This window comes from Beta vulgaris, chromosome 9 (assembly GCF_026745355.1).
Source record: "Beta vulgaris subsp. vulgaris cultivar EL10 chromosome 9, EL10.2, whole genome shotgun sequence".
Lineage (NCBI taxonomy): Eukaryota > Viridiplantae > Streptophyta > Magnoliopsida > Caryophyllales > Amaranthaceae > Beta > Beta vulgaris.
The window spans coordinates 49,828,367-49,899,792 of record NC_079210.1 but is presented as its reverse complement, the minus strand read 5'-3'; the positions used below and the strand labels follow the sequence as shown (position 1 = coordinate 49,899,792).

Below are 71,426 nucleotides of genomic sequence, written 5' to 3'. Positions count from 1 at the left end.
GGCTACGTATAGGTTCACTAACCTTTTTTATAGGTGTTGCTCTCCATCTCATGATTCGTTTTCTCGAACAACAACAATAAGATTATTTGCTCTACATGCAAATAACTATGATTTTTTAAAATTATAGATTCTAAAAATGATAAAATAACGTAATTTAAAAAATGGTTCACCATGCTCTACATGCACTTATTAGTCTTATTTGCGCTAGATAGGGTTGTATTTTTTTTTCCATATGAAGTAGATTGAAGCTACCCATTTCAACATTTATGGGCTCAAAATGAGTTAAATGACCCAACAAACCCAGGCTCACCTTAAAGAAAAACAGCTTCATCTCATCTATTCTCTTCTCAAACAAAACAAACAAAAACTAAAAAAGACAACTTGAAGGGCTTTTTCCTGCTACTTCAATGGCTTCCCATTTTTAGAATCCAATACTCAAAATCCCCAATAAAAACCCTTAAAATCTTAAAAAGTAATAAACTTCATTTACTACAGAAATCATCAATGGCGTCAATAACTCTCCGCCTAAAATCTCACATCATAAACCTCCTCCAACCTCACTTTCTCTCTCCTCTTTTCCTCTTCTTCTTCTAACAAGAACAACAACAACAACAATGGCGAAAAACCATACCCTTTCTCATCTTACTTTACCGAAATTAAATCCGAGTTAAAACAAAAACAATCGCCGAATTTCAACAACGTTTTCACTCCACAAGGTTCTTCTACTCCCTCGAAACTCGAGTCAATAGATGAAATCCGGAAGAATTTATCGGAGTTTCGCCGTCGATCGTCGGTTTCTACGCCGGAATCTCGTCCTACTTTTCAGCGAAATGTCGGAAACCCTAACCCTAACCCTAACATTGTCGGGCAGAATCTGGTTATGCCGTTTGATAAAATCAGAGATAGCTTGCGCAATTTGAATGCGAGAGTAGGTGAGAAAGGAAAGAGTGTGAATGAGCAGATGTCGTTGAATACTTACAGGCAGAATCTTAAATTGCGCAAGACAATGGAGGAACAACAACAACGTCGTGGTGGTGGTGTTTTTGTTGGTGGTGGTCATATGGTGATTGGAGGATCGGTTGAGAATTTGCCGGAGAAGGAGGGGAAAAGAGGGAAAGAAGGCGGTGGCAAGGCCGAGGAGCAGGAGGATGAGATGGAGTTGGGTACGACGCATCTTCAACATAAAAATGAGTCTAATAATGCTCCTAGTGAGTTTCTTTTACTGTGAATATTTTTGAGTTGAATGCTTTGGTGTTATGTATCTTGTTAGCTTAGTAGTTCTTATTTTGATATTTATGGTATCAGGGTTTTGATCAGTACAATTGACAAACTAAGGGGTTAATTTTGGCATTCATATGAGATAAGATTTGGTAAGCATTGATTCTTTAGTTTTTGTATTTGAGGAATTTGTGAGATGTGCTTAAGCCTTGAGATTTCATTGGAGATCATATACTTATGATCATCTTGGGGTAGGTGTTTGCGAAGTAGGTTGACCATAAGTTAGCTCATTTTGGCGTAACATTTAGTTCTTTGTACGGGCCTATCATGTGTTTTAGAGTATGAAAGTATGAAGTGCAAGTATCATGTGTTTTAGAGTATGAAAGAATGAAATGCAAGTATCATGTGTTTTAGAGTATGAAAGTATGAAATACAAGTATCATGTGTTTTAGAGTATGATCAAATATGAAATGCAAGTATCATGTGTTTTAGAGTATGATCAAGTATGAAATGCAAGTATCATGTGTTTTAGAGTATGATCAAGTATGAAATGCAAGTATCATGTGTTTTAGAGTATGAAAGTATGAAACGCAAGGAGTGAAGTTCTTTTATGGACATTGAAGGTAGCCAACACATTTTATCTGTTTGATGTCTCGAGTTTGCAGCCCTCTTCTTGAAATGGGATGTTTAGGATATAACTATGGCGTAGACTCAGGCTGTGGTCTTTAGCAAACTTGTTTTTCTCTTATTTCCTGTGAATGAATAAATGGATATTTCTATTTTCTACTGCCTCAAAAATGACTTGGGTTTCGGTTAATGATAGATTCTGTCTTTGAAAAGTCCAAGGCTCTCTTTGGTTTGGCAGACAACATTTGAATGGTAAATGAATTTCCGTGTAAAAACATTTTTCAAGAGAAAAATATGTACTTCATTTGATTGCTCATTAGAATTAGTCATGGAGGAAGGAGAATTGAAAATGCTGGAAGAGGATGGATGGGGTAAAATAAAGAGGAAGGTGACGACAATGGAGGGAAATATGGCATTTCTTCCTTTCATAAGGAAATGTTCACCATTCTTATGGTAAACTATTTACTATCCTATACAATTGAAACTTAGGAAAATGTTTTTTTTTTTTCTCCGGAGTCCTGACTATACTCTCTGTTGATGGAGTAGTAGTCTCACTGTTATGGACGTAGTTATCTATGCATTTATTCATCAGGCTATTTGCTCATTGGCTATCTAGAGTTTTTGGTGTACAATTGGACAACTGAATTAATCCTGCAAATGAATAGCATGAAATTTTCCGGGCAGTTTACAAGTTGGTATACCTGAGTTGATCGTGAAGCATTTCTTATTATAAGGCATTGTTTGGTTGAACCTAAAAAATGAGGGGATTGCTTAGTTGTAACTTGTAACGAGAATTGTCAATCAAAATTCATCTACAATGTATGTTACGTGTGTTGTACTTTTGGATATTTAGTGCAATATCTACTTCATATTTCAATGAATTTGGCATCTTACAATGCATTTCAAAGTGTCTATATACTTAAAGGTTGTGTGCTTATTTTTTTTTGAACTTAAAGTTATTGTTATATAGCTGCATACCTATGTCTTCTATATCATATTTTTTTTGTGTTGTAGAGATGAGTCAAGGTAGAATCTGCATGAGATGGTTAGTTTCTGAGGATCGGGCTCTCATTTGTGCCATGAATGATCTTGTTGATCTTGGTGGTTGGAAAGCGGACAATGGTCAATTAGAAAATGGGGCTTATGCTAAGTTGGAAACTCTAATGAAACAAAAGATGCCCGAGTGTGAAAAAAAAGCTAAGCCCCATATTGAGTCTCGAGTAAAGCTCCTCAGAAAACAATATGATGCTATTTCAGAAATGCTAAGCGCGAGTGCAAGTGGATTTGGATGGAATGACGAGGGGAAGTTTGTTACATGTCCACAAACGGTTTGGAACAAATGGATTAAGGTAATGTTCAAAAATTATATATGTTTTTTCCTACTTTTTGTTTTCTTTATAGTTTACATGTCAGTTCTAAAAACTATTGCAATTTCTAAGGTTTGATACATTATCAATACTTTTAATAGTGCAGTCTAACATTGAAACTAGTGATGAAGTTTACTTTCTTCCAGTAGACATATCTTATTGAAATGTTAGTTAGAGTCTTAGAGATAATATAGAAGTAGTTTTTTTTGTTGTGGCTCCGAAACAAGTTTAGCAACATATATGAAGAAAGCCATAGGTGTAAGTTTAAAGTCATTACTTGTTGATTATTGTTTATTACAATAAAAAAACATTGATTGATGTACGTTCTTGTTGTTATGGTGTTATGGCAGAGTCACCAAAATGCCATTGGGTTGAGAAACAAACCTTTCCCTTTTTTTGACGAGTTGGGCAAGATATTCGGCAAAGATAAGACTGTTGGAAATGAATCTGGAAATGTACATGATGTTCTTGAAGAGATGGATGAAGAAGAAAGGGAGGATGAAGGACAAGAAGTCCCTCAGTATAGTGTAGAGGAGATCAGTCCTTCATCTCAAAATAGCCCAATGGGACCTCCACCTTCAACAACACCTTCAACTAGAAGGACAAAAAAGGCAAGGACTGAAAATATTTAAGTCTTTAAAGAATTTTCCACTAAACTTGAAAAAATTATTGATGTGATGGAGGCGGCAAGTGAGCATATAGGAGGGTTAGCTAATTGTTTTCAACACGAGTCAGATTCTGCTGAAAGAAGGATGAAAGTGACAAATGAGGTTATGAAAATGGAAGGATTAACTCCTACTGGTGTTATTTTGGTCTCAAAGAAGATTGCTCTCAATCCTCTAGAAGTTGATTTCTTCTTCAGCCTTCCAGACGACTACAAATATGTTTATGTTCAAGGTTTGTTGCTTCCAGATCAATGATTGAAAAAATAACATAAGTCGAAGTAGTAGCTAAGGCATGGTTTTAATGTAGTATGCAAATTGTATATAGTTTTGGTATGTTTTTGATTTTTTGTAAGCCATGCTAAATTATACAAGTAGAGGTTAAAGTAAAATATTTTGGGTTGTCATGTTATTGCTGATTATATATTTAGAAGCATAGGTAATAGGATCGATCCGATTTTTTGTAAGGCCCGATTTCTTATTGTTAACTTTAATTTCGGAAGGATTGAAAAACTACTACTTCACATTGTAAAATGCAACAGGTTAAACTCATTTAACTTTTATGTGATGCTATCTTCATATATGGTTTCCCATTGTTCTATTTATGTTTTTTTTTTCTAATATTATGTATGAGAAGGGTGTTACTAGTTGCTTAAAATTTTTTTTCCTTTACTTTATCATATATTTGTTAATGTTTAATGAATAATTTTAAGTGTTAGTAGTAGATGTTTAAAAAAATTACACATAAGTAGTTAAAGTTAGTTAAATTTCATGGATAGTATAACAAGTGAACCAAACAACATATAGGAAGGAAGTAGGAAGGAAGTAGATTCATAGGAAGTGCAAATTCCATAGTACCAACCAAACATGTTAATGTCATTTCCTAGAAAGTCATTACGGGAAGTAACTATCCATGAAATGAAACTTCCCATAAGAAGTTAATTCTCATGTGAACCAAACAATGCTTAAGTTAACCTGCATGATTGCTACCACGAAACTATTTCTTGGCCAGTTTTGACTATAATTTTATGTAACAATAAAAACATAAACAAGTTTTTGGCTTTTTGATCTCTAATACTTAAATAACTTCATTGAAAAAGTCAGGGCCGTTCCTAATAATTTTTGGACCCTAGGCGGATCTAAAAATAAAGACCCTTATATGAGTCGATCCTAATATTTTATAGCTCATATAATTAAAACCTTTGTACCTAAAACTATAATCTATATTTTGTTAATGATACCAATAAAAAATAAGCACATAATATTATTAAAAATTGCACAAAAATAGCACAAATTTCACTAAATATTCAAAAAGTGTATCAATTTTTATTTAATTGGTCATAGTTAATTTCTTTTTTTGGACCCCACACGATCGTGGGCCCTGGGCGGTGGCACTCCTTGCCTACCCTCAGAACCGGCCCTGGAAAAAGTACGAAAAACTAATAAATTCAATTATGAAACTTATGAATAAATATATTTGATGATTGTATCTGACTTGGGGCGTCACCCGCGCCAAAATACTAGTTTTAATATAATCCTTGACTCCTCTTATCATTATCCGCAGCAATCGATCATCTTTCACCTGTTTTTCATTTTGCAGATGCAAAGTCCTCTTGAAGGGTGAAATATGAGTTTGTGTTTGTTGCACATAGAGATCCCAATGGGTATTATTGACGGATATGGTCCTCAAATTTTGGACCATGTGGATCCGGTTAGGATTCGGATCCTCCTTGAAAAAAAGATCTGGGCCGGATCCTAAATTACCTGAATTCAGATCCGTTTATCCGTTTTTATAATAATTTTTTTTTTTAATATTGTATTATCATAATATTATAATATTAGTTATTACATGTAAAATGGATTTTCGCTTGAATTTCAAATTATTGTTCTAATTAATGTGTGATTTTTGTGCGAATTTACTGGATAATTAAGTTCGGAAATTGGTTGATAACTAATCTAAAGTTTGATAATTGAATAGTTGTAAGTAGTTGCAATGGTTATTTTTCAAAAATTAAATGTATTTTTTGGTTGATATTAGATGATTTTATTGTTTAAAATCTTTAATTGTTGTGAAAATTTGGGTAGTTTGAAGATAATAGGCAGCGATCCGTTTTGGATCTGTTTAGAACCCGGATCTGTAGGATTCATATGGATCTAGATCCTCATTCTTATTACTATGTGGATCTGGGTAGGATCTGGATCCTTGCTTGAAAAGCGGATTTGGATTTGTATGCTAGAGGACCTTGTCTAGATTTTACCCATTGCCATCTCTAATTGCAGATTGATGCTTTTGGACATGCATTATATTTTAGAAGTTGCATAATTATATTTTAGTGTTTCGCTTATTTCATAATGGAAGAAATACTAATTCAAAATATTTGAAAGTTGTATGGAAGAATAAATTACCTTGACGAGGGTATTGAATAATTGTTATCCTTTGTAAAAATCTTTCATTGCGAACATGAGTCCATTTTGGATCTAGTAATCCAAATTGCTCTTTTGCATTAAATTGGCCTTCTCTCAAATAATAGCTCCCACTTAATTCCCATAATGCCCAGTTTAAGTCATGTTCAACCATCTAAGCAAGAAAACAATTCGTAAACCTTTTGTCCCTTTTACCAAAATTACTTAAGTCTACTCCCCACTCACTTACAAATAGAGGGAAACCTTGATCAACCAAAAATCCTGCTCCATCCGTAAGGTTGTTATCATGTTCCCACAAACTTCATCTACATTTATACCTTCCCAAACTCTTTCATTTGAGAAGGCATACTGATGTACCTCAAAAACTAATTTTTTTGGTGAAACTTAAAGATACGGGTCGATTTGCGACAAAGCTTAAATCTGAGTCATAGCTTAGGACGTATATCTTTAGTTTTGTATTTGTAAAAATTATAAAAAGTACATAATTAATAAAATACATGTCATGATAAATCTAACAAGATCTCACATGAGTATATTTTCATCAGCGTATAAATCACAAATGATGGTCAAAGTGAAATTTGTGAATCAGTGGCGTATCCAGGATTCCAACCCTATGGGTTCGGAGCCGGTAAAAAAAATACATTAATTCAATCAAAGTTCAATACATAGTTCAAATATTAAACTACAATACAATCTAAACCCTTCATAAGTTCATAGTCACAATACAATCTTTCCATAAAAATTCTAAGCCCTTAATTCAAATATCAAACTATGGGTTCCCGCACGATCTTTCCAAAAAAATTCTAAACCCTTCATAGTCACAATACAATCTACACAATAACACAAGCAAGAAATTTCAACTCCATGAGTCTAAACACTACAAAGTTCAATCACATTAATCATTCATTCATTCATTCATCCACAATCCACAATCCACAATCCACAATCCCCAATCCACAATCCACAATCCACAATACATTCATTCATTGAAAATTTATTCAACATTCACAAATCACAATCCAAACTCCAAAGTCCACATTCATTCATTCAACATTCCACATTCATTCATTCAAGTATTCATTATTCAACAAGACAACAATCAACATTTAAATGATTAACAAAATTACATAACTACAATTACATATTTTAATCATCTAATGTGTAAAATCTGAAACAGTAAAATTGGAGAATTGGGTTTGGGCTTTACCTTTCAATTTTCAAGCGGCCGGAATTCGGAAAGGTTGCTGGCTTGCTGCCGGCTGGTTCGCCGTCGCGGTGGGGAAGACGGAAGAGACGGTGTCACGCCGTCACGCCGTCACGGTGGCCGATTGGCCGTGGGCCGTCGATGGTCAGATCTGGCTTTGGCTCGTTGCTAGGGAGTTACTACTTACTAGTTAGGGTTTTGGCTTTGTTTGGGAGAAAAACGAAAAATGTTGGTTGGGTTGTGGGGGAAAAGAAATGAGGAGGCTTAGCAAAAAAAAAAAAAAGTTGTCTGAGGTTTCGAACCCCAGACCTTCTTGGAAAAAAATCCCAGTGAACCCATAGTAAATCCGCTCCTGTTGTGAATAGTGTAGAATGTCAAAGTGTGTAGATTAAAATGAAACGGAGGGAGTGTAAGGATAGTATATAATTCTGGCCTACTAATAAAATCTGTGACAATATATAACAACAAAATTAAGGGTGCAATTACCTGGAAAGCATCGATGCGGGGGAGGTCAATGATGGAGGGATTATATGCTTGAAATTTAGCAATAGTGCTATTCGAGAGACCAGGATGAGAAAAGTTTGTCTTACAGTAATAGAAGCTAAAGAATCATTCGTGGCCAAATAAATAGGCCAAGTTAGTCTAACACAGTTAAACCCCATGTCTCTAATCTTTTTTGATATTGCATCAACTGGTTGCTCAATCTTCAAAGAGAGAAATTTCTTGCGAGTTGCTCTAATGAAATTTAAGATGAAGGACAAATTACCATGTCCATCTGAGTTACTGAGACACCATCTGACTGCGGGTTCGGAGTCGGAGATTATGGTGATATATAGCTTGATTTTTGAAGTTTTCATTTTTTACAGAGATTTGAGTTGCACGGTGAATAGTTATTAATGCTGCAGTATTTGAATGCATAGGGGGAAAAGGGCATGAGAAAGAACCTCTTGGATTTCTTAGAAAAAAAGGGTCTCTCCAAGATTTTATCCACCAACGTAATTGAACTAGAACCAAATTTTTGATTTCAAGAGAAGAAGCCGATTTCTTATTGAATATGCGATCATTTCGTTTTCTCCACACAGACCATATAATTATTACAAACGAGGCAAGACAAATTTGCTTAAAGAATTTATCTTTCCTTGGGAAGTTCCACTGCATTAGAGCAAGCTCGAGAGACTTAGGCCATACCCATGAGATGTTCCACAGACTCCACCACCAACTCCAGATTTCCATTGCAAAAGGACAAAATAAGAACAACTGAGAGATATCCGCAGGCCCTGAATTGCAAAAAGTGCACCCCACTTTCGAGAAAGGTATGATATTAAATATTTAAAGAGGCTAGCTTACTCTTTGTGCTGATTTTTTCCGTAACTGCTAATCAGGTGAAAACTTCTATTCTGTATGTAACAAGGCCATTCCAAATTTTCCCGGATAAATTTCCCAAGCAAGGGGACGAATTTTTAAAGAGTTCTTCATTAAAGATCTAACTGAAAAATTGCCATTGTTACTGAGATTCCATATTATCACGTCTTTCTCGTTTTGCTGAACAGAGGCCTGAAGAGGGGTGTAGCGAGTCCCATTCGACTTTATCTTGGGTTCTAAAATCTAAGGGCTCTAGATCATGACAATTTCCATCTCCACTCAGAATTTTCCCAATATCCCATCAAAGCTAATGTTGTCATTGGCAGGGAGGGGATCAAGTAAAGCCTCGGAAATATGTTTTTCAGCAGCGAATTGCTTAACCAAGTATCATGCTAGAACAAGGTATTTTTTCCATTACTGATCTTTTTTCTTGTACCAGATTTCACGGTTCTCGCATTTTTTTATGTTTCAACAGATGATTACAGAGAGCCTTCCATGGACCACCAACACAGATTGGAGATAATTCTGCCATACCTAAGGAAGCAGGATTTTTATATTTTGCCTCAATTGTTTGTCTCCACAAAGAACTTGGTTCTGAAAAGTATCTCCACACCCATTTACATAGGTAAACCCAGATTTCTGAAAAATAAGTTGCTCACATTAAGGCCTCCAAGCGCTTTGAGGAGTTGAACAAATTTCCATTTAACAAGAGCTAATGACCTTTTAATTTTATCCATTCCTCCGCTCCAAATAAAAACTCTTGATTTTGGTTAATTTTCCAATTCCTCGTGGCATGGGGTATAAGAACATGAAGTAAATTGGCAAGTTTGAGAGTGAAGCTTTTATTAGTGTGAGTCTGCCTCCCACTAAGAGTAATTTCCCTTTTCATGCGGCCAATTTTTTGCGTATTCTTTCGACCAAGGGTTCCCAAGCTGCGATCCTTGAGATGTTTCCACCAACTGGAAGGCCAAGAAAGGTGATAGGAATTTCGCCTATCTTGCAATATAACTGCTTTGCCGCATCGAGGAGCCATGATTGAGAAATGTTGATTCCAAGAAGCTTGCTTTTATGGAAATTTACCTATAGGCCAAATGTTAACTGGAACAATACGAGAGTTTTGCGAATGTTCTTGAGTGTCTCATATTTGAGGATGTGAATATTATCGTGTCATCTGCAAATTTAAGGTGTGTTAGTATAGGATTAGAATTATAGATAGCAATACCTGACCATTTATTCATATATGTGGCTTTTTTAATCATGAGAGTTATCACTTTCGTTGCTAGCGCAAAGAGAAAAGGAGAGAGAGGGTCTCCTTGACGGAAACCCCTCTAGAGCTTGAAAGGAGTTGAATGTGTGCCGTTAAGGAGAACAGTCGCAGCCGCAGATGAGACGCAAGAAGGAATCCATTTCCGCCATGAATGAGGCAAGCCCATTTGGTCTAGGGTCCAATCAAGAAAATACCAAGGAACACAGTCAACAACCTTGTGAAAATCCAATTTTAACATCACAACCCCCAACTTTGATCTTTTATACGATTCCAATAACTCACCAGTGATTAATACATTATCCAAAATTCGACGACCCTTTATAAAGGAGGATTGGTGAGGCCCAACAAGACCGTCCATCACTCTTATTAGCTTGTTTGATAGAAGCTTAACAATGATTTTATAAAGACATCCGACCATGCTAATGGGTCGAAAATCTTTAAAACCTGAAGGAGATTCAACTTTTGCAATTAGCGCTATAAACGCCACATTACTTCCTTTGGGTAGATTTCTAGTCTGCCAAAAGTCACTGATTATGGAGAATATGTCCTCCTTAATAATCTCCCATGAGGACTTCATGAAGTCAAAGTTGAATTTGTCTGGGCTTGGTGACTTTGAGGGATTATATGAGGAAACCGCTTCTTTTTTTTGTTGTGGAGGAAATATATACATAAATATATTAACCTATATATAACACAATAATTAACTATTAGTTCCTTTGTATAAAAGAAAACTATAAAATCATATATTAAAAAGGAAAAACAAATTAGACGTGTAAAAAACAATGGGTAATAAAGAGTAAAGTATGTTGATGAACAGTTTGAGCTCGGCTCATTTAACATTCGGCAAGGCTCGGCTTGAAGAAAGTTCGGCTCGAGCTTGAATAAACTTAAACGGACACAAGTCAATCAAACCATAGTATGGGTTCGACTCGACCGATAAGCGACCCTAGACACCATAGCTATATGGAAAAATGATAAATATAAGTGAGTTACAACATTATAGGTATGAAGATAAAGAAATAAATTGAGTTTGGCAAGTTTGTACCATTCAAGCATTCATAGTTACTGAATAAATGAATGTACCAAATAAAAAGAGACAACCATTTATGAAATTTAGTAAGTAAAAAAAAAAATGGTTCGTACGAATAAAAGATTAAGGTACAAATTATAATGATATTAGATTATGTGTTTTAGAGTTCGATCCACACATACGTAGAAAAATCAAATTAATTTACAATTGTAGGTAACTAGGTATTACGTAAAATGTTACATTTATCTATTCTATCTATTAAATATAACTAGTTATCAGGTCCGACTACGTATGGGTAAGGAAAAATTTCAATTATTAATATTGTAATTTAAAATTATAATATTAAGCACAACTTGGTTTAGTGGTTAAAATTTCAGTATATGAACTTGAGGTCATGAGATCAAAAACTTTATTATGCAATTTCTAATTTTTTTTTGTTGTACAAGGGTTATAGGAACTAAAACTCTCTTAGTGAGAGCGCCACATGCCACTATTTCTTGTTTACGAACGCATTTTAATGTATTTACTAGTAAGTGTCTCCGGCGATGCACCAGATTGTTACTTTTTGTAACTTTTTGTCAAATGTGGAAAAATTGACGTAATGACATGATAATTAATTGCATAGTTTTAGAAAAATAAACCTTTAAAAGTTTGAGGATGAAATCAATCTCTTAATTCTTTCTACAAGGAATTGGATTAAGAGCTTGTGTCTTTAATAGTATCTTGTTATTATCATAAAAAGCTTAGGTATCTAACTATTTGTGCAAATCTTTTAATGAGATATAATTATAACTTATAAGACCTTACAATATTTTATTTTGAAATACTAAACAATGGTGTTAGGAAAGAAAAAAGATGAAGAGAGAGAAAGTTAGAGTGAGAAAGCGAAAGCGAAAGCGAAAAAGAAGAAAAAAGAGAAAACCCCTTCGAAGTTCTCTAGAAACCCTAGAAACCCTAGTTTCTCAGCCAAAATCTCTGCAAAGTATGTCCTTTATTGGATTTATCAGTGTTGTGAGAGATAATTATCAAAGTAAATCCTTCTCTTGTCGAATCAATTGTACTAAGAGAGAGGCGTGCTGTGTAATCTTCCTTCTGAGTTTGTTTATGGCTACTAAAGTTAGGGTAATTAAGTGGAGTAATTCGTCTCTACCCTATTGTTGTAGGGTTATAAATCAATTTAAGCTATGGTTTATAGCTTGTAATGATGTTATCCAGGATGGCGTTTCATTTGCTCGTCTGAGTTGGAGTAATTTAGGGTTTCTCTTGAGAATTGGGGCTTTCTATTGGGTGAGGGCTTTCAGTGCATTAATTAATTGGCAGAGGAGTGAAGTGGTGTGTGAGATTAGGGTGGCTTTTATGGTGTTGTCATTCATTGCTTTTGTTGGATTTCTCTTAATTTCCTCCGATTTTTGGCGTGCTGTTCTTCAATTTCTCAGAAATTTTATCCAGGGTGGCAACTTAGCATTTATGGCGATGGTAAGTGACCTTAGTCAGTTTACTATGAGATTGTTTGCTTGTGACACTTCTGGTATTACATACTATATAAACACTACCAAGGTTAGTATTTTTCTCATATATTTCTCCTGTTTATCTAGTTCTTTTGGGTTGCTAAAATTCTCACCAGATTCTTCACAATATTTTCTCTTAAAGTTTCTTTTTGTAATATGACTTTGAATTTTAAGGCAGCTGTTTTAGAACCAGGGGACTCAAAGATGAATGAGACTCAGTCTCAGGAGTCTTTTAAAGGCCCTGAAGTTCTTACTACTGTCCAAGATGCTTCCAACCCTTCTTTGGTTGTGTCTGATGTACCTGATCCTCCCAGTGATGCTGCTTTTCCTGAAGCTATTGTCGTTGATGAGCTTGTTCAAGTGCAGGAGGATATCAAGGAACTCACTAAGTCATGTTTATTTGGTAAGATGCTTGGTGAGCCCCTAGATGTCCGTACTATTATATCTCGTACTAAGTCTGAGTGGAAGTTCGTTAAAGGTGATATTGACTTTTTAGAAATGGGTAATCATTGGATTTTGTTAAAATTTGCTAACCCTAATGATTTGGCTATTGTATGGTCTGAAAGACCATGGCATGTTCAAGGGGATTTGTTTGTTCTCCAAGCTTGGAGACCAAACTTTGATCCTTTTCTTGAAGAGATTAAATGGGTTGATCTGTGGGTCCGTATTCCTAGATTCCCTACTGAGTTGTTGAATTTTGAGTCATTAGCCAACCTGTTTGCTTCTAATCATGTTGGTGTGTTGGTTAAGTTGGATTCAAATTCGTTGTTAAGAAATAAGATAAGATTTGCTAGAGCTTGTATTCGTGTTGATATAACTGAACCTCTCCTTGAATTTGCTGAGTTAACTCGTGCTGGTGGTCATAAGTGTGGTTATGTGATTTGGTATGAAGACTTTAGTGCTGGGTGCTCTTTTTGTGGTCTTGAGGATCATTCCATTGATGTTTGTTCTCTGTTACATGCCCCAAAGAAAGAAATAACTGTGTCTCTCTTTTGAAAAGTCCAAACAAAAGACTCTGGTTGAGTTCTCTCATTGGCTAATAGGCAAGTTAATCTTGCTACCAGGGCTGTGGAAGCCAATGTGGTGCAAGCTAAGCCTAAGTCAGTGTATAGACATGCTAGAGCTTCTGCTCATCCTAAATCTGGTGGTTTTAATCCCTCTGCTCATAAGTTTGTTAAGAAAAAGGAAGTTGGAATTGTGTTTAAAGAAACTGTATCTATGCATGCTCCTCTGGTCAATACTGCTGCTCATGGGAAAGGTAAAGGTAAGGCGCTTGTGTATGCTTCTGCTCCCCAGTATGGTATTGAGCATGACTCTGATGATGATTCTGACAATGTGGTTGTCCCTCCAATGTTGCCTTCTTCTAATGATTTTCAAGCAGCTTTACTAGATGTCTCCTCTAAGGATGTTGGTGAGGGTGTAGGTTGTGGTTTTGCTCCATCCAATGGCACTGACATTGAGCTTTCCCCTATTCCTTTACAAGTGGTTTACCCAGGTGAGTTTTTTCAAGGTAACCAATTTGGGCCTTTGATTCATTTGGCTGAGCAACAATATGGTGGCTATTCTGTCTTTGATTCTGATGTGGATAATGACACTATGATACTGCATGATGAGGATAAGTTATGTGAAGCTTTCCCTGTTCAACATGAGTCTTCATTTCATTCCATTGATTCAGCAAGCTCAATTGTTAGACACATTAGTGCCTTGGGTGTTGAGCAGGACCCTCCTATGGAACCCACCTCTCTCTCTAGCGCTGCTAAGAGAAGGAAGGGTAACAGTGAGGATGATTCTGCCTCCTCAGGTCTGAAGAGGGCTAAACCTTGAATGTTTGATGATAGTGGTACTTTGTTTTTTTGGGGTGTTTTTGTGCAGAAATGGTTTGTTTCAGGCATGGGGATGTTAGTTGGGAGATTTTGGATCAGGGGGCATTAGAATTGCTCTTTCTTTTGATGAGTGTAAATATGATTGCTTTTGTAATGCTATGGGAAGCTGTTTCTCCTAATCTTTTTAAGATTATGTGGAGATGGAGGTCTAGCTTCTCATATGTTATCTCTTTCCCCAATCCTGTTTGGTTTGAAGACATCCAGTTTATATTATGTATTTTGATAAGTAGTTGGTGCAGATTGATGATTGTAGTAGGTGTAATGAACTATGTTTCTCGGAAATTTGTTGTTGTTAAGGTTTTAAACCTTACTAATGTAATGCAGTCTGCTATTGTAATAGCTAGGTGCTTTAGTTATCATAATTTAATGTATCATTTTGATTCTGCTTATTGGCTAGTGTCGTGTGATTTTTCTTTTTTTAGTAATTCTCTGGGTTCTGCTGGCAAGTTAAAGTTTATGCAATGGTTTAGCAGTAGTAATGACTTGTATTTTATTTGCGTCATTCTGGTTTCCATATGGAGGAGTAAGATCTTGATGAGTAGTAGATTGCTAAGGTTTGGTATCCAGAAAGTGAATTTAGACTATGTCTTGGGACGGGTATTAAATTATATATGAATATATGCTTTTGGAACATAAGGGGTTGTAAAAGGCATCTTGCAATGGAAGAGGTGAAGGAATTTAGCTTTAATAATAAAGTTCAAGTAATGATGTTGTGCGAAACTAAGGTTCAACTTCTCCCGGGGGAGGGGTGTGTTAGAAGATGTGGTTTTCAACACTCCGATTTTATTCCTTCCATGGGTTTGGCGGGTGGTATATGGCTCTTTTGGAAAGATAATGCTAGTAATCCATTTACTCTATCTGTTATTGCTAAAAATGATCGATTTATAGCCTGTAATATTAAGCTATTATCCATGGAATGCTCATTTGTGGCTATTTTTATTTATGCCCCTCCTAATTATGCGCTTAAGCAAGAATTTTGGAAAGAATTAATTGAATATATTAAGACTCTAACTGACCCTTATGTCATTTTGGGTGATTTTATTGAACTAAGTTCTCAGAATGATAAAAAAGGGGGAGCTACATTCCACTTCTCGCATTTAACTTATATGAATATGCTGGTTAATTCCCTAGAATGTATTGAGTTACCTTTCGCAGGTGGTAGATTTACGTGGAGGAAAAAGATTAATGGTCCTAATAATATTTTGGAGCGATTAGATAAACGAGTAGTTAGTCTTGATTGACTCTCTGCTTTTCCTGATGCAAAACTTTTTAATCATATTTTCTCCTCCTCGGACCACTGTCAAGTTTCGCTAAATTTTAAAGTTAACAAATGCAGAAAAGCTCCTCCATTTAAGTTTAATAAACTGTGGACTACTCGCAAGGATTTTGATTGTCTTGTAAAAAAGACATGGTGTACGCAATTTCAGGGTTCTTTTATGTATTGCCTTACTAAAAATTGTCGGCTTCTTAAGGAAAGGGCGAAAAATTGGTCTATCACGAGATTTGGTAACATTTCTCGGCAACTAAAGAGTGTAGAAGCTAGATTACAAAATATCCAGAAGGATTTATTGCTTAATGAATCTTGCCCTCTTCTTATTTCTCTTCAGGATAAGTTTTTAATGAAACAAGCGAAGTTACTTCACTTTCAAGATACTCACTGGAAGGTAATTGCTAAATCTAACCATATTAAATTAAGTGATGCGAATACCAAGTATTATCACTCATGTACTACTATTAGAAGAAATAGAAATATCCTTAGTTCTATTAGTGACCAGCAGGGGGTAGCTATTTCCCACCCACTGAAGATTGAAGAATGTTTTACTGAAGCTTTCAAACAGCGATTTACGTCTAACGAAAGTTGTGGCTTTGATGCGAATGTAGATTTTGATCTTCTAACAGAAATTATTTCGGATAATGATAATGCATATTTATGTCGAGATGTTACTTATGAGGAAGTTAAAGAAGCTACCTTTGATTTAGCCCCTGATAAAGCCCCGGGTCCTGATGGGTATCATCCTTTCTTTTTTCAAAAATACTGGTCCCTAGTTGGAAATTCAGTGTGCAGAGCGATAAAGGCCTTTTTTCATTCAGGCAAAATCCTAAAAGAAATCAATCATACTTTTATCACACTAATCCCAAAGATTGATAATCCTTCTAATCCTAATCATTTTAGACCTATTAGCTTGTGTTCGACCATCTATAAGATTATTGCAAAAATTTTAGCTAATAGACTAAAAGTAGTGCTGGGAAAAATTATTCATCCTCTTCAGGGAGCTTTTGTCCCTGAACGTCTAATTCAAGACAACGTCCTTTTAGCTCACGAAGTTTTTCACTCTTTCAAAAATAAGAAAGGAGCATCAGGATGGTTGGCTATAAAATTGGATATGGAAAAGGCCTATGATAGGTTAGAGTGGAAATATATCTTTATCACTTTAGAAAAATTAGGGTTCTGTGCCCGATGGGTAGATTGGTTACGTCAGTGTATTACTACAGTCTCTTTCTCAGTCCTTGTCAATGGGATCCCAGGTGAAACTTTTGTTCCCCAGAGAGGAATTCGCCAAGGAGATCCTTTATCTCCCTATATATTCATTTTATGTGCGGAAATTTTAGCTAGGCAGCTGCAACATGCCAGTTTGATGGGATCTAGATCCTTAGGGGTCACTTTAGGACATTCAGGCGTTAGAATTCATTTTCTGACTTTTGCTGATGACACAATGATTTTTGCTAAAGCTTCGGAGGAAAGTTGTATAACTATAAAAGCTATTCTTGACAAGTACTGTAATATGTCAGGACAATTAATTAATTTTCATAAATCTGCTTTTCAATGTACGCAAAATGTGTCTGATAACGTATCTGCTAATTTTGCCGAGATTCTTCAAATGGATAAATCTTTCTCGTTGGGAAAGTATTTGGGGTGCCCCATTATTGATTCTAAAGTCACAAATGTGACTTTTGCTGAGTTACAAGAGAAAGTGTGCTCCCAATTAACTAAATGGAAAGCTAATTCTTTATCTCAAGCAGGGATGACCATTATAGTTCAGTCCAACCTAGCTACAAAAGCTAACTATCAAATGCAAAGCTTCTCTCTTCCTCCAGCTATTCTTTCCTCTCTTGATAAATGCTACATAAATTTTTTTTGGAATAAAGCTAGTGATGCGAAGTCCCCGAACCTGATTGGATGGGATAAGATCTGTAGTCCAAAGAAATTTGGTGGGCTAGGGCTTCGAAAGGCTAAGGCCAATAATAATGCTCTCCAATTTAAGCTCTTATGGAAGATTTTGGAGTCTCCGGATAATCTATGGGTTCAATTAGTTACTCGTAAAATCTTAAGGATGTTGATCTTTTTAATTATAAAGTCAAGGCTAATGTTTCTTGGCAATGGAGAAGACTAATGAGTCTTCGAAGTACGTTTAAGAAGGGTCTCCGGTGGATAGTGGGTAATGGCGATCAGGTTTCCTTTTGGTTTGATAATTGGATTTTTAATACAGCCTTGGATGAAAAATGCTTAGTTCCCAGGGGGTCTGAGGCCCTAAAAGTTATTTTTTTTATTAATCAGGATGGTCATTGGAATGTGGCTTTACTTAGGCAGTATGTCCCGGCTGAAATTGCTACATTGATAGCGAATTATTTTTTACCAAGTAATTTGTGTCATGATAAAAGGATTTGGGGGCTTACTCCTGAGGTATCTATTCAGTAAAGTCAGGGGTGGAGCTTCTTCAAGGGCTTAATCATCAGATACGTGCCCCCTCACCTTTTGGATGGATTTGGAAGCTGTCTATTCCCCCAAAAAGTAAGTTCTTTTTATGGAAAGTTTGTCATAATGGGATTCCTACTAAGAAAAGATTAGAGTTAAGTCATGTTTTTCTTCCCCTGGAGTGTGTGTTTTGTTATTTTCATTCGGAAGACATAGATCATCTGTTTTCTAAGTGCCCTTTTACCCAGGATGTTTTTTTGGAACTCCATCAACATTTAAATTGGCCTATCCCGCCTGAAATTGAGGATGGTGTTTCTTTTAACAATTTCTTACTAAATCTTAATTCTTTGTTCTCAAGGTTTCAGGTGGAATGTATGGTTATAGGGTGGTGGTTTGTGTGGTTTGCGCGCAATGGAGTCATTTTTAGGCAAGAGTCGAGTTCTCCTAGTAAGGTTAGTTCGATGGTTAAAGCTTTTGTGCGTAATCTTAAGGTTGTGGGGGCGGTGATTGAGGGTGTGGACTCTGTGATTACTCCTGCTGCTTCTCGAAATCTCAAGGAGGTGGCCCGAAATAATGCTTGTTGGTCCCCTCCTCCGGTAGATTATTTTAAAGTCAATTTTGATGGTTCTAAGTTGGCCAGTGGCCAAGCGGCCTTTGGTTTTGTTATTCGTGATGCTGAAGGTGTTGTGAAGTTGTGTGGGGCTGGGTCTTTGGACAGTTCGGTTTCCATTTTAGAAGCTGAGGCTAGGGGCCTTCGGGAAGGTGTTAGAGGGGCTAAGTCTCTGGGTATTGATAAGTTGATTGTTGAGGGTGATAATTTGGCAGTTATTAATGCTGTTAAACGAGTGTGGAAGATCCCTTGGAAGATTCATTCTGCTATTTTGGACACGATTCAAGAGCTAGGTCACTTTGCGGAAGTGCAGATTGATCATGTTTTTAGGGAAGCTAATGCGGCTGCAGACTGGATGACGCATAGGGGTCATACTACGCTTTCCACTACTTACTGGTTTGATGTAACTGTTTTACCTTTTTACTGTAATCATCCGAAAGGATGCTTTAGGGTGGCCCAAATCGTGGGATCCTCCCTAGTTTTTCTTTCCTTTTTTTTTTTTTAAAAAAAAAAAACAATGGTGTTAGGATAGATTAATGATTGAGCTTTCACTTTTCGTTTCTAAAATCACGTGTTCGGTACCTTATACACCATTAAGTCATTAAGGCTATGTTTAGTTCACCTGAAATTTTCTGATCTGAACTTATCTGATCTGATCTGAACTTATTTTTTCTGATCTGATCTGATAATAAGATCTTATCTTTTAGATTTTTCTCAATATATAAGAAAAAATATAGTCATGTGGGGTCTTATTTAATTCGTCTCAATGAATACTTTATCAATATTCAATTATTATAATTTTTACTAATATGTAATGAAAGATATAGTGATTTTTAAATATAAGCATGATTTGAACTAAACTGAACTTATTTTTTCTGATATGATCTTATTAGATCTGAAATAAGCAAAAATAAGGTGAACTGAATATAGCCTAAATCTAAAGCTCAACCCCATATAATATCCATAAACTAAATAGGGTTCATAAATACAAAAAGATCTAAATAGAATAGGGTGGTTTTTTTTTTTTTTTTTTTTTTTTTTTTTTTTTTTACATATGAAGCTACCCATTTCAACATTTATGGGCTCAAAATGACCCAACAAACCCAGGCTCACCTTAAAGAAAAACAGCTTCATCTCATCAATTCTCTTCTCAACCAAAACAAACAAAAAAAATAAAAAAGACAACTTGAAGGGCTTTTTCCTGCTACTTCAATGGCTTCCCATTTTTAGAATCCAATACTCAAAATCCCCAATAAAAACCCTTAAAATCTTAAAAAGTAATAAACTTCATTTACTACAGAAATCATCAATGGCGTCAATAACTCTCCGCCTAAAATCTCACCATCATAAACCCTCCTCCAACCTCACTTTCTCTCTCCTCTTTTCCTCTTCTTCTTCTAACAACAACAACAACAACAACAATGGCGAAAAACCATACCCTTTCTCATCTTACTTTACCGAAATTAAATCCGAGTTAAAACAAAAACAATCGCCGAATTTCAACAACGTTTTCACTCCACAAGGTTCTTCTACTCCCTCGAAACTCGAGTCAATAGATGAAATCCGGAAGAATTTATCGGAGTTTCGCCGTCGATCGTCGGTTTCTACGCCGGAATCTCGTCCTACTTTTCAGCGAAATGTCGGAAACCCTAACCCTAACCCTAACATTGTCGGGCAGAATCTGGTTATGTCGTTTGATAAAATCAGAGATAGCTTGCGCAATTTGAATGCGAGAGTAGGTGAGAAAGGGAAGAGTGTGAATGAGCATATGTCGTTGAATACTTACAGGCAGAATCTTAAATTGCGGCCGCCAATGGAGGAACAACAACAACAACGTCGTGGTGGTGGTGTTGTTGTTGGTGGTGGTCATATGGTGATTGGAGGATCGGTTGAGAATTTGCCGGCGAATGTGTTTGGGAGGGAGATGAAGGAGAAGGAGGGGAAGAAAGGGAAAGAAGGCGGTGGCAAGTCCGAGGAGGAGGAGGATGAGATGGAGTTGACTACTCTTTATACTAAAGATGAGTTGGGGAAGAAATTGAGAGAGTTGAGGCCTGAGGGTAAAGGGAAGAAAAGTGGGAAAGATGATTGGTTTTCGTTGTCGGAGTTAGGGGAGAGGTTGAAGAAGCTTAAGGAGATCGAATTGAAAAATAAGGTTGATAGTGGGATTGATCATTTTAAAGAGTTGAGGAGCACTATAAGGCATCTTCATCATAAAGAGGAGTCTAATAATGCTCCTAGTGAGTTTCTTTTACTCTGAATATTTTTGAGTTGAATGCTTTGGTGTTATGTATCTTGTTAGCTTAGTAGTTCTTATTTTGATATTTATGGTATCAGGGTTTTGCTCAGTACAATTGACAAACTAAGGGGTTAATTTTAGCATTCATATGAGATAAGATTTGGTAAGCATTGATTCTTTAGTTTTCGTATTGGAGGAATTTGCGAGACATGCTTAAGCCTTAAGATTTCATTGGAGATCATATACTTATGATCATCTTGGGGTAGGTATTTGCGAAGTAGGTTGGTCATAAATTAGCTCATTTTGGCGTAAGCATTTAGTCCTTTGTACGATATATACGGGGCTATCATGTGTTTTAGAGTATGAAAGTATGAAATGCAAGTATCATGTGTTTTAGAGTATGAAAGTATGAAATGCAAGTATCATGTGTTTTAGAGTATGAAAGTATGAAATACAAGTATCATGTGTTTTTAGAGTATGATCAAGTATGAAATGCAAGTATCATGTGTTTTAGAGTATGAAAGTATGAAACGCAAGGAGTGAAGTTCTTTTATGGACATTGAAGGTAGCCAACACATTTTATCTGTTTGATGTCTCGAGTTTGCAGCTCTCTTCTTGAAATGGGATGCTTAGGATATAACTATGGCGTAGACTCAGGCTGTGGTCTTTAGCAAACTTGTTTTTCTCTTATTTCGTTTGAATGAATAAATGGATATTTCTATTTTCTACTGCCTCAAAAATGACTTTGGGTTTCGGTTAAAGATAGATTCTGTCTTTGAAAAGTGCAAGGCTCTCTTTGGTTTGGCAGACAACATTTGAATGGTAAATGAATTTCCGTGTAAAAACAATTTCCAAGAGAAAAATATTTACTTCATTTGATTGCTCATTAGAATTAGTCATGGAGGAAGGAGAATTGAAAATGCTGGAAGAGGATGGGTGGGATAAAATGAAGAGGAAGGTGACGACAATGGAGGGAAATATGGCATTTCTTCCTTTCATAAGGAAATGTTCACCATTCTTATGGTAAACTATTTACTATCCTATACAATTGAAACTTAGGAAAATGTTTTTTTTTCTCCCGAGTCCTGACTATACTCTCTGTTGATGGAGTAGTAGTCTCACTGTTATGGACATAGTTATCTATGCATTTATTCATTAGGCTATTTGCTCATTGGCTACCTGGAGTCATTGGTGTACAATTGGACAACTGAATTAATTCTGCAATTATGAGTAGCATGAAGTTTTCTGGGCAGTTTACAAGTTGGTATACCTGAGATTGTGAAGCATTTCTTGTTATAATTTTAATCTGCATGATTGCTACCGCGAAACTATTTCTTGGCCGGTTTTGAATTACCCTTTGCGGACTGCGGAGGATAGGACGTTTTGAACTCTGAAGTGTTTTCTCTATGATAAGTAATTCTAAAAATATTGTACATAATATTAATTGGTCTCATCTTGCTGCACTCATTTAAGTTAATCAATTCTATGTTTTTTCTTGCAGTCCAGAGTATCGATATACTAAGTTCTCCTAGTTTTATGCTGTCTCCTCCAAAAGAGAATTTAGTTGAAAAGGTAGTGGCTCCTTTCTGAGCCTATTAAGCTTCTTTTGCTGTTCGCTTTTGGTATATATCTTCATGTTTGTTTGCCAGTTAAACTTGCGAACATGCCTTGACTGACTGGGGGAGAAGGGGGGGGGGAGCCAACAGTTTGAAAACATTGTTTAGCAGTCACCATAGGAATATGCATGTGAAGCCTGTGGGAGTGTAGTGTAGCTTAATCAACAGCTCTATTTTATTTAGCCTGAGTAATCAGATTTCATCTATTCAGGTCAAAATTTTGGCTGCTCAACATTTTGAATTTCAGAATAAGTGGGGTTGATGTGGCAAATGACGCATTCCCCCCCCGCGTCTTGTGGGCTTGTTTCTTACTCTTGGGGCCATGTCCACGTTTGATGGCACACCTCTGCTGGTGGTGGAGAACTCCTGCTGGGGGTGATCGGGTGTATTGCCTAAAAGAACTTCACGGAGACTTTGCTTTCTGTTTCCTGAATTTTCCCTATTGCAAAAGCTTAAAATTATTTGAAATAATTACTCCATTCATGGGCCGATTTTTATTTTACCTGCATTTGTCGCCTTGTATATACCCAAAAAACCGGGTGCCCGGTAGTTGGTAATGAACATTCCTCCCCAATAAACACAGATCTACCTTTTTTTTTTTTCTGTAAAAACTAGTTTTAGTTTTCCATCTCTCCTCTTTATCTCTATTAATTGTTCTTTCAGATACCTACTGTTTTTACTTTTTGTGTTCTTCTATTTGTGGGTGGTTTTTTTTTTTTTTTTTTTGGGGGGGGGGGGGGAGAGGGGTGTTTCAAGTCTGCAGTTGACGTGGCTGGTAAGCATTTTATTCTGTAAATAAACTTTTTTTTTGCCATAATGATCTGAAACCATTGTTCTCTATGCAGTATTTCCATCCAGACAACATGTCTGCTGAGGAAAAATTAAAGCTTGAGCTGAAAAGAATTCGGGATGAATTCAAAATGCACGAGTCAGATTGTGGTTCAACACGTGTTCAAAGTAAGCAGGCTAACTTCATTGTATTCATATTTCATTCTTGTTCCAGGTCTCCTAAGTTTTTGTTCTTTGTTTCTCTGAAAGTGCCATAATAAAAATCATTTCCGTTTCTGGATTTATGTGGAAAATTTGCTCTTTGATTGGTTATATCTTTTATGATATAATGTATTCCTAGAGTACCTAAGTTGAATCAATACTTTTGGTAGGTTGCAGAATTTTATACCAAGTATATTAACAAAAATATTTTGATGTGTGTAATGTTGAAGAAAGATGGGTGATGGAAAGTTATCTTTTCCAGCTGTGTGCAGATAATGCTCTTGTGGGTAATTTCATTTGGAATATCCTTCTTCCTCCCTATGTCTTGGTGTGGGGTTAACAGTATTTTTGTTACAAGAGGCTGGCTTATTTGATGTGAAGGATTGGGTGTTGACTTAGTTGTGATGTGTTCCACTTATGTTTTGAAGTATTAAGACTCATAATTACATCACGGGGACAGCAAATACTTTGGCTACTTAGTTATATTCCTCCCTTTCCTTTGGAAGAGTGCTTTTCTGATACTCCCTATAAAACATTGATATATCTTCCTTTTTGCGGATACTTATGCTCCGTTTGGTTGGATGAGAAACATTTTTTTTTTTATGGAATATGGATATCTTTGAAATGATATATATACCAAAGGAAAATACAATTGTAGCTTAATATTCTGATGTTTACTTCCCTCCCTCAAAAGTTATGGAGAATAGGAAGAATGTAATGGTTTGTGGGAAGATGGATGGGAGGAAGGTGAAGAATAGGGAGGAAGATGTGTTATCCTCCCTTTGAGAAGGAAAATGTTTTTCACCATTGCAAAAACTATTCTCCACTAATTGAAAAATTGTTTTCCACCCTTAGACTATGTACAATGAGGTTCTTCAACTAGCTCTTCAAGGATAGAGAAAATAGAGAGCTACCTCTTACCCAACAATGAAGCTTTTGGGCGTGTCTCGAGTGTATCTCCATGGAGACACTTTGTAAAGTGTCTTTTGAAGGAGTTATTAGTTGGGTTGAAGGAGATGGCTCTCCAATGTGTAGGGCCCACAAAACAAAAACATACCATTGTAATTATCAATGTTTAATGTTTTCTTTTCTTCTTGCAACCATTTAATGATCTTTTTATAAAAATTAAAAAGAGATGGTAATAATTACTATCCCAACAACTATAATTTTTCTTTATCTATAAAATGAGCCTAATATTGGCTATATTTCATAAACAAAATCTACTATCTTTTTTAATTTATGAAATTAAATATTAGCATTCAAAATTAATATATTTTCTTAAAAAAGTTCTACATTACACAAAATATGAAAAATATTAATTTTTTTGTAATTATATTCAATTTACATGAATAGCTTTATTTACTACCTCCGTTTCCTATTATTTGCAACGATTTGACATAAAGTGTGAATCGTTGCAAATAATATGAAACAGAGGTAGTATATAACTTTGATCACAATATGAAGTTAGGTTTATTTATTGACACGAGAACTACTAAACAATGAAAGGTTGAAGGGACTCTTTAAAGAGTTTGTTTGTTAGATGTTTGTAGATATAATTCTTGAAAGTAGCTTGAAGAGAGAGAATAGATGAGAGAGAGTGGAGAGCTGGAGAGCCATGTACCATCGTCCATGCACTTACCAAACAAAGGAAAATGGCAAAACCACTTTTCTAGGAAACTGCTTTATACCCAATCAAACAAACTCTTACTTGAAAAACGGACCAGAGAATGTCATGATGAGTCAAAAGGAAAAGGTTTGGAGATCGTCAGTCCCCATATCTTAATATGTTTTCGACTTCCTTTTTTTGCTACCTTGCATTACAATTCTTACTTGCCTCCGTCGGTCTAGTTTCTATCAGTAAGCTTATCTGCTTTATGGGTGTCTCTTCTTCCTTCATTTTAACCCACTTTTTATGCGTTGGTAAACCTTACCTCAGTGAAGCAAAATGGCAAATACAATGATGTCGTCAACATAGAAATAACATTAGTGAATGACGTTTCCTTCTGGTAAGATTTCCTTAGTTTTGGTTTTTCTGAAAGCAAGAAACAACGACCACCATCTGTTTATCATGTTGCTTGTATCTGCCATGAATGGCTGGATTTAAGTCGTAAAACCTATTGGAGTAGTTAAGGAGTAGGAATTGGAAGCTTTTCTTAGTCTTGGTGATCTGAAAGGAAATAAACAACCAATCCATTTTGTACCTGCTGTATATGGCTAGATTTAGGTGCCATTTAGGCTTTGATCCTCACCCTTTGAAAGCAGATTCTAGGCTCAATTACAAAGGTGGCTGGCTGGCTGCACGCAGTGATGTACTAAAATAGTATTAGCGAATCAGTAGTCGATAATGTTAAGTTAGTAAAAACTAATGCTTATTGGAGTAGTTGGAGAGGAATAGGAAGGCAGAAACAGAAGAGGAAGTTGTACTGACCAGTGACGAACTCAAAAGCATCTAGACAGATTACGAAGGTGTGAGTAGGGGAAGGGTAAAGAAAATGACAGGGAGGCAAAGTTGCGAATACCATCTTGGTTCCTAATAATGGCGTACATTTCCTGTTATTGATTGGTGCATCTAGATGTGTCTTTTCATGTTGAACTAGTCCTAAGGATTGAACATTTGCGCGATGCTATGTTAAGCCTTTTCCTATTATTTCACGCTGTTGCTTATATAGGTGGACTTGAAGTTTTATTGCTTTATATATACTGGTGTACAAGAATGATTAGATTTGTCATCACAGATGCGATGATGATCTGACCATATCCATCCTGGTCTGGCTATTGTCTTTTGTCAAGGACTCAAAGGTGCAGCTTCACTTTGAGTCATGATTCAATAGTTGATACTATTGTGTTCTGAGATCCAGTAGGGAGGGTTTATTGGTTAATAAATTGTAAGCATTAAACATAGTTTGTGGAAACCCTAGTTTTTAGCTGGTACTAGAAGTTTCTAGAGCTTTGAGTTACTGGGAAGCATACGTCAAACTTTGTTCAGTTCAAGTAACTGGAAGGGGCCAGTTTGGAAATAAGATTTTAATATAGTCCTTGACTGCTCTTATCATTTATCCGCAGCAATTGATCATCTTTCACCTGTTTTTCATTTTGCAGTTGCACAACTTACAACCGAAATACTTCACCTTTCTTCTGTATTGCATAAGAAGGTAAATACTTTGCCAAAGATCCTCCAAATTTCAGTACATTATTGTATGTTACAGTCTTACCGACGTACATGGATATTCATTCAACAACTAGTTTGTCTTGCATTTATATCGGTCCCCTTTTAAGAGATAGCTGATGAAGCCTGATACAACTTTTTAGTTTTTAATTTTGATGTTCCTGGGAGATGATAATGAAGAAAAATAAAAATGAATAGCTAGCTTCAGGGATGGGCAGTTGGGCACTCTCATATATGTCATTTAAGTAATCCGTGGTTGGAGAGAGTTTTTGGGGAAACTCTTGAAATAGTCGACGGAACATTTGAGAAGATGACTGAAAGTAGGGATTATTTATGTCGATATTTCCCAAGAACTGGATAAACTTGATATAGGCGATGAATTTTTTTACTTGTGATACTTTTCCTTATTGCCTGTATTCTTTTCTCCAAATGCCAGAGGCTCTTCTGTCAATTAATTATAATACTAACAATGATAGTGTTCTTATTTTAGGATAAACATTCTCGTCGAGGACTGCTAGCGAAGGTGCAGCAGAGGAAGAAGCTGTTGAAATATCTTAGGAGAACAGACTGGGAGTCCTATACTTTTGTTCTTTCTAAACTTGGCCTCCGTGACAACCCTGATTACAAGAATTAAAAGAGCGTATGCAGATAATTTATTTTCACTGGGGGAACAAACACTGAGATTTTGCTTTTTATCAGAGTTGTTGCTGCCCATTCCATATAGAGTTCTTTTTAGCTTTAAAGTCAAAAAGCAAATGGTAGATGTAGAAGGGCAGTTAAAAACACTTGCAATTAGGATAAGTACTAAACTTCTAATGATCCTTCCACTGTGTCTTAATTTGCACGCAGTGGCCCATGCTTAAATTCTTTTCTTTCAATTATGTTTAATTTTGTAATTTTCATTTTTCTCCAGTTGGATTTAGTTGCACATTACTAGTTTAAGATACAGGAGTCGGGATGAATGTGACTATTAATTTTCGACGAGGGTGGAATAATTCCTTGTACTTCTGGTTGTCCGTCATCAAACCACCACAGTGATGGAAGTTCATTCACATCCTTAATAGACGCTGTGGCTTTAAAGATGACTTGGCTGATGCAGGTAGTGCTTGGGCATTGTTGTTAGTGCTGTGAACGAAATGTTCAGCATTATGTAAGGTGATAATGTCAGTTGACGCCATTGTAATGTGTTATAAGTTATGTATGTTTGATGAGAAACATGAAAACTTGATATAATAGATCATTTTGATATATTTTATGTACAGTTTATCTGTTATAGTTTGAGAAGTTTGAGCAAATTTGAATTTTGAAGGTCCAAGATGAATGAAATAGAATATGTGGTAGTTGGTAAACCCATATATTCGTATTGAAAAATTGTTGAGCATAATTATCAAACGTATACAACGAATGTTACATATTGATATTGATGAGATGTATCTAATAAGATTTCAAATTATACTTCATAGTTCATATGGTTGACTTGGTAGGTTTTTAAAATTAGATTTGCAAAAAGGCAAATGAAAATAGTTATATTGAAGGAGGGAGAGAGTCATCAAAATACAAGTTGATTATTGAGTAGGGGTTTGAAATCTAAAGAGACGGACAGTTTGAAATAAATTCGATACTCGACTCAAGTGTGCTTGACTACATGCTATAGAGTCAAGTTGAGCTAACCCGAACTCGAGGTCAACCATCATCATAAGCTATATTGCTGGATTGGTTTGTTAATTTCATATCAACTTTGTTTAGAAGATAGAAAGTTATATCTACCAGCTAGAACAAGGAAAAAGAAAACCTTTAGGCTTCACTGAACAAGGAGTTATTACTTGTTATCTCTCACACAAATATACATCATACATTCATGATATGTTTACATAAACAAGCATACTTAGACACTCAGACCGCGTATATAATAACTGATAAGCAAATAGACTGGCACATAAACAGATCAGGTACTACTGCACAACGTACATAATACACACGATTCCAAAATAGAGGTAGAAAGCAAATAAATCGGAAGATTTATAACCTGTTGTGATCAATAAGAATAGTACTAAAAGAGCAGGAGTAACTAGTAAGGAGGTTGAGTGACCTTTCCATTCGAATTAAACAAGTGCTTCCTACTAATTTAACTCGAACAATGTTTAATGTGCATGTGTGAGATAATGCTTTTGGGATAATGCTTGAGGGTAGGTTATACTTAAGTATCCTATGAGAAGGTGTTAATGTAATCCTTACTACTACTTCCGTTTCATTTTAATGTACATACTTACACTTTTTACGCATGTCAATGCAAAACTTTGAGGACATATATCTTTAGTTTTGTATTTGTAAAAATTATAAAAAGTACATATTAATAAAATACATGTTACGATGAATCTAACAGAATTTCACATGACTATATTTTCTTCCACGTATAAATCACAAATGGTGGTCAAAGTGAAATTTGTGAATAGTGTAAAATATCAAAGTGTTACAATTGAAATGAAACATAGGGAGTTTTTGTTTTTAATTATTTAGAAAAGGTGTTAGGATAGCAAATGTATACTACCTCTGTTTCAATTTAATCTACACACTTACACTTTTCACGCATGCCAATGCAAAACTTTGAGGACATATATCTTTAGTTTTGTATTTGTAAAAATTATAAAAAGTACATATTCTCACATACTAATACGAATCTAACAAGATCCCACATGACTATGTTTTTATTCACGTATAAATCACAAACAAGGATCAAAGTGCAATTTGTGAATAGTGTAAAATGTCAAAGTGTGTAGATTAATATGAAACGGAGGTAGTATACAAGAATATATTGGTACCAACTTGAAAAAGGAAACGATAGAATTAAAGTGATTCAAGTATTCATCTGCCTGAAGTAACGGTATAGAAAATGATAGTCTTCATACATAGACATACGAAAAACAAGAAATATATCAACTAACTGTAATTGGTACTATTTTCATGCATACACCACCAGCAACACCTGCCAATGGAAAACAAAATGATCCATAGCAACATTTTTTCCCAATAAATGGGAGCAGGTTACAATAATCGCTGTCTCCTTGACATTCCAATACTTCCGCGGTAGTTGCTGCGACTTGCTTATCACTTTGGACGTCCAAAACATCAATTTTTGGTTGTTGCATAATCATCTTTGTTTCTTGGTTTTCAGTTTGATCTACATAGGGTTCGATTTTTGCCACTTCTTCTATTACTGTCATCACTTTATATTCTACTAATATTTCTGCAGAAGTTTTAGTTGGCATCCTTCCCAGCACTGGAGCTGCATGAATAAGATCAACGTAACGTTTAATAATCACAAAAGGGAATGAGGATTGAGGAGTAGTATACTAAGTATATTTCCCTCTTATTTCATTTTACTCACTGGATTATCCTTATCAGGCCGGCAACCTTTGATCATTAGTACTATTGTTTACTTAAGTATTGTAAGTCTTGATAATGAACCTGACATGGTCGTGAACAGTTCAGGCTTGACTCTGTAAAAGTTGGGTCAAAGCTCGGCTTGTTGCGGCTCGACTCGAGTTCGGCTCGAGAGCTTAACGAGCCGAGTTGAGTTATGACAAGGTTCGAAAAATCCGTGAACAGGCTCAATTATCACTTTTTATATATATGGAAATAATGTATTATGTATATATACATAAATATTATTTTTATTCTAGATATAGCACAATAATAAGTTAAACAATATTATTATTGTTAAGGAGTAGGTCTGTTCGTAATATTTCGATAATAACGACTCCGTCAACACTTGGTCAAACCTCTGCTCAGTCAAAACGCGGTTCTCAAGTTTCAAGTTCGGCTCGAGTTTTAAATGAACCCGAGATGAGCTAACAAAAATTCGGACTGCGCTCGACCGATAAACCTTCCTATTTGTAACACTATTTCTTTTAGTTCCTTCTAGTACTTGTTTGGTATCACTTTTAGGAAGTGATCCCCTATATCAAGATAAACCTTATGCTTTGCTAAACAATGCCCTAAAATTTCCTACTAACGTCCTAAATATGGTATTTTTATACCGTATTTATACCCTTATATTTCTTTTCTCTCTCCTCCCCTTTGACTCACTTCCCCAACCCCACCTTCTCCAATTTCAAAAGTTCCCACCACACCACCACCACCACCACCACAACCGCCACAGTGTCCCGACACACTACCACCACCATTCCCGAACTAACATTACATTCCTTGATTTTTGTGACCAAAATTCAGATATCACACTTTTTCTCTCTCTTCTTAAAATTTTGTTCTTCTCCAAACATACAGTTTTTCTCCTCAAAAATTTTGTTTGATGATTTAACAACAAAGCAAACCTAAGTCTACAACCTCATACGATGATGTCGATGATTATAGATCTTCTTTCACTTCAAGGGTGGGGTAAACAACAAACAAACTACCATGGTACTCCCTCTGTTTTTTTTTATCTTTCTCACTTGGAATCTTGACACTATTCATGCATAGAGAGAATCTTTTCAAATAATGTTCTCAATTTATAAGAAAAAACATAGTCATGTGGGGTCTTGTTTGATTCGTCTCAATTAGTACTTTATTAATATTCAATCGTTATAATTTTTACTAATATATAATGAAAGATATTTAAGTTTTAAAACGTGCATTGAAAGACGCGCACAGAAAAGTAGGAATGATAAAAAAAACAGAGGGAGTATTCATCTGTACATCTTCATTTTAATTTTTTTTTTAAAAAAAATGGGGCGCCCGCCAAGGACGCCTCACCACCGGTGGAGGCATCCTTGGCATGGTGGAGCGCCTGCCAAGGACGCTTCCACCGGTGGTGGGGCGTCCTTGGTGGGCGCCCCATTTTTTTCTGAAATTTTTTTTTTTAAAAAAATTGGTAGGCGTCCACCGTGGACGCTCCACCACCAGTGGAGCGTCCATGGCAGGCGCCTCACCATGTGGTGGAGCGCCTGCCATGGACGCCTCCACCGGTGGTGGAGCGTCCATGTTAAAAAAATTTCAGAAAATGAATAAAACAGAGGAGAAGAGGGTGTGGAGCTACGGTGGTGGTGGTGTGTCGGTGGTGGTGCAGTGGTGTGACGGAGGAGTTGCAGCGGTGGCGGCGGTGTTATGTCGGTGGTGGTGCAGTGGTGTGGTGGTGTTTGGTTTTTTTTTTTTCCCTTTTTTTCAATCTATAATTATTTTTAATTAATTTGTCAATGAAGCAATCAGTTTGATGTGTGTAATTGTATGAAATTCGATGATTACAATCTCACTACTGCCTTCATTCTGAGACATTTCTAATTTTTGATGAATTTGTTGATCGTATGATGATTTTAAATGCATAGTTCAGATAGGTGTTGGTGGTGGTGGTGGTGGTGGAGGGGGCATGAAGGTGATGGTGGTGTGGAAGAAGAAGGGGAAGTGAGGAAAGAGAAGAAAATAAAAAAAATACAAAAATACAGTATTTTATACAAATACAGGGCGTTACCAAAAAATTCTAGGGCGTGATTTAGCAAATGAGTAAACCTTCTTTTAATGTTTTCCAAACTAGGTACATCAGATATCTCAGGGATCCCAAACCCAAATGAAAGATGAGTTATATACACATCTACCACTTCACTTACTACATTATGCTTCTACTAGGAATATTCATAATGCTTCTGAAAATATGTTTTCTCGGATTTAATTTGCAAAAGATAGTTTTTACGTTGATAAGTAAAAAAACCAAAAAACTTAAAGTTCACACCTGCAGCAAACAACCCCAAACAAAGGATATACACTATACAGTAGAGAAAGGCTTGGTAACCAACTGTTTGAGTCCAAAAAAGACTCAAACACTCAAAAAATTACACAATGGTACCGTTATAACCTGGTATTGGTATTATATTGTTATCAGGATTGGTACCAAGCAACCTTACTTTGGTATCAAAATTTTCGGACAATGGTACCAATCTAACCTAGCATTGGTACCAAACAACACGCGCGTGAAATTTCCAAGGCTTAAAATGACCAAATTACCCCCGTTTGAGTCCCCTAAAAGACTCAAACGGTTGGTTGCCAAGACTATACAGTATACAATAATACAGTAAAGCTAATGCATTAAGTGCAGTAATTAATAACCTGTTGTGATAGTCAGCAAGAGCAATATCGCTAAAGCAGGAGCTAAGAATTTAACTGAGATACTCTCCATCTGCTTATAGATTTGTAATCACCGCGTATACTTGTGCACTAATCTTACTAAAAGAATAATTTGCTTTTAAGCTCTACTCTTTCCTATACATGCAAAGTCCTTCCTATTTATAGTGCTAAACTATATATAATTAATTTAGACATTCCACTCAAATTTTATAGTATACTATTCCCTCCGTTTCAAAATATAAGGCATTTACGATTTACGAAAATTTGTTTTTATTATAAATATCTTTCATAATATGATAAACAAAAATTATACCCTTATATTCATCTTGAACAAAATTATACAATAACAATATTTTTTTAAATTTTTATCAACATGAATTGAGTTTAATTAACGGTCAAAATTCGACCTTGAACATTATGTATATATGCGGCATGCTTTATATTTTGAAACAGAGGGAGTAGCTAATAAAACAACTGTTGCACGTTGTTCTAATTATCTAAGATCCGTCATTATCGCCGTGTGAATGAGAGTTCCGACGCATCATACATTATACTATGGAATTTTTTCCTTACATAATGCAAAAGTGATTTTAATTCCCAAAATATGCCCAAAAAAAAAATTCCCTGCGTACCGTCCACGTAGGACAGCACGCTAGATTTTTTTTTTTTTCAACTTAAGTAAAACCGCTACTTGAAGTAGCGGTTTACAAAAACAAAAACAAAAAGAAATTTTTTTTTTTTTTTTTGTGTGTGTTGTATAAACCGCTACTTCAAGTAGCGGTTCATTACTCAAGTAGCAGAGTTTGATTTGTGCTTGCAATATTTTGCCCATGTAAACCGCTACTCAGAGTAGCGGTTTAGTAGCGATTTTTGTGGGCAAAAAAAAAAAAATCAGTTTCTCGCGTGCCGTCCTACGTGGACGGTATGAAGGGAATTTTTTTTTTTTTGGCATATTTTGGGGAAAAAATTCTTATACTATGGTTATGACTTTATGACACGCTGACAATCCTTAAATTGATGCACTGTTATTTTGAAATGGTGTTTCTTTTTTAAATCATAAAAGTGTTATTAATGCTTAATTATTGTTGGATTTTTAACATTTATGTTTTTGTTTACAGGTTTGAGGAGTAATCTCTAGTCTCTATATCATTTTCCGACTTTTTTTTTAATAATTGCTAATGACCACGTTTGTATTTCTCGAAGAATTAAAAGTTTAGAGTGTGATTGATTTGCTATGTTTGCCTTGTGCCTAATGACACTATTGAAGCTATGATTTGTAAAAGCAAATGGGATACCCCTTATCGCCTGTCAAACATATTTTAAGATGGATACACATTTTCCCATATCCACCAATCTAGTTATAAATTGAAACTATATTTCGGCTCCAGCGATGCATCGGTTCAATTACAATAAACAAATATGTTATTTCATAATTTATTTCGCCACTTTTTGTATTTTTTGTCCATTAAGAAATTGAAAAGTTTACATCATAACGTGATAAGTAAAAAAATCTGTAAAGTTTAAGTTTGAAAATAATAGCTTAAATGGAATTGTGTTAGTAGAATATTACATAAATAGTCTCTTATTAGTTACGTAATAAGAGTTTTAGAGATGCATATATTTGATTAAGTCTTTTTAGTCAAGTATATTTATTTTAAGACTTATGATATTTTATTTCAAATATTAGACAATAAAGTCATAGTGTATTGATGGTTAAGTTCTTACTGTTAATTTCATTTCAAAGGTCACCTGTTCGAGACCTTGCAATAACACAATTTTATTTTATTGAGGAGTACACATGGATATAAGCATTTGCATTAAAAGTTCGAGGAGAGTGCTGAGTGCCACGTGTCATTAGACTTCTTTAGGCATGAACTTCAATATATTTGTATAGATATAGTACTGAACTTTTATTTGTTGCCCCAAAATTAAGTAAAATCGTCCCAAAAAAACTTGAACTTATTACATTTTTAACATTTTCTTTCTTTTTCCGTAAACCACCACCACCACCATCAGCCACCTCACTCCACCACCATCCACCTCCTGCAACCCCCCATTCCCGCAAAAATAAAAAAAATAGTCGTGTCCACCGGGAAAACGTCCGGCCTGGACGTTTTTGCGGTGGACGCGACTGGTTTTTTTCTTTGGGAAGGGGGTTCTTTGGTGGTTGTGCATGATTTAGTTGGTGGTGTGCGTGGTCTCGGTGGTGGTTGTGGGAATGAAGGTGGTGATAGTGGAAAAAAAAAGAAAAAAGAAAGAAAGAGTAAAGTTGAAAATGTTTGATAGAACCGGAACGATTTTAAGTAATAGGGTGATGTTTAACAATCCCCATTTAATAAGATTGCATATGATAACTTTTTGATTGGTGCATAAATAAATCCAAATTATTTTTTTAATTTTAACCATAAAAGGTAAGTGTAATCCAAAAAAAGGTAAAAAAAGTAGCATAGATAAATATTTGTTTCTCAAGATAAATACTAGTGAAAATATTGGGTCAGACCGTCTGACCAAATACTTACTGTCAGACGGGATGACCCAAATGAAACATTTACTTTTGTTCCCTTTCTCCCCTTCATACCATCAGGTACTAAAATACGCGAAAACTTTTCTCTACTGAAATTGAATGACCAAATAAATTTTTACCTTCAGAGCACCAGTGAAGCAAGCCTTGCAAGAAGGCTGGACTCCTCCTTAAGTGAGATTGAGGAGCATTAGTACTGAATGTCCTCCATTCGTTAGTACTGAGATTGAGGCACCAAAGTAGAGAGAGAAAGAAAAAGAAGGAGATAGAGAGGGAGAGTGAAAATAGAGAAATAATGAAAGGTTGGGAGATGAAGAAAGGAGGGGAAGAGGGGGATCATATAGAAAGAAGAGAAATAAGGAAGAGAGAGGGTGGGGGCGCAATGCAGTAAGGTAAGGAGGGAGGGGTGTAACAGTTCAATCATGACATTTGAATTTATCTGTTGGTGCTTTTCTTAGGTTTTCAGTTAGTTTTGTTGTTATTATCAGTTGGTGCTTAATATGTTTCAGGTGCTTTAATTTTCAATTTAGTTGGTACTTTTCTTAATTAGTATTTCAGTTAGTTTGTTATTATTTTCAGTTGGTGCTTTGTTAGTGTTTCAGTTAGTTCTTGTTGTTATTTCAGTTGGTGTTTAATATGTTTCAGTTGGTGCTTAATATGTTTCAGCTGCTCTTATTTTTCCTTTCATTCAGTTGGTGCTTTATTAATGTTTCAGTTAGTTCTTGTTGTTCTTTCAGTTAGACCTAAGTTACTTTCATTTAGAGGTAACTTACTTTCAGTTAGACCTAACTTATTTTCATTTAGACCTAAGTTATTTTCAGTTAGACCTAAGTTACTTTCATTTAGACCTAAGTTACTTTCATTTAGAGGTAACTTACTTTCATTTAGACCTAACTTACTTTCATTTAGACCTAAGTCTTTCAGTTAGACCTAAGTTACTTTCAGTTAGACCTAAGTTACTTTCATTTAGAGGTAACTTACTTTCATTTAGACTAACTGAAAAAAATGAAGACTAACTGAAAACAAATTCAGACTAACTGAAAAAAAAATGAAGACTAATTGAAAAAAAATGAAGACTAACTGAAAAAAATTAAGACTAACTGAAAAAAAATTTAAGACTAACTGAAAAAAATTGAAACCACCTGAAAGTCGTCCGACCAAAGATTATGGTCGGACGAGTCCGACACAATACGTTATCTAAATACTATAGTATGTCTTAGTTGTAGTGGGCCAAGGCTTGCTTTCACGGTTTACAAAACATACCTCCTTATCCAAAATACTTTAAACATCTTGAATTTTACACAATTTACACACTTTTTTGTTACCATATTTTGCAAATTTTACATAAGAAAAATATAATTATGCTGAATCTTATTAGATTTACCTCAAGCCTCGACACCTAATTGGTAAAATATCTTATATTTTCCCGTGGGGTGCGGCAGGACTTATAATGCATCCTAGGTGCTTCGCACCATATAAATTGCCTCAGAATGCCACCAAACCACCGATTTATTATTTTGTGGTGCAGCCACGGAATGGCCCCAAAACAGTCGTAAAAGTTGTTCTTATGACCGATCCATGTCGTGAATTCCATAATATACAATGCCATGTCCCCACGAGGCATCCCACTTCGGTGCATTAGTCCCGAGGATGTCTAAAACCGTGACTATATCCTTTAATTTTGACCGTTTTAGGGCACCTCTGGGCCTGATCATATTTTTTTTTGAAAACCTTCTTATGGGGTGCGACACGACTTATTATGCATCCCGGGTGTTTCGAACCATATGAATTGCCCCATAATGCCACCAAACCTCCCATTTATGATTTTGTGGTGCAACCACGGAATGGTTCCGAAACAGTCGTAAAAGTTGTTCTTAAGCCCGTACAAAGTCATGGAAGTCCTTAATATACCATTCCATGCCCCCTCGAGGCATCCCACGACATTCGATGCACGAGTCACGAGGACGTCTCAAAATCGTGAATTATAGCATTCAATTTTGACTGTTTTAAGGCTCCTCCGGATCCGGTCATATTTTTCGCCGAAAACCTTCCTATGGGTGCGTCACGACTTATAATGCATTCCGGGTGGTTCGTACCATATGAATTTCCCCAGAATGCCTCCAAACCATCCATTTATAATTTTGTGGTGCAGCCTCGAAATGGTCCCGAAACGGTCGTAAAAGTTGTTCTTATTCCCGTTCAAAGTCGTGGAAATCCTTAATATACCATCCCATGTCCCCTCGAGGCATCCTACAACATTTGGTGCAGGAGTCCCGGGGACGTCTAAAATCGTGACTTATAAACTTCAATTTTGACTGTTTTAGGGGCTCTTTTGGGCCCGATGGTATTTTTTGCCGAAAACCTTCTTATAGCTGTGGCCCGACTTATAATGAATCTCGGGTGCTTCGTATCATATGAATTGCCCCAGAATTCCACCAAACCTGACACTACCATCTGTGATTTGTGGTGCAGCCACGGAATGGTCCCGAAACGGTTGTAAAAGTTGTTCTTATTCCTGTTCAAAGTCGTGGAAGTACTTGATATACAATCCCATCCCCTCAAGGCATCCCACGATATTCGGTGCACGGGTCCCCGTGACATATAAAATCGTGACTTAGCCTTCAAGTTTGAACGTTTTAGGGCTCCTCCAATCTTAAATTTTGCACTATTTACACACTTTTTTTTTACCATATTTTGGAAATTTTACATAAGAAAAATTATAATTATGTTGAATCTTATTAGATTTACCTCAAGCCTCGACACCTAATTTTATATATCTTATTTTTTTCCTATGGCGTGCGGTACGACTTATAATGCATCCAGAGTGCTTCGCACCATCTAAATTGCCACAACCATCAAACCACCCATTTATGATTTTGTAGTTCAACCACGGAATGGCCCCGACATGATCATAAAAGTTATTCTTATGCCCGTTCAAAGTCGTTGAAATCCTTAATGTACCATCCAATGTCCCCTCGAGGCATCCTACGACATTTGGTGCACGGGTTCTAGGGACATCTAAAATCATGACTGATAGCCTTTAATTTTGATCGTTTTAGGGCTCATCCGGGCCAATTCATATCTTTTGTCGAAAACCTTCCTATGGGGTGCTACACGACTTATAATGCATCTCGGCTACTTCGCACCATATGAATTGGCCCTGAATGCCACCAGACCACCCATATATGATTTTGTGGTGCACCCAAGGAATAGCCACGAAACGATCGTAAAAGTTTCTCTGATGACCGTTCAAAGTCGTGGAATTCCTTAATATACCATCCCATGTCCCCTCGAGGCATCCCATGACATTCGGTTCTCAGATCCCGGGGACGTTTAAAACCGTGACTTATAACCTTCAATTTTGACCACTTTAGGACTCCTCCGTGCCCGATCATATTTTTTACTGAAAACCTTCCTACGGGGTGTGGCACGACTAATAATGCATCCAGGGTGCTTCGATTGCCCAGAATGCCATCAAACCACGCATTTATGATTTTGTGGTGCAGCCACGGAATGGTCCCAAAACAGTCGTAAAAGTTGTTCCTATGCCTGTTCAAAGTCGTTGAAGTCCTTAATATACCATCCCATGTCCACTCGAGGCATCCCACGACATTCAGTTCTCGGTCCCGAGGATGTCTAAAACCGTGACTTATAGCCTTCAATTATAACTGTTTTATGACTCCTCCGGGCCTGGTCATATTTTTCGGCGAAAACGTTCCTATGGGTGTGGAACGACTAATAATGCATCCTGGTGCTTCGATTGCCCCAGAATGCCATCAAACCACCTATTTATAATTTTGTGGTGCAGCCATGGAATGGTCCCGTAACGGTCGTAAAAGTTGCTCTTAAGCCCGTTCAAAATCGTGGAAGTCCTTAATATACCATCCCATGTCCCCTCGAGGCATCCCACGACATTTGGTTCTCGGGTCTTGGAAGCGTCTAAAATCGTGACTTATGCCTTCAATTTTGACCGATTTAGGACTCTTCCGGGCCCAGACAAATTTTTCACCTAAAACCTTCCTATGGGGTGTGCCACAACTAATAATGCATCCCGGGTGCTACGATTGGCCCAGAATGCCATCAAACCACCATTTTTTATTTTGTGGTGCAGCCACGGAATGTTACCGAAACGATCGTAATAGTTGTTTTTATGCCCGTTCAAAGTCGTGGAAGTCCTTTATATACCATCCTATGTCTCCTCGAGGCATGCCACGACATTCAGTGTACGGGTCCCGGGGTCGCTTAAACCGTGATTTATAGCCTTCAATATTTACCGTTTTATGGCTACTTTGAGACCGGTCATATTTTTCACCAAAAACCGTCTTATAGGTGCGGCATGACTTATAATGCATCCCGGGTGTTTCGCACCATCTGAATTGCCCCAGAATGCCATCAAATCGCTCATTTATGATTTTGTGATGAAACCACAGAATGACCCCGAGACGGTCGTAAAAGTTGTTCTTATGCCGGTTCAAAGTCGTGAGAGTGCTTAATATACCATCCCATGTCCCCTCGAAATATCTTACGGCATTCGGTGCAAGGGTCTTGGGGACGTCTAAAACTGTGACATAGCCTTTAATTTTGACCGTTTTAGGGCTACTCCTGGTCCGGTCATATTTTTCGCTGAAAACCCTCCTATGGGGTGCTACACGACTTATAGTAGATCCTGGGGTATTTCGTATTATTTGAATTTGCCCAGAATGCCATCAAACCACCCATTTATAATTTTGTGGTGCAAACACGGAATTTCCCCGAAATGATCGTAAAAGGTTTGCTTATTCCTGTTCAAAGTCGTGGATGTTCTTAATATACCTACCCATGTGCCCTCGAGTCATCCCACGACTTTCGGTGCATGGGACCCGGGGACGCCTAAAACCGGGACTTATAGCCTTTATTTTTTACCGTTTTATGGCTCATTCGGCCCCGATCGTATTTTTCTCCAAAATCCGTCTCATGGGTGCATCACAAATTATAATTTATCCCGGGTGTTTCGCACCATCTGAATTCCCCCATAATTCAATCAAACCACCCATATATGATTTTGTGGTGCAGCCACGGAATGGCTCGGAAACGGTAGTAAATTTTTTTCTGATGCCCGTTCAAAATCGTGAAAGTCCTTAATATACCATCCATGTCCCCTCGAGGCATCCCAAGACATTCCGTGCTCGGGTCCCGGAGACGTCTAAAATCGTGACTTATAACCTTCAATTTTGACCGTTTTAGGAATCCTTTGGGACCGGTTATATTTTTCGCCGAAAACCTTCCTATTGGGTGTGGCACGACTAATAATGCATCCCAGGAGCTTCGATTTCCCCAGAATGTCATCAAACCACCCTTTTATAATTTTGTGGCCGGTGTAGTCACGGAATGGTACTCAAACGGTCGTAAAAGTTGTTTTTACGCCCGTTCAAAGCTATGAAAGTCCTTAATACACCATCCCATGTCACCTCGAGGCATTCCACGATATTCGGTTTCCCGGGTCCTGGGGCCGTCTAAAATCGTGACTTATAGCCTTTTATTTTGACTGTTTTAGGACTCATTCAGGTCCGGTCATATTTTTCGACGAAAAGCTTCCTATGGGGTGTGGCATGACTAATAATGCATCCCGGGTGCTTCGATTGCCTCAGAATGTCATCAAACCACCCATTTATAATTTTGTGGTGCAGCCACGGAATGGTCCCAAACGGTCGTAAAAGTTGTTCTTATTCCTGTTGAAAGTCGTGGATGTCTTTTATACACCATCCCATGTCCCCTCAAGGCATGCCATGACATTTAGTGCACGGGTTCCAGATACATCTAAAACCGTGACTTATATCTTATAATTTTGACCATCTTAGACCTCCTCCGAGCCCGATCATATTTTTCGTTGAAAACCTTTCTATGGGGTGCTACACGACTTATAATGCTTCCCCGGGTATTTTGCACTATTTGAATTGCCCAAGAATGCCATCAAACCACCCTTTTATAATTTTGTGGTGCAGGCACGGAATGGTCCCGAAACGGTCGTAAAAGTTGTTTTTATGCCTGTTCAAAGTCGTAGATGTCCTTAATATACCATCCCATGTCCCCTCGAGTCATCCCACAACATTCGGCGCGCGAGACCCGGGGACGCATAAACCGTGACTTATAGCCTTCAATTTTTACCGTTTTAAGGCTACTCTGAGCCCGATCATATTTTTCGCCAAAAATAGTCTTATGAGTGCGGCATGACTTATAATATATCCCGGGTGTTTCGCACCATCTGAATTGTCCCGGAATGCCATCAAACCACCCATTTATGATTTTGTGATACACCCAAGGAATGGCCTCGAAACGGTCGTAAAAGTTGTTCTTATGCGCGTTCCAAGCCGCGAAGTCCTTAATATACCATCCCATGTCCCCTCGAGATATCTCACGGCATTCAGAGCACGGGCCTCGGGGACGTATAAAACCGTGACTTATAACCTTTAATTTTGACCATTTTAGGGCTCCTACCGGCCCGGTCATATTTTTCGCTGAAAACCCTCATATGGGGTGCTATACGACTTATAAAGCATCCCGGGGTATTTCGCATCATTTGAATTTGCGCAGAACACCATCAAACCACCCATTTATAATTTTGTGGTGCAAACACGGAATGTCCCCGAAACGGTCGTAAAAGGTTTTTTTATTCCCGTTCAAAGTCGTGGATATCCTTAATATACCTAGCAATATCCCCTTGAGTCATCCCACGACATTCGGTGCACGGGACCCGGGGACGCCTAAAACCGTGACTTATAGCCTTCAATTTTGACCGTTTTATGGCTCCTCCGGTCCTGATCATATTTTTCGCCAAAAAGCGTTTTATGGGTGTGACAAGACTTATAATTTATCCCGGGTGTTTCGCACCATCTGAATTTCCCCCCAGAATTCCATCAAACCACCCATATATGATTTTGTGGTGCAGCCACGGAATGACCCAGAAACGGTAGTAAAAGTTTTTCTGATAAACCGTTCAAAGTCGTGGAAGTCCTTAATATACCATCCCCTGTCCCCTCGAGGCATCCCAAGACATTCGGTGCTCGGGTTTCGGGGACGTCTAAAACCATGACTTATAGCCTTCAATTTTGACCGTTTTAGAGATCCTCTAGGACCGGTTATATTTTCGCCGAAAACCTTTTTATTGGGTGTGTCATGCTAATAATGCATCCCGGGTGCTTCGATTACCCCAGAATGCGTTCAAACCACCCATTTATGATTTTATGGTGCAGCCACGGAATGGCCCCGAAACGGTCGTAAAAATTGTTCTTATGCCCGTTCAAATTTGTTGATGTCATTAATATACCATCCCATGTCCCCTCGAGACATACTACAGCATTCGGTGCATGGGTCCCGGGAATGTCTAAAACCGTGACTTATAGCCTTCAATTTTGACCGTTTTAGGGCTCCCCCTGTCCGATTATGTTTTTCGCTGAAACTTTCCTATGGGGTGCGGCACAACTTATAATGCGTCCCGGGTGATTTACACCGTCTGAATTGCCTTAATGCCATCAAATCACCCATTTATGATTTTGTGGTCCAGCCACCGAATGGTCCTGAAACGGTCGTAAAAGTTATTCTTATGTCCGTTTAAAGTCATGGAAGTCCTTAGTATACCATCCCATGCCCACTCAAGGCATATCACGACATTCGGTGCACGGGTCCCGGGGACGTGTAAAACCGTGACTTATAGCTTTCAATTTTGACTGTTTTAGGGCTCCTCCGGACTCGGTCATATTTTTCGCCAAAAACCTTTCTATGGGATGCGGCACGACTTATAATGCATCCCGGGTGATTCGCACTATCTGAATTGCCCTAGAATGTTATATAACCACCCATTTGTGATTTTGTGGTGCAGCTAGAGAATGTCCCCGAAACGGTCATAAAAGTTGTTCTTATTCCCGTTTAAAATCGTTGGATGTCCTTAATATACCATTCTATGTCCCTTTGAGGCATCCCACGCCGTACGGTGCATAGGGCCCGGGAACGTCTAAAACCGTGACTTATAATTTTTCTAATAGAATATTACAAAAATTTTAATAATTAAGAAATGCATATGTTGAAGTCTTAAGAAATGGTTTTTTTTCAACCTTTTGTAGACTATGAAACATATAAAATATCCTATAGATGTGGCTAGGTTAAAATAAGGGGCGTACGCGCTGTTCGGCTATAATGTCATTCAAATCTAGCATGTTATCTTAACTTCTTGACTTCTTGATTAGAAAATGCTTTGAATGGAAGCCCCGGTAAACGACGGCAGGAACAACTAACTACTACTTCCTTAGAACAACACTAACTTACCGCTTAGCTGTTGAGGGTGCTAGGACATCACTCTTGGCGAAGGTGGCGAATGGCATAACTGCTTCCGAATAATAATTTGGCAACACGATTTTCATGAACATTTTTTTTTTGTTCGTTTAGAAGCCCTATGCCCGTATATTGTGAAATGAATCAGTATTAATTAAGAAAATTCAAGGAACCAACATGAGCCCGTGACCTTAATATCTTATTAAGTAATTAACTTTGAAGTGGACCGGGTATAACAATATAACTAACCCGCTCCAAAAAGAATGCTGCACTAATTCATCATAAAAAGAGAATTCTCTTCTCTTCTTTTATCAATGTGAGACACTCACATGTATTGTGCGATATATATTATAGTTTCGACATACTCATACTAAGACGAAGAAGAGCAGAAATACTTCTTGGAGCAAGGTTGCCTTGTTACTAATTTCGATATTTGGAATTTGAGTCCAAATAAAAAAAAATATGAATTTTCCACACTTTTAATTTGATCCAATATGATTATATATTTTATTTCTTTGAATCAAATCCGTATTTATTAAACAACATTTTTTCCTTAAACATATGATAATCGGCGGACCTTAACTATTATTAATAGTGGGTTGATATGTAAATATAAAACATAATCCTTAGCAAAGGAAGTTATATATAAACCATTAACCTTGCCACCTAGGTTTGTAGAAATCATAAAAGCAATCGGATTGAAGGTTTATACTCAAGAGCCTACTTATATGATCCTCTAGATGCATAAGTTAAAGTAACTTTGTATGCCCTAAGTTAAGGGTAAAACTAAATGAAATGAAAAATACTCCCAAGGTTAAACACGAACTGGCAATGACAGTTGAATAGTGCGGGGAATTGCTCCATCAAAATACATGTATATTGAGCTACTACACGTAGGGCGAGAAGCAAACAAACATGCAAATGCAATAGCTAATTCAGTCAAATGTATTTTTTGCCTAACCCTTCCCCAATTTGTACTAAACTACTACTACCTCCGTTTCTTTTTAATTGTTACACTTATACTTTTCACGCATGCCGATGCACTACTTTAAGCCTTTATATCTCTAATTTTGTATTTGTAAAAAATATAAAAACTACATATTAATATAATACATACTAATACGAATCTAACAAGATCCCACATGACTATGTTTTTATTCACGTATAAATCACAAACGAGGGTCAAAGTGCAATTTGTGAATAGTGTAAAATGTCAAAGTGTAACGATTAAAAAGAAACGGAGGTAATATTACTTAAAGATTTATGTACTTCACCAAGATTGAACATAGTTGAGGTCTGGAGGATGAACTTCTTATATAATCATTTTGTAAACTTCTAATTGCTTAGCATACACCTATGTTTTCGAAAACTAATGCTAAATATCGTTCCTCAAACCATGAAATAGATCATATTAGTATATATCGACAATTACTTTAGTATAGAAACATATCAATTTTTAGTTATGTTAATAAGGGTCACATCAATTTGAGTCGAATGATATATAGATCTGAATACAACTGCATTAACCAAATCAGTGATACACGTACATTGCATTCTTTTTTGGTTACACGTACATTCAACCAACATGATACATCTTCCATTTATAAATCAACCTAGCACACACACGCTTTTATTAGTACATAGCTTACTCCGAATTCGCTTGTGTTAGTTAATTCTTAATTATCTAGGCACCAACAGAGAAGCGACATTATTAATAAAACAAGATACATCTTCCATTTATAAATCAACCTAGCACACACACGCTTTTATTAGTACATAGCTTACTCCGAATTTGCTTGTGTTAATTCTTAATTGTCTAGGCACCAACAGAGAAGCGATATTATTCATAAAACAAAACGATAAAATTTAAGAAGGCTAGCAGCCAGGCACTGAGGCACCTAGCTAAGCTTCGTTATTCTTAAGTTTAAGCCACACATACACCACCAACAAGGCCTGGTGGTACACATGCAAAATCATTAGTACAGCATCGTGGTCCAAACACAATGTTACAATAACGGCCTGCACCCACGCACTCCAAACTTTCTGCTGTAGCAATTTTATGCATTTTTACAGCCTCTTCAAATACATCAATAGTATTTTTTGGTCGCGACGTAATTGTCATCTTTGTTTTCTCATTTCCAGATTGATATATGTGATTATTTTGTTGAACTCTAGCTGCCAATTCTTCAATTACCTCTTTATATCCTTGTGACACAGCTTGCATTTCTTCAGAATTAGTAGTAACCATCCTTCCATTCACCGGAGCTGTATAATGCATATGGAGTATAGGTTAGCGATAGAGATAATATTTAGGATAATATCTTCTTACCGAATTAGGATGATATGTGTATAGATTATTATTGTTACTTCCTCCGTTTCTTTTTACTCGCTACACTTCTCATTTCACGGACTCCTAGGCAATTTTTGGAGAAGAGAGAATAATGGGAGCTATATATCAGCATATGGTACGTAAGGGAGGGTTACTAATCAAAGTTTAATTTAATCAATGTCATGCATGCAAGGTGCCTAATTTGATTAAGTTGTCAAAGTGTTCCCTCAAAAAACAAATCATATATTTCATTTCTTTTTAAATAAATGTTTTATTTTGATTTGCACCTTTGTCAATGCACAACTTTATACATTAATTAATAATATCACTAACTATCCATTAAAAAAAAATTATGAAAAATTGATATTTAAAAATGTATGCTGAGACAGTGCAACATCTTGTATGGAGTATTAACATTTAGTTTTATTACTACTATATAAAAAAATAGAGTTTGTGAAAAATGCAAAATATTTTTCAAAAAATACAGGGAGTGTAATTTTTTTTTGTTCATATAATTGTAACAATTAAGTTAATTTATGACCAAATTTCTAAAACAATATGCAAAACCAAAGAATATATATAACCTGTCGTAGTACTGAGCAAGATTAATATGGCTACGACAGCAGGACAGATGAGATTGACTGAGCAGCTTCCCATTTCCTTCAACTTCGATGATCAGATTGTAGTCTATATATGCTTTTATTGCTTTATTTGCTATGTTACTTCCTCATACAAGCATTCTTATTTATAGGATATGTAGGCTGTAGCCGACAAGTTATAGGTTGTAGGATAATGTAGAGTGAACATGTTACCAGACTTAGAAAAAGAACAGTGCGTAAAATTACTCAGTCCATCTCACTTCGTAAATAGAGATAATAAGTTGATCAGCAATGATATTCCCATATCAGTATGTGGTAATACCGTGGTATTTATGTAATTTTGATGACAAAAGTATTAAAAAATTGTAAATTTTTTGTTTTTCTTATTTTTTTGGGGGGGATTGTTAGTTGAAATCTTATATCATATCATAACAATCAATATCTTATCGATCATATCAGTTAACTATTAAATCATATCTGAGCTACATGTAATCGGCCAATTGACCAATTTGGTAAAAAAAATTAGCACCTAACGACAATTTGGTAAAAAAGTTAGTTTCGGTGACAATTTGGTAAATAAACTTAGCTTCGGATGATAAATTGATAAATAAACTTAGGTTCAGGTGACAAATTGATAAAAAACTTAACTTTATTTGCGACAATTTGGTAAAAACAATTGAGCTCTTGCGACGTTTAAGCCAAAATTTTAAAAACCTATTTTTCTTTTTATTTATTGTTGAATTCAACGGTATCTTCTTTTAATTAATACAATACGAGCGAGAATCATTAAAATATTATTTCACTCATCACATGTGGAGAGCAAATGTATTCATGTATGTGTTTGATATTTTTGAGATTTTTTAAAGGGATAATTTAATGCACCATTGTCCCCAAAGTTGTCATATATCTTCATTACAAGATTGTATTCATCTCAAAAATTATCCACAAATATATTAAATACATTTCAATACATATTGAATACAAATGTTATTGTTCTCAAATGTTAGTTAGAATGAAAATGGAGAAGAAAATATAGGGGATAATTGGGTAAATAATTGCATATAGAAAAAAGAAATAATGGTGAAATTAAAATATTCTCTTTTCTACACAATTACTTTTCTCTTGTTTGCATTCTAATTATTAACATTCGAGAGCAACCTTTCAAAAAAAACATTCAAAAACAATAACATTTGTATGCAATATGTATTGAAATTTATTTCAATATTTTTGTGGAATATTTCTAATATAGATGCAATATTTTAATGAAACTATACACTCCGGAGTAACAACTTTAGGGACAATAATACATTACATATTAAAAAATAATTGAATACATTTGCACTTAAACTATGATGAGTGAAATAAAAAAATTTATTCTCCTCTTGTATTAATTAGAATGGAAAGAATATATGGTAAAATAATGAGCGACAGTTGGGTAAATAAATGTGTGGGAAAGAAGAATAAAATTTAACAAAAATGGGAAAGCATAGAAAAATAGGTTTTTAAAATTTTGGCCTCAACGTCGCAAGAGCTCAATTTTTTCAATAAACTGCCGCAATAGTTAACTTTTTTTATCAATTTGTCACCCGAACCTAAGTTTATTTACCAATTTGTCATCCGAAGCTAAGTTTATTTACCAAATTGTCAATGAAGCTAACTTTTTTACCAAATTGTCGTTATGTGCCAATTTTTTTTACCAAATTGGTCAATTGGCCACATGTAATCATATCAAGTATTTGGTATGGGAAAAGTTTCCCCATACCGGATATGAAAGTATACTTTCTCATAAGTTGATATCAAGTTATAATTTGGTACCAAGTTTTTAAGTTGGTATCAAGTTGAAGTTTTATACCAAGTAAAGTCAAGTTGGTACCAAAATTGTAAATTGGTACCAATTTAATTCAATTTAATGTGGTATCAATTTGACTATATTTTAGTACCAACTTACCTCTTTAGCTCGTGAAATTACGAGTTTACCCTTATTTGTTGGAGGATTTGGAGACAACTCTAACAAATTATTACCAACACTTTCCCCTATCACGCTCCTAAAAAATTAAAATATTTAAATAACATGGTGATTTTACAAAAACAACCACTGTAATGTATAGCATGTTTATGGCCACTTTTTAAATGTCAAATCATTCTAGATTACTAAATTTCTCATGATCATATTTATTATGATTGTCATTTTTTTTTGAGGCTGATCAATTACTAGATTTTTTCAAAGAACTTGCAATACTTTCACTCTCAAATTTGTCAACACTCACAACCTTAATCATCAATAATTTTAATTATATATTATTAGCATTATATATTAATAATCCAACAATAATTTACCTTATAATATTAGTTCCTATATATTAGGAAGAAACGATATTACAAAACTAAGGGAAAAAGTAAAAATATCATGAACATGTAGGGGAGTTAGGTACGTAGTTATTCATCTGTTGTTTTTTATTAGTTGATCCATTTGTTTTAGGCAGATTTGCCGATTCACTTATTTGAACCTTAATATATCTTCAATTATCAATACGCAAAAATTACTAAAAGTTGATATTTGGATAATATGTCGATTACATTTCTCTTTCTTTGATTCTAGTACATCTTGCGTGCATGAGTATTTTCTGACTTCTTATCCATTCACTTCCATCATCTCAAATTTATCTTGATTGCTTGGTATCTATCTTCCATTTGTTTCTTTCCTTTTGCTTCAGTATTCTTATTCATAGCTTCCAATATATACCAGTATCTTTCCAGAATTACTTATTCTCCAACAAAGGTTACATAAAATGTTGATAGCAGCTAAAAAGTTGTTACATGATAATCCCCTGCTAAAATATAAGGGCTAGGTGCAGCTATGCAGGGATATTTTTTGGTTCGTTTGTGGGCTGAGATATAATAAAAACCAAACAACAAAAAAGACAGTTTGAAAGTTTCCTGAACCAAATTACACTGCGTTTTTTTTCTTTGCCAACCACACTAAAGTATGCAATATAAAATGGTTTGGTGTGGTTTGGTTTGCGTTCAAATCATATTTGTTTATCTGTCATATATTTTATCAATGCTAAAAAAAACTAGTTCTAAGAAAATGAACTAGCAATATCTTAAATCCTCGACTTTACAAACATTTAGGCACTCAAACTCAATTAACATGACAGAAAACCAGCTATAGATGTTTAGCGTTATATTGAAAATTGTTTATTCATCTCAAAGCAAGCCACGAGGTCCACGAGGCCACGACCATCCAATCTACTGCAAACCAAATCGTGAGAAAATGGTTAAAAATTGTGGATTGTTAATCCTAACAAGGTATGTGGACGTAGATTACTGGCGCAATCTCTCATCCGTGATCCTTATGGGCTATTGTTGGATTATGCTCCAAAATTCATCAAATAGTTTTCCTAATAGTTAGGATTAGTTGTTAATAATTAGTTAGTGGGTTAACAAGTAGTGGTCTAGATAATGGTCTAGTTAGTGGGATAGCAAGCAAGTAGTGGGCTACATAGTGGACATGTTATTAGTAGTACTTTGTATGCCTATTTAAAGGTTGTTTTGTTTATTCATTAAGTGAGTACATGAAAAATATATAAAAAATGTAGTCTTTTTAATCCTCTCCAAGTTTCTCTCTTTCCTCCTCTAAAAAATCTACAGCTATGGCACTCATGTTAATGTAACTTTGTCGTCCGAGTTGTCGGAGAGGAGTAATGAGAAATAATTAATTTTGTAGACCAAATATATCTACTGGAACATCATATGTGTTAGGGTTGGAGGGTGGTTGGCAATGGGTGGGGGAATGGGAGGAGAGAGAAAATTGGGGAGAGAGAGATGGAAAACCTAACGGCGTTAGGGTTCCGTCCATAGTAAGGGTATTTTGAGCCCAAACACAAACCTCAGGGGCATATGAGGAATTCCCCAAATGTGGGGGGTAATTTGGGAATTACGCCAAACCTCAGGGGTACCTGAGGAATTTTCCCTTATTTAAAAGTTATTGATATTCTTTTAACATGTGCTATACATGGGTGCTATACATGGGTCGTAAGAGCATCATTATTGATGATGGAGAATTAAGATCATTTCACTCTATTTCTAACTTTCTTTCTGTAAAAAAAACATCTATCTCACAATCTTTTCTCACTTATTTTTTCAACAATGAACCAAAAAAGATCATTCCAATTGCTTTTTACTCTCTCTCTTTTACTTTTTGACCCACCCAACTACTTTTTAATGATATGAAAGATTTACTAATATATTTTATTGTTAATTAATTAAATTAATAATTTTAAAATTATAATTATCATTTTAGTAATTAAGTTATCTATATAAATAGCTTTTGTTAATATGTAGTATATGGAATTAGCGTTTTATTAATTAATTGAATACCAAATTAGCTACCACTATCTTATGCATACATAATTGACGATCTACTAATTAATTTATGAGATACAATTAGCATTTTTAATATATATTTTAGACATATAATGACATACAAGAACGAATTATTAACTTAATTAGGAACGAAGTACATAAAATGCTTCCCCTAAAAAAAATACATAAAATGCTACAGCGGTGCGACAATTATAAACTTAATTAAGAACGAAATACATAAGATTTAATTAAGAACGAAATACATAAAATGCTCTTAATTAGCGTTACGATCAAACTTCTGCCATATATTGGTAACCACAAATCACGTTTCAAGGATTGATGCACATGCTGATCTTCAATTGCATCTCTATTCGCCAGGTAACAGTTGATATCTACGATACAATCATGATAATATATATTCAAATTCGTCGTTGTTATTACTTGTGTTTGTAGTGAATTCAATAATATATGTATAGTGTGCATATATATCTTGTTTATCTTCCATGATCATGTTGTGCATGATAATGCAAGACAACATGATATCATTGAGAATTTCCTCATCATAGGCGAGGGATGGTCTACGAACTATAGCAAACCAAAATTGCAGCACCCCAAATGCTCTCTCAACATCTTTTGGAGCTCCTTCTTGGTGTTGAGCAAATAACTTGTCCTTGTGACTTTGAGGACATGTAATCGATCGAATGAATTTTGCCCAATTCGGATATATATCCTCAGCGAGATAATAACCCTTATCATATTGGTTACCATTCACCGTAAACTGCACGGGTGATGCTCGACCTTCTAAAACATCCTAAACATAGGAGATCGGTGAAAAACATTCAGGTCATTGCACGAACCTGGTATACAGAAGTAATTAATGTCGTATCCATAAGTTACGATCAGCAACAGTTTCAAGAACTAGAATAGCAACACTAGCTCTTCCTTGATATTGCCCTTGCCATGCTGACGGACAATTTTTTCATTTCCAATGCATACAATCTATGTTGCCGATCATGCTCGGAAATCCAAGTTCTTCACCGAATCTGAGTAGTCTAGCCATAGAGTTGGCCGTCTCAAGTATTCGGCACCAAATTGGTTGATAACCCACTTTATGATGAATTTCATTAATGCTATTCGAGTCGCGCTTTCACTAATTCGCACATACTCGTCAAACTAGTCCGCCACTACCCCGTACGCAAGCATTCGAATAGCAACTGTACACTTTTGTAGGGGTGATAAACCTAACCGTCTTGTACAATGTCTTTTTTGAGTGAACCATACATCATTTGCAGACGTTTTCCATAATCCAAATAAAGACATGTCAGATCATTCGAAATCTTCGACGAAATAAACAAGCAGGATAAACTGGTTGATCAGCAAAGTAATCATTGTACAATCGTCTATAGCCTTCCTCCCTGCCTCGAATAGGCTGCTGATGATCCTCATTCTCACCAGTCACTTTTTCTCTTCTATTCCTTGATGTTGGAGTAAAATTTGATATAAATTAATGAAGAAATAATTATTTAATCATTATAGAAAATGTTAAAATAATGGTTAGGTGTTTATAGAAAAAAAAGGGGTTAGGTGTTAATGATTGATCATAAATCCTTATAGTCGTTAACGTGAATCTCGTGAACTTTTTTGGCTTTAGTGTAAGTTGCCAATGAAGAGCATGACGTGATCGATGAACCACCACGAGTATCAATTAAGAAGAAAGATTGTTAAACATTGTTCTAAATAAAATTTAAAATCGCTTCGGGTCAATTTTAAATTTACTATTTTACCCCTTTTCTTTTTTCACCACCCGTTACCACCTGACATGCCCCGCCACCACCTCGTAAAAATATTGATTTTATTGGAGGCATGGGTGGAACATCCTAAGGACATTCATTAACTTAAAAATTTCGAAATAAGGGTGGTGGACAAGGTGGTAGTGGGGCTGGAGGTGGTGGCAATCGGGGGTGGTGGTGGCAGGAGGTGGTGGTTTGGAAAGAAAAGAAAAAAAAGGAAGGATAAAGTTGAAAATATTTGATGGGCCCGAGGCTATTTTTTGCTAATTTGCTCATTTAAAGCTCTACTATTATGTGATTATGCTTATTTGGATGTTTCGAAAGATCTATCAGCAAAAAATTATAGTTGTGGATATACTATTTTCATGTTACACTTGGGGGTATGATAAAAAATGTAATATTTGAGACAATTGATCTCACCATCTTTCCATCTCATTTACACCCAGACGACGAACAATAGAAACACTTCTTGCAGCAAGGTTGCTTTGTTCGGAAGGAAGGTGATATATAAAACTGGAGATTCTTAAGTAGCTAGTCTTAAATTGGTGTTCTGGTGGGTGTTACGTCATTGTAATGTGTTATAAGTAATGTGTGTTTGATGAGAAACATGAAAACTTGATATAATAGATCATTTTGATATATTTTATGTACAGTTTATCTGTTATTAATTGTTTGAGAATTTTGAGCACCTTTGAAGGCCCAAGATGAATGAAATATTTTAATTTTAATCTACATATTTACACTTTTCACGCATGCCAATGCAAAACTTTAATTGGTAGTATTTTCATGCATACACCACCAGCAACACCTGCCAAGAAATAAATCAAGTAACTGTAATTGGTACTATTTTCATGCATACACCACCAGCAACACCTGCCAATGGAAAACAAAATGATCCAGAGCAACATTTTTTCCCAATAAATGGGAGCAGGTTACAATAATCGCTGTCTCCTTGGCATTCCAATACTTCCGCTGTAGTTGTTGCGACTTGTTTATCACTTTGGACCTCCAAAACATCAATTTTTGGTTGCTGCATAATCATCTTTGTTTCTTGGTTTCCAGTTTGATCTACATAGGGTTCGATTTTTGCCACTTCTTCTACTACTGTAACTCTGTATTCTACTAACATTTCTGCAGAAGTTTTAGTTGGCATCCTTCCCAGTACTGGAGCTGCATGAATAAGATCAACGTAACGTTTAATAATCACTAAAGGGAATGAGGATTGAGGAGTAGTATACTAAGTAAGTATATTTCCATCTTATTTCATTTTACTCACTGCATTTGCCTTATCAGGGCAACCTTTGATCACTAGTATTATTGTTTACTTGAGTATTGCAAGTCTAGGTGTGACAATGAGCGTGACATGTACGTGAACAGTTCGGGCATGACTCTGTAAAAGTTAGGTCAAAGCTTGGCTCGTTGTGGCTCGGCTCAAGAGCTTAACAAGCCGAGCTGAGTTACGACAAGCTCAGTTCGAAAAACTCGTGAATAGCTTAGTTATCACTTTTTTTATATATGGAAATAATATATTATGTATATATACATAAATATTTTTGTTCTAGATATAACGCAATAATAAGTTAAACAATATCATTATTGTTAAGGAATAAGTCAAGCTTGTTCGTAATATTTCGATAATAACGGCTCGGTCAACACTTGATCAAACCTCCGCTCAGTCAAAACTCAATTCGCAAGTTTCAAGTTTGGCTCGAGTTTTAAATGAACACGAGATGAGCTAACAAAAATTCGTACTGCGCTCGACCGATAAACCTTCCTATTTGTAACACTATTTCTTTTAGTTCCTTTTAGTACGTACTTGTTTGGTATGCGATTTGGTATCACTTTTAGGAAGTGATCGAGCCCCTATATCAAGATAAACCTTTTTTTAATGTTTTCCAAACTAGGTACATCAGATACAAATTGAGCTCAGCTCTATCTCAGGGATCCCAAACCCAAATGAAAGACGAGTTAGACGACACATCTACCACTTCACTTACTACATAATGCTTCTACTAGGGATATTCATAATGCTTCTGAAAATATGTTTTCTTGGATTTGCAAAATATAGTTTTTACGTTGATAAGTAAAAAAAAACCAAAAACCTTAAAGCTCACAACTGCAGCAAACAAGCCCAAACAAAGCTAAAAAACAAAGGATATACATTATACAATACAGTATACAGTAAAGCTAATTCATTAAGTGCAGTAATTAACCTGTTGTGATAGTCAGCAAGAACAATATCGCTAAAACAGCAGGAGCTAAGATTTTAACTGAGATACTCTCCATCTGCTTATAAATTTGTAATTACCGCGTATACTTGTACACTAATCTTACTAAAAGAATAATTTGCTTTTAAGCTCTACTCTTTCCTACACACAGTCCTTCCTATTTATAGTGCTAAACTATAATTAATTTAGGCATTCCACTCAAATTTTATACTCCTAGTATACTAGCTAATAAAACAACTCGTGCACGTTGTTCTAATTATCCAAGATCCGCCATTATCGCCGTGTGAATGATAGTTCCGACGCATCATACATTATACTATGGTTATGACTTTATGACACGCTGAGTCCAGTGACGGATTCAGAATATGTATTAAGTGAGGATTGAAATAAAATTATTATGTTTTAGTGGGTTCAAATAATCAATTTTACAAGAAAATTTTTAGAATTTTTACATTTAAGCGGAGCCAACTTACCCCAACTAAAAACTATGTTATCCGCTCCTAACGCTGACAATCCTTAAATTGATGCACTGTTATTTTGAAACGGTGTTTTTTTTCTATCATACAAGTGTTATTAATGTTTAATTATTGTTGGATTTTTAACATTTATCTTTTTATTTACAGGTTTGAGGAGTACTCTCTAGTCTCTATATCATTTTTTGACTGTTTTTTCTAATAATTGGTAATGACCACGTTTATTGGTAATGACCACGTTTATATTTCTCGAAGAATTAAAAGTTTAGAGTTTGATTGATTTGTTAATTTGTTATTTTGGCCTTGTGCATAATAACACTATTGAAGCTATGATCTGTAAAAGCAAATGGGCAGATGGGCTACCCCTTATTACCTGTCAAATATGATTTTAAGATGGATACACATTTTTGATTTTCCCATATCCACCAACCTAGTTATAGATTCAAACTTTATTATATCGACTCGAGCGATGTATCGGTTCAATTATAATAAATATATATATTTATAATTTATTTTGCCACTTTTTGTATTATTTGTTCATTAAGAAATTGAAAAGTTTACATCATAACATGATAAGTAAAAAAAACTGAAAGGTTTAAGTTTGAAAATAATAGCTTAAATGGAAATATGACATAAATAGTATCTTGTTAGTTACGTAATAAGAGTTTTAGAGATGTATATATTTGTTTAAGTCTTTTTAGTCAAGTATATATTTATTTTAAGACTTATGATATTTTATTTCAAACATTAGACAATAAACTCATAGTGTATTGACGGTTAAATTCGAACTGTTAATTTCATTTCAAAGGTCACCTGTTCGAGACCTTGCAATTACACATTTGTTATTATTGAGGAGTACGCATGAATATAAGCATTTGCATTAGAATAAGTTCGAGGAGAGTGCCACGTGCCACTTAGACTTCTTTAGGCACGAATTTCGATATATTTGTATAGATATAATACTGAACTTTTATTCGTTGCCCCAAAATTACTTAAAATCGTCCCAAAAAAACTTGAAATTACATTTTTAACCTTTTCTTTCTTAAACCACCACCCCACCATCAGCTGCCTCACTCCACCACCATCAGCCACCTCACTCCACGTCTCCACCACCATTCACCTCCTGCCAGCCCCCATTACTGCAAAAAAAAAAAAACAGTCGCGTCCACCGTACCGTGGAAACGTCCGGCCTGGACGTTTTCGCAGTGGACGCGACTGAATTTTGTTTGGGGGTTTCGTTGGTGGTTGTGCGTGGCCTCGGTAGTGGTTTTGGGGATTAAGGTGGTGATTGTGGAAAAGAAAAGAAAAAAAAAAAGAAAAAAAGAGTAAAGTTGAAAATATTTGATGGGACCTGGACGATTTTAGTTAAGTAATGGTGTGATGTCTAACAATCTCCATATAATAAGACTGCATATGATAACTTTTTGATTGGTGCATACATAAATTCAAATAATTTTTTAAATTTTAACCATAAAAGGTAAGTGTAATCTAAAAAAAGCTAAAAAAAGTAGCATAGATAAATATTACTTTCTCAAAATACTACGGTTTTTTCACCAAATACCCCTGACAAAAAAATTTATTCACCAAATACCCTTGTTTTTTTCAAAATTCACCATATACCCCTGACTTTTAACAAAATTCACCAGATACCCTTACTTTTAACGGACGTTAGTGCTCCGTTAGCCTGTATTTACAAGTTTGCCATTAGTCAACCTAATTAGCTCTAAGTCAACCTAATTAGCCCTAAGTCAGCCTAATTAACCTAATTAAACCTAACTAAATCCTAAACTCTCTCTAATCCAACCCCAACCCCCAACCCTAACCCCAAACCCTAGACCCACCAGCCCCACCACCCAACCCCAGCCCCACCCATTTCCGGCAGCCCCCATGACCCCCATTTCCGGCAGCCCTCGTGACCCCCATTTCCGGCAGACCCCATAACCCCTTTTCCGGCAGCCCCTTGCGTACCTCGCGCCTCCCCTCCCCCCTTCCCCGTACCTCGCGCCTCCCTTCCCCATCCCTCACTCTCGCCGGCTGCAGCCACCGACACCAACCCTAGTGTTCATTTCACTCTCTCTCCTCCCTGTGAAGAGACCCCAAAGAGGAAACCCAAAAATCCTAATCCCATGGAAAACCCGAAACCCCTCTCTCTAACCTCGTGATTTCTTCCTCTCTCCTCTCGCCTGATGTCGCCGGAGTTTTCTTTCTTCCTCTTTGCCCTGTTCGTTACTGGCCGGAGACTTGTTGTTGCGCGTCGTTTCGTCGACGAACGACCGCCAGAATCGTGTCGTCGGCGTCGGAGAATGAGGGAGGGGGAGCTGCGTATAGTTGCGTGGGAGGTGGAGGTGGAGGGGGAGCTGCGTGGGAGGGGGGGAGCTGCTTGGGAGGTGGAGGGGGAGGGGGCTGGTGGGGATAGGTTTGTTGGGGGTGGTGGGTTAGGGGAGAGAGGGGGGTTAGGGTTAGTTAGGTTTTTTAAATTTTTAGGGTTAATTAGAGTTTTTTAGGGTTAATTAACACTAATGACTAACGGAGTTAACCGCCGTTAGTCATTAAGGGTATTATTTGTCATTTTTTTCAAAACTTTGGGTATCTGGTGAATTTTTTTAAAAGTTAGGGGTATCTGGTGAATTTTGAAAAAAGTTGGTGTATTTGGTAAATAAATTTTTTTGTCAGGGGTATTTGGTGAAAAAACCGTAAATACTATAATATGTCTTAGTTGTAAGGGGCCAAGGCTTGCTTTGATGGTTTACAAGACATGCTCCTTATTCAAAATACTGTAAACATCTTGAATTTTGCACTATTTACAACTTTTTTTTTGCCATCTTTTCCAAATTTTACATAAGAAAAAAATATAATTATGTTGAATCTTATTAGATTTACCTCAAGGCTCGACCCCTAATTTTAAAATATCTTGTTTTTCTTATGGGGTGCGGCACGACTTATAATACATTCAGGGTGCTTCCCACCATCTGATTGTCCCAAAATGTCATCAAACCACCCATTTATGATTTTGTCGTGTAGCCACGGAATGGCTCCGAAACGGTCGTAAAAGTTGTTCTTATACCCATTCAAAGTCGTGGAAGTCCTTAATGTACTATCCCATGTCCCCTCGAGCACTAGTAGAAAATGGACGATTTGCGTCCCTTGATTTGCGTCGCACAGACACGGAAGTGACGCAAAAAACCTATTTGCGTCGCATGACAAGTAGAGTACGACGCAAAACATGGGTACAAATACCAGATACAAGCTATATGCGTCGCACGTGCCTTAAGTGCGTTGCAAAAGATCAATTTGCGTCGCACCTAAATCAACCTGCGACGCACATACCTAGCCCAATTTGCATCGCATCGTATTGAATATGCGACGCACATACCCAGCCCACTCAATTTTATTTCAGCCGCGTCATTTTTACCAAGGCCTTACTCAACCCTAATTTATTCCTCATTCGCGTCATTTTTTATTTCAGCCGTTTCAACTTTCATCTCTCTCTCTCCACCTCCCTCTCTCTCTCCTCCCTCCCTCTTCTCTCTCCTCTCTCATTTCCTTCATCAACCGTTCAGGAATTTCTTTTCTCTCTCTCCTCTCTCATTTCCTAAAAATCTCTGTCGCTTCACATCTTATTCTCGCTTGACGATTTCACCACCGTCGGAATATTCTTCATGAGAAGTTTGATTTTATCGGAATCAAAGTTAGGGTGAAATTCATGAGAAAGTTAGGGTGAAAAAGGGTATGAAATTACCACACATTTTATCGGATTCAAGTGTTTGTTCTTCTACACCAAAATCATTTTCTGGGAAGTTTGATTTTACCACGGATTCAATTTTTACAACACCCCCTCTGGATTTCGGTGGTCGACCATCGTGTGCAACACCCCCTCTGGATTTCACCACGGATTCAATTTTTACACTTGAAATCTACAATTTCGCATCACTTCGAACACATCAACACATAAAATCCATCACTTCGAACACATCAACGGCCGTTTTCCGGCGACAAATCAGTTGTTTTATGGTTAGTCTCGCATGTAAAATTGTCGTTTTATCATTTTTTCATTGTTTAGATCTACAATTTTGTTTTTTCATTTTTTCATGTTTTCAGATCTACAATTTTTTCCTTCGTTTTTATATTTTTACATTGTTTAGATCTATTTTTTCATTTTTCATTGTCTTCGAGTTTTAGTATACGTATGAAACATTTCTTTTTCTGTTTTTTTTACTTTTAGATCTGATTTTTATTACTTTATTGTGCAGATGGTCGTTTCGTCGGAAATTTTTAAATGGAAGTTTCGTCGAACACTAGTAGGGAAATTGTAGACTCTGTTTTTTATATATTTGGTTCAAGTTGTAAATTATAGAATTTTGTGTGTTAATGTTTTGTGTTGGAGTTGTAAATTATAAAATTATTGAATTTTGTTGGTATATATTTTGTTGTGTTCAATCCTTCTTTGATTTCAGTTGGTAATTTGTCTCTCAATCTTCTACTCCTACTGTTCGAGAATCATTATTCTAGGTCTAAAAAAAATTTTTTTTTTTATTAAAATAGTAATTTGCGTCGCACATAGCCCTAAGTGCGACGCAAATCACTAATGTGTGTCGCACCCAAGGCAATGTGCGACGCACATTACCCTCTGCATTACTCTTAATTGGGCTGGGATAGCCATCTGCGTCGCACCGTATACGAGTGCGACACAAATAGCTGAACCATTTGCGTCGTTTCCACATACGACGCAGATCGTTTCTGAGTCATTTGCGTCGAGGGCTTTGGCGTCGCACCAGAGTCCGACGCAAATAGGCGCCTCACATCCGACGCAAATTGCCTTTTCTGTACTAGTGGAGGCATCCCACAACATTCGGTGCACGTAGAGGTGATCATTTTGGCCCGGCCCGTTTTTGGGCCGGGTTTTGGGCAGAATTTTTCGGCCCGCGGGCCGGGCCCGGCCCGGTCATTTTTTTTTTGTTTTTGGGCGGGCTTCGGGCAAGCTAAAAACGACTTTTTAGTCTATTTTTTGGCCCGGCCCGTTTTGGCCCGCAAAAGCCCGCTAAGCCCGGCCCGAAATAGCGGGCTTTGGACACAAAAATTCGTCCCGAATTTAGGCCCGGCCCGGCCCGGCCAATGGGCAAATTTTTTTGGCCGCGGCCCGGCCCGAACCCGGCCCGGCCCGGCCCATGATCACCTCTAGGTGCACGGGTCCTAGGGACGTCTAAAATAGTGACTATAACCTTTAATTTTGACCGTTTTAGGGCTACTCTGGGCCCGATCATTTTTCGCCGAAAACCTTCCTATGCGGTGCGTCACGACTTATAATGCATCTCAAGTGATTCGCACCATATGAATTACCCTAGAATGCCACCAAACCTCTCTTTCATGATTTTGTGGTTTAGCCACATAATGGCCCGAAACAATCGTAAAAAATGTTCTTAAGCCGTTCAAATTCGTGGAAGTCCTTAATATACCATCCCATGCCCCATCGAGGCATCCCATGACAATCGGTGCATGAGTCACGGGAACGTTTAAGACCGTGACTTATAGCCTTCAATTTTGACCGTTTTAGGGCTACTCCGGGACCAGTCGTATTTTTATTCGAAAACCTTCCTATGCGTGCGGCACGGTTTATAATGAATCCCGGGTTCTTAATTCGTACCATATGAATTACCCCATGCCACCAAACCACCCATTTGTGATTTTGTGGTGCAGCCACGGAATGGTCTCGAAATGGCCGTAAATTTTTTTCTTATTCTCATTCAAAGTCGTGGAAGTCCTTAATATACCATCCCATGTATATATGTCCCCTCGAGGCATTCCACGACATTCGGTGCACGGGTCTCTTGGAAGTGTAAAACCGTGACTTAGCCTTCAATTTTAACCGTTTTAGGGCTCCTTCAATCTTGACTTTTGCATTATGTACACACTTTTTCTTTACCATATTTTGCAATACCTAAGAAAAAATTTAATTATGTTGAATCTTATTAGATTTACCTCAAGCCTCGACACCTAATTTTAAAATATCTTATTTTTTCTTATGGGGTGCGGCACGACTTAAAATGTATCCAGGATGCTTCGTACCATCTGAATTTCCCCATAACGTCATCAAACCACCCATTTATAATTTTGTATTACAGCCACAGATCGGCCCCCAAACGGTTATAAATTAAAAGTTCTTATTCCACTTCAAAGTCGTGGAAGTCCTTAATATACCATCCCATGTCCCCTCGAGGCATCCCATGGCATTCGGTGCACTGATCCCTGGGACGTCTAAAACCGTGACTTAGCCTTCAATTATGACCATTTTAGGGCTCCTCCAATCTTGAAATTTGCACTATTTACATACTTTTTTTTTCCATATTTTGTAAATTTTACTTAAGAAAAAACATAATTATGTTGAATATTATTAGATTTACCTCAAGCCTCGACACCTAATTTTAAAATATCTTATTTTTTCCTATGGGATGCTGCAACTTAAAATGCATCCAGGGTGTTTCGTAACATCTGAATTGCCTCAGAATGTCATCAAACCACCCATTTATGATTTTGTAGTGTATCCATAGAATGTCCCCGAAACAGTCATAAAAGTTGTTCTTATGCTCGTTCAAAGTCTTGGATGTTCTTAATGTATTACTGGATGTCCCCTTGAGGCATCCCACGATATTCAGTGCACGGGTCCCTGGGACGTGTAAAACCGCTACATTAATTTTGAAAGTTTTAGGGCTCCTCTGAGTTTGGTCATATTTTTCGTCGAAAACCTTCCTATGGGTGCGACATGACTCATAATGTGTCCCGGGTTCTTTGTACCATATGAGTTGACCCAGAATGCCACCAAACCACCCATTTATGATTTTGTGGTGCAGCCACGAAATAATTCTGAAATGGTCGTAAAAGTTGTTCTTATGCTCGTTCAATGTCGTGGAAGTCCTAATATACCATTTCATGTCCCCTCGAGGCATTCCATGACATTTAGTGCACGGGTCCCAGGGTCGTCTAAAATCGGGACTTATAGCCTTCAATTTTGACCGTTATAGGGTTATTCCGGGGACCGGTCATATTTAGCCGAGTACCGTCCTATGGGTGCGGCACGACTTATAATGCATCCCCGGTGATTCGCACCATCTGAATTGTCTAGAATGCCATTAAACCACCCATTTGTGATTTTGTGGTGCAACCACGTAATATCCCTGAAACGGTCGTAAAAGTTGTTCTTACTCCCGTACAAAGTTGTGGAAGTCCTTAATATACCATCCCATGTCCTCTTGAGGCATCCCATGGCATTCGGTGCACGGGTCTCCGGGACGTCTAAAACCATGACTAGCCTTTAATTTTGACCGTTTAGGGCTACTCTGGGTCCAGTCAAATTTTTTCGACGAAAACCGTCCTATGGGTGCGGCACGACTTATAATGCATCCCGAGGTGTTTCGCACCATATGAATTGCTCCAGAATGTCATCAAACTATTCATTTGTGATTTTGTGGTGCAGCCACAGAATGGTCCTGAAACAGTTGTAAAAGCAATTCTTATGTCCGTTCAAAGTCGTGAAAGTCGTTAAGATACTATCCCATGTTCCCTCGAGGCATTCCACGATATTTATTGCACAAGTCCCGAGAACGTCTAAAATCGTGACTTATAGCCTTCAATTTTGACCATTTTAGGGTTCCTCCGGGCCCGATCATATTTTTTTGCCAAAAACCTTCCTATGGGTATGGCACGACTTATAATGCATTATGGGTGATTCACACTATTTGAATTGCCCCAGAATGCTATAAAACCACCCCTTTATTTTCACAATTTTTCGCTGAGATATACGAGGGTAATATGGAATTTTATAAGGATAGACCTCACTAATTTTTTGTGTGGAGATATACCAACTTAAATTTAAGTGTTGTTAAAAGGTACCAAAAACACTATTTTTGGCAAAAAAAGTCAAATTTCCGTCCTTTGACATGGTAAGAACTTGCGAGTGAGCTACAAAATAATAGTGTGTAAGTTGGAGGGAAATGTATTTAATAGAAGTAATTGAATGTCACGCACTATAAAAAGATTATTTAAGCAATTTAAAGGTCGGAAATTTGACTTTCTCGCCAAAAATAATGTTTTTGGTACATTATAACAAAAACTTAAATTTAAGTTGGTATATCCCCACAAAAAAAAAATAATAAGGTATCTTCCCACAAAATACCCCGTAAAAAACTCTTATTTTCACTATGTTTCCAAACACGAAAATCGTCTTCTATAGAATTTGCCAAAAGTATTAATTCAACCTGACAAATCTTATTGACTTTGCTCTTCTTGCTAGTACTTGCTACTTGTTTACTCAACAAGCAGAGAGCAGAAAAGCAAGCAGATGACACAGTACATTATGAAGTAGATGTAGGAATTGTGGAGAAAAACAAGAAATAAATCAACTAATTGTGGTATACTTCATTAATAGTTCCTGTTGTTCTCACTTCTCAGACTCTCAGACATGCACCACCAGCAACACCTGCTAATGGAACACAAATGTATCCAGAGCAACATTTTTTTCCAACAAATGGGAGCAGGTTACAGTACTCCTTGTTTCCTTGGCACTCCAATACTACTTCTGCCGTAGTTGCTGCGACTTGCTTATCACTTTGGACCTCCAAAACATCAATTTTTGGTTGCTGGTTTCCAGATTGATCTACATAGGGTTCGATTTTTGCCACTTCTTCTATTACTGTCACTTTATATTCTACTAACATTTCTGCAGAAGTTTTAGTTGGCATCCTTCCCAGCACTGGAGCTGCATGAATAAGATCAACGTAACGTTTAATAATCACTAAAAGGAATGAGGATTTACGAGTAGTATACTAAGTATATTTCCCTCTTATTTCATTTTACTCACTGCATTTGCCTTGTGTAAGGGCAACCTTTGATCATTAGTACTATTGTTTACTTGAGTATTGTAAGTCTTGGGGGTGATAATGAGCCTGAACATGTTCGTGAAGAGTTCGGGCTTGACTCTATCAAAGTTAGGTCAAAGCTCGACTCGTTTTGGCTTGACTCGAATTCGGCTTGAGAGCTTAACGAGCCGAGCTGAGTTATGACAAGCTTGGTTTGAAAAACTCGTGAACAGGCTCGATAATTATCACTTTTTTTATATATGTAAATAATGTATTATGTATATATACGTAAATATTTTTATAGATATAACACAATAATAAGTTAAACAATATTATTATTATTGTTAAAGAATAGGTCAAGCTTGTTTGTAAATATTTCGATAATAACGATTCAGTCAACACTTGATCAAACCCTTACTCATCAATTAAAACTCGGTTCTCAAGTTTCAAGTTCGGCTCGAGTTTGAACAAACTTAAATGAACACGAGATGAGCTAACAAGAGTTCGGGTTGCGCTCGACCGATAAACACCCCTATTTGTAACACTATTTCTTTTAGTACGTACTTGTTTGGTATGCAATTTTTGGTATCACTTTTAGGAAGTGATCCCCTATATCAAGATAAACCTTTTTAAATGTTTTTCCAAAGTAGGTACATCAGATACAAATTGAGCTAAGCTCTATCTCAGGGATCCCAAATCCAAACGAAAGACGAGTTAGACGACACATCTACCACTTCACTTAATACATAACTAGCCTTATATGCACGCTATGCGTGCGAAATTCATTACTTCCTCCGGTTTTTTTTTACTTGTAATACTTTTTTTCATCAACTCCAATGCAAAATTTGGGTAAGAGAGAGTTAGAGAGTAAAAAAAGTGAGGCCCCGTGTGATTAGAGGAAGATAGAGAGAAAGGAAAAGCAAAGGTATAAAGTGTTGCAAGGAAAAAAATGGAGGGTGTATTAAAATTTAAATCAATTGCATTATATCTATTAAATTATTTACAAATTTTTGTTAAATAAAAATATTTTCATAGTGCAAGAATGCTGTAATAATAAAACGTAAATGATTACCCATATTTTTAAGACATTCAGTTTTATATTGGCAAGTTTTTCAATTAAATTACCCATATTCTTTATTTTTCTAAATGATTATCAAGGTAGTGTCCAGCATATAAGGCTAGTGTGATAATGTGTTGGGCTTGGTTTTTAAAAAAATTCCAAATTGTTTATGGCCTTTCTTCGCTCCACCACCACCATCGACACTCCCTCTCTCTTCTCCAAACTCTCATCATCCGAAAAACAATCAACGACGTTGCATCATCCACTGCCCCCCCCCCCCACTCACTGCTAAACCACCACTTAACCGGCGCAAAGCTAGTCCCTATGGCACCGCTGACCATCGCAAAACCTCATTTTCCCTTTCTCTCTCCTCTGTTTCGCATGCCTTTCATCACTCTTCCCTATCAATGGCGTTAGCCTACTCCTCCGCTTCTCTCTCCTCCCTTCAAATACCACAACCACCACAAATCTCCCTCGTCACCATATCTCTCAATAAATTTTGCAAACTAATTTCATTTTGGTAGTTGATTTGTAAATTCTCTAAGATAATAAGATACAATAGTAATATAAATTTAGTTCTACCAATCATTTGTAGATACTAAACTCTAAACTAAAGTAATAACATATATGTATCAAATTTTTAATTAATAAAAGTAAAAGATAATAAACTTAAAGCTAAATGAATAGATAACTGCTTATATGCATTTTTTAAGTACGATTAATCCATTTATGCAATGATAATTTTTCTATATAATTAACCTATCTAATTATGAATATAATTTATAAATTTTAATTAGTAACTTTACTCCTCGTCGTCTTGACAGTGATTAACATTGTTATCTTTTGCAGATACTAATCTTTAAACTAAATTAATATCATTGCTATGGCGAATTTCAAAGTGCATATGAGTGTAAAAGAAAATATACACGCTCGTGACTGTTGGAACTGCAAGGGATGAAATCCTATTGCCATTGTCTATTGCCTGCAAGCTGTGTGCTTCTTCTTCCTATTCAAAGTACCTGAGAAAACCAAGCAATTGATTAATATATTGTACACCCTACCAAAAGATCAAGTCTCACGATTTAATATTCCAAAGCACACAAAACTATAAGTAAGTTTGAAAATTTTAAATTACAAAGTTCAACATCTGATAATACACATAGAAATACAATAAGCCATCAATGCAACATGATTTTTTTCTTAATCCTACCAAAATCAACTATGGCTGACGATGTAGTCCTTTCTAAACTTAATTTTTCAAACTACTTTCCCCCTCATGAGAAGTATTATTTACAAAAGAAATTGTAAGTTTCTAAATTACAACTAATTATACATCATATCAACTCATTCGAAGCATAAATTCATTCACAATCACGAAAATGGAAAAAAAAATAGCGAAAAAATGGAATTAAGTTCATATTTCTAAAATAACTCCACTACATTATAAATTATACACTTGCGATTTCCCTTCGTCTTTTTTTTGGGTATATGTTGTCAATTACCATACTGTTAAAGATTCTAATTCGTGTTCTGTTTTTATGTTGCATTCTTTTGCAAAATATGGAAGTAAGAAGTACCTTGAAGGAAGTTGGAGATAGTGATCGTGATTTCAATCGGTTTGTTGAATATAATTGTTTTCTTAGGAGAGATGAAGTTGTTTGTTGTGTTAATACTATTTCTTTTAATTCTGAACATTGACTAAGCTTTGTATTGAAGTTTGATCTTAATGTTTAGAAATGGATGTAGGTTAAAAGAAAAATGGATGATAATGTAAAAACTGTCTTCCACGGTTGTGCGGTGGTTTATTTTGTCAATCTTAATTTTTTCTGCTTTCAAATAGAGTAGTTTTATGTAATTTAAATACAGCAGTTAGTTATTTAAGAGCACTCCCAATGGTGACATAACTCATCACCAAAATCAGAAAATTTGGGTTGAACAAAAAAAACATGTATCCCATTGGTGATAGAAAACCTATCACCAAATGACATGTTTTGTCATCCATCACCATGTGAACAAATCCATCAGCAAATGAAATGTGTGAATGGAAGACAAAATCAGCCTAGTCACACACAGCCAGCCAGTGGCAAGCTGCCACGTGGCTGCTGCTGTGTTCTTTTTGGGAAATTTCGTGGAAATTTCCACGGAATTTCCCAGAAAATTTGTATTTCAAAAAAAAAAAAAAAATACCAAAATTCATATTTTTTTTCCCTCTATAAAATGATACCCATATTGATATATTTCAGAACAAAAAAAAAAAACACTTCTCCTCCTCACCTTTCTCTCTAAAAATATTTATACATCATTTTTCTCTATAATTTTTTACCTTCTCCTTCTCACCTAAAAAGAGGGAAAAAAATCATATTTTCTAATAAATTTTTATTTTACTAATAACCCAATAATGATAATTAATTTTGGTAATTAATTATTATAATTTTAAGTAATCATAAGATGATTTATTTTTATTTTTAATATGTAAATTATATTATTTATTGAAGTAGGAAAGAGAAATAGGAGAGAGAAAGTTGAGGTGGGGTAGTGAAAAGTAGGAGAGATAAAGTGAAGTTTGATGGTTTTTTTGTTCATGAGTGGGGTGGAGGTGATACATTTGATCATGAAATGATCAAAACATGAGTAAGTAGGAAATTTTGGTGATCAAACCCATCACCATTGGGAGTGCTCTAAATACAGCAGTTAGTTACCCTTTTTTTTTTTTTAATAGTGTTCTACCCTCTTGACATATAAAATAAAGATTAGTGAGGGTAAAATGGGTGTTTTGTAATTTTGGTGTCCTACCCCTCTTCCCATATAGAATAGAGATGCTTCTAAAAGTATGTTTTCTGGGATTTGCAAAATATAGTTTTTACGTTGATAAGTATAAAAACAAAAAAAAAAACTTAAAGTTTACACCTGCAGCAAACAAGCCCAAACAAAGGAAAAAAACAAAGGATATACACTATACAATATACATTAAAGCTAATTTATTAAGGGCAGTAATTAACCTGTTGTGATAGTCAGCAAGAACAATATCGCTAAAACAGCAGGAGCTAAGAATTTAACTGAGATACTCTCCATCTGCTTATAAATTTGTAATTCCCGCGTATACTTGTACATTAATCTTACTAAAAGAATAATTTGCTTGTAAGCTCTACTCTTTCCTACACACAGTCCTTCCTATTTATAGTGCTAAACTATAATTAATTTTGGCATTCCACTCAAATTTTATAGTATATATACTATTCCCTCCGTTTAAAAATATAAGACATTTACGATTTGCGAAAATTTGTTATTATCATAGATATCTTTCATAATATGATGAACAAAAATTATACCTTTGTATTCGTCTTGAAAAATACTATAATAACATTATTTTTTAAAATTTTTTATCAACATGAATTGAGATTAATTAACCGTCAAAATTCGACCTCGAACATTATGTATGCGGCATGTTTTATATTTTGAAACAGTAGCTAATAAAATAACTGGTGCACGTTGTTCTAATTATCCAAGATCCGTCATTATCGCCGTGTGAATGAGAGTTCCGACGCATCATACATTATACTATGGTTATGACTTTATGACACGCTGACAATCCTTAAATTGATGCACTGTTATTTTGAAATGGTGTTTTTTTTTAAATCATAAAACTGTTATTAATGCTTAATTATTGTTGGATTTTTAAGATTTATGTTTTTACTTACAGGTTTGAGGAGTAATCTCTAGTCTCTATATCATTTTCCGACTTTTTTTTATAATATATGCTAATGACCACGTTTATATTTCTCGAAGAATTAAAAGTTTAGAGTGTGACTGATTTGTGATGATAAAGGCATCCCACGACATTCGGTGCATGAGTCGTGGAAGTACTTGATATACGATCCCATCCCCTTAAGGCATCCCACGACATTCGGTACACGGGTCCCGTAACATATAAAATCGTGACTTAGCCTTTAATTTTGAACGTTTTAGGGCTCCTCCAATCTTAAATTTTGCACTATACACACTTTTTTTTACCATAATATTTTGCAAATTTTACATAAGAAAAATTATAATTATGTTGAATCTTATTAGATTTACCTCAAGCCTCGACTATGAAGCACGGCTACTTCCCCGGAGTGTCGTTTCCCGTACCGGGGACGGGTACGGGACGGATACGCCGGAAAAACGTCCCCGTGACGACTCTTGATTGGTGGGGACGTCGGATTCAGTAGGGGACGGCTAGGGTGGTTGATGGGGACGTTTTGGAGACGAATCTTGAAGCTTTAAGACGTACCCATTCTGCCATGGCCGGATTTCTTGAAGCTTTTGGCCGGAAAGTCGTGGTTTGTCAAGAATCAGTAGCCGTGCGTTGAGTTTGAAGGAGAAGGGAGGAGAGAGAGGAGTGACGAGAGAGGTCAGAGGAGAGGGGGGAATATAACACGTGATATCATTATAAAAAAAAGTTGTTTGGCTGCCAGCTATATTTCACCTTTTCTTTTTTTTTTTACCGGTTCTTTTTTTCTCTTTGAATAAATTACGAATTTCCCCTTTTTTTCTCCTTTGGCACGTGGTATAGTGAATCCCCCTTTTTTTTTTGACCGGTTCTTCTTTTCAAATTTTTTAGTTTATGGCTTTATGCCAGCTTTTATTATAAACTATAACAATAAGATAAATGAAAAAAAAAGTGGAGTAATATTTTTCTAGATATACTTTGACAGTTTGACTCACTAAAAATAAACTATTTTTTCCAGATTTAATTTTTTTTTTTGCCGAATCCATGCCGTACCCGTTTTTTGAAAATTTGATTTTGCCGTTTTCCTTCCCCGTACCCGTATCCGTTCCCGTATCCGTTTCCGTGCTACCTAGAGCCTCGACACCTAATTTTAAATATCTTATTTTTTCTTATGGCGTGCAGCACGACTTATAATGCATCCAGAGTGCTTCGCACCATCTAAATTGCCACAGAATGCCATCAAACCACCCATTTCTGATTTTGTAGTGGAACCACGGAATGGCCCCGAAACGGTTATAAAATTGTTCTTATGCCCGTTCAAAGTCGTGGAAATCCTTAGTGTACCATCCCATGTCATCCAAAGACATTCGGTGCACGGGTCCCAGGTACGTCTAAAACCGTGACTTATAGCATTTAATTTTGAGTGTTTTAGGGCTCATCCGGGCCCTTTCATATTCTTCGTCGAAAACCTTCCTATTGGGTGTTACACGACTTATAATGCATCTCAGGTGCTTTGTACTATATGAATTGGCCCAGAATGCCACCAAACCACCCATATATGATATTGTGGTGCACCCACGGAATGGTCACGAAATGGTCGTAAAAGTTTTTCTGATGCCCGTTCAAAGTCGTGGAAGTCCTTAATATACCATCCCATGTCCCCTCGAGGCATCCTACGACATTCGGTTCTCAGATCCCGAGGACGTCTAAAACCGTGACCTATATCCTTCAATTTTCACCGCTTTAAGACTCCTCCGGGTCCGGTCATATTTTTCGCCGAAAACCTTCCTATGGGGTATGGCACGACTAATAATGCATCCCGGGTGTTTCGATTGCCCCAAAATGCCATCAAACCACCCATTTATGATTTTGTGGTGCAGCCACAAAATGGTCCCGAAACGGTCGTAAAAGTTTTTCTTATGCATGTTCAAAGTCGTAGAAGTCCTTAATATACCATCCCTTGTCCCCTCGAGGCATCCCAAGACATTCGGTGCTCGGGTCCAGGGGACGTCTAAAACCGTGACTTATAACCTTCAATTTTGACCGTTTTAGAGATCCTCTGGGACCGGTTATATTTTTTGCCGAAAACTTTCCTATTGGGTGTGGCATGCTAATAATGCATCCCGGGTGCTTCGATTACCCCAGAATGCCATCAAACCACCCATTTATGATTTTGTGGTGCAGCCACGGAATGGCCCCGAAATGATCGTAAAAGTTGTTC

General features: G+C 36.4%; 6 protein-coding genes across 8 annotated transcripts; 2 read left to right on the top strand and 4 right to left on the bottom strand.

Annotated features, from left to right (window-relative positions):
• The first annotated feature begins 542 nt into the window (after positions 1 to 542).
• LOC109133530 (hypothetical protein) lies at positions 543 to 4,455 on the top strand. The gene is made up of 3 exons (XM_019252048.3): positions 543 to 1,208; positions 2,860 to 3,194; positions 3,563 to 4,455. The coding sequence occupies exons 1-3, from the start codon at positions 881 to 883 to the stop codon at positions 3,842 to 3,844; spliced, it is 945 nt and encodes a 314-aa protein (XP_019107593.2). The 5' UTR covers positions 543 to 880; the 3' UTR covers positions 3,845 to 4,455.
• Positions 4,456 to 19,950: 15,495 nt separating this feature from the next.
• LOC104904487 (uncharacterized) lies at positions 19,951 to 28,112 on the top strand. 2 transcript variants are annotated; one of them, XM_010692746.4, is made up of 5 exons: positions 19,957 to 21,093; positions 22,594 to 22,664; positions 23,554 to 23,665; positions 26,798 to 26,850; positions 27,355 to 28,112. In XM_010692746.4, the coding sequence occupies exons 1-5, from the start codon at positions 20,166 to 20,168 to the stop codon at positions 27,496 to 27,498; spliced, it is 1,308 nt and encodes a 435-aa protein (XP_010691048.1). In that variant the 5' UTR covers positions 19,957 to 20,165; the 3' UTR covers positions 27,499 to 28,112. The 2 variants fall into 2 exon arrangements, with proteins under 2 accessions (XP_048491881.1, XP_010691048.1); XM_048635924.2 differs by lacking the exons at positions 23,554 to 23,665; positions 26,798 to 26,850; positions 27,355 to 28,112 and adding an exon at positions 22,920 to 23,412 and having other exon boundaries at positions 19,951 to 21,093.
• A 1,619-nt stretch (positions 28,113 to 29,731) lies between these two features.
• LOC125493337 (uncharacterized) lies at positions 29,732 to 33,100 on the bottom strand. The gene is made up of 2 exons (XM_048636593.2): positions 32,961 to 33,100; positions 29,732 to 30,147 (listed from the first exon to the last, which is right to left on the bottom strand). Exons 1-2 carry the CDS (start codon positions 33,028 to 33,030, stop codon positions 29,798 to 29,800), a joined length of 420 nt encoding a protein of 139 aa, XP_048492550.1. The 5' UTR covers positions 33,031 to 33,100; the 3' UTR covers positions 29,732 to 29,797.
• Positions 33,101 to 45,303: 12,203 nt separating this feature from the next.
• LOC104904486 (uncharacterized) lies at positions 45,304 to 46,882 on the bottom strand. Its single transcript, XM_010692745.4, has 2 exons — positions 46,717 to 46,882; positions 45,304 to 46,068 (listed from the first exon to the last, which is right to left on the bottom strand). Exons 1-2 carry the CDS (start codon positions 46,787 to 46,789, stop codon positions 45,728 to 45,730), a joined length of 414 nt encoding a protein of 137 aa, XP_010691047.1. The 5' UTR covers positions 46,790 to 46,882; the 3' UTR covers positions 45,304 to 45,727.
• Positions 46,883 to 53,693: 6,811 nt separating this feature from the next.
• Positions 53,694 to 55,294, bottom strand: LOC125493089 (uncharacterized). Its single transcript, XM_048635802.2, has 2 exons — positions 55,100 to 55,294; positions 53,694 to 54,056 (listed from the first exon to the last, which is right to left on the bottom strand). Exons 1-2 carry the CDS (start codon positions 55,170 to 55,172, stop codon positions 53,710 to 53,712), a joined length of 420 nt encoding a protein of 139 aa, XP_048491759.1. The 5' UTR covers positions 55,173 to 55,294; the 3' UTR covers positions 53,694 to 53,709.
• An 8,253-nt stretch (positions 55,295 to 63,547) lies between these two features.
• On the bottom strand, positions 63,548 to 68,731 carry LOC109136088 (uncharacterized). Of its 2 annotated transcripts, XR_002040853.3 has the most exons (3): positions 67,074 to 68,731; positions 66,423 to 66,515; positions 63,552 to 64,336 (listed from the first exon to the last, which is right to left on the bottom strand). XR_002040853.3 is itself a non-coding variant. In XM_048636456.2 (2 exons), exons 1-2 carry the CDS (start codon positions 68,605 to 68,607, stop codon positions 64,026 to 64,028), a joined length of 423 nt encoding a protein of 140 aa, XP_048492413.1. In that variant the 5' UTR covers positions 68,608 to 68,731; the 3' UTR covers positions 63,548 to 64,025. The 2 variants fall into 2 exon arrangements, 1 of the variants encoding a protein (XP_048492413.1); XM_048636456.2 differs by lacking the exon at positions 66,423 to 66,515 and having other exon boundaries at positions 63,548 to 64,336; positions 68,496 to 68,731.
• Positions 68,732 to 71,426: the final 2,695 nt, after the last annotated feature.

Coding starts and splice junctions, on each gene's coding strand:
- LOC104904487 (XM_010692746.4), top strand. CDS start 20,166: ATGGCGTCAATAACTCTCCGCCTAAAATCTCACCATCATAAACCCTCC. Junction 21,094..22,593: donor GGAGTCTAATAATGCTCCTA/GTGAGTTTCTTT, acceptor TTTTTCTTGCAG/TCCAGAGTATCGATATACTA. Junction 22,665..23,553: donor AAGAGAATTTAGTTGAAAAG/GTAGTGGCTCCT, acceptor TTCTCTATGCAG/TATTTCCATCCAGACAACAT.
- LOC104904486 (XM_010692745.4), bottom strand. CDS start 46,789: ATGGGAAGCTGCTCAGTCAATCTCATCTGTCCTGCTGTCGTAGCCATA. Junction 46,069..46,716: donor CTTGCTCAGTACTACGACAG/GTTATATATATT, acceptor TGCATTATACAG/CTCCGGTGAATGGAAGGATG.
- LOC125493089 (XM_048635802.2), bottom strand. CDS start 55,172: ATGGAGAGTATCTCAGTTAAAATCTTAGCTCCTGCTGTTTTAGCGATA. Junction 54,057..55,099: donor CTTGCTGACTATCACAACAG/GTTAATTACTGC, acceptor TTATTCATGCAG/CTCCAGTACTGGGAAGGATG.
- LOC109133530 (XM_019252048.3), top strand. CDS start 881: ATGCCGTTTGATAAAATCAGAGATAGCTTGCGCAATTTGAATGCGAGA. Junction 1,209..2,859: donor TGAGTCTAATAATGCTCCTA/GTGAGTTTCTTT, acceptor TTTGTGTTGTAG/AGATGAGTCAAGGTAGAATC. Junction 3,195..3,562: donor TTTGGAACAAATGGATTAAG/GTAATGTTCAAA, acceptor GTGTTATGGCAG/AGTCACCAAAATGCCATTGG.
- LOC125493337 (XM_048636593.2), bottom strand. CDS start 33,030: ATGGAGAGTATCTCAGTTAAATTCTTAGCTCCTGCTTTAGCGATATTG. Junction 30,148..32,960: donor CTTGCTGACTATCACAACAG/GTTATTAATTAC, acceptor TTATTCATGCAG/CTCCAGTGCTGGGAAGGATG.
- LOC109136088 (XM_048636456.2), bottom strand. CDS start 68,607: ATGTACAAGTATACGCGGGAATTACAAATTTATAAGCAGATGGAGAGT. Junction 64,337..68,495: donor CTTGCTGACTATCACAACAG/GTTAATTACTGC, acceptor TTATTCATGCAG/CTCCAGTGCTGGGAAGGATG.